The 72089-nt window shown below is 33.6% G+C and overlaps 2 protein-coding genes across 2 annotated transcripts; both read left to right on the top strand.

Annotated features, from left to right (window-relative positions):
- The first annotated feature begins 3 nt into the window (after positions 1–3).
- On the top strand, positions 4–4797 carry LOC134236152 (kelch-like protein 24). Its single transcript, XM_062718329.1, has 2 exons — positions 4–114; positions 2982–4797. The coding sequence occupies exon 2, from the start codon at positions 2997–2999 to the stop codon at positions 4767–4769; it is 1773 nt and encodes a 590-aa protein (XP_062574313.1). The 5' UTR covers positions 4–114; positions 2982–2996; the 3' UTR covers positions 4770–4797.
- A 12738-nt stretch (positions 4798–17535) lies between these two features.
- Positions 17536–35052, top strand: LOC134236151 (uncharacterized). The gene is made up of 17 exons (XM_062718328.1): positions 17536–17662; positions 22613–22774; positions 23207–23354; positions 23463–23555; positions 24549–24579; positions 24685–25615; positions 26103–26343; positions 27048–27232; positions 27683–27757; positions 28740–28790; positions 30350–30408; positions 30695–30710; positions 30917–30992; positions 31501–32333; positions 32607–33514; positions 33897–33952; positions 34234–35052. Exons 2-17 carry the CDS (start codon positions 22655–22657, stop codon positions 34287–34289), a joined length of 3879 nt encoding a protein of 1292 aa, XP_062574312.1. The 5' UTR covers positions 17536–17662; positions 22613–22654; the 3' UTR covers positions 34290–35052.
- Positions 35053–72089: the final 37037 nt, after the last annotated feature.

Genomic DNA, 72089 nt, shown 5'->3' with positions numbered 1-72089 from the left:
CTTATCGGGATCGGGATGACAACCAGGATTAACAAGGAAAATCTTGAGTTCTTAGAAATATTCTAAATTTCACTTTTCTTAGTTTTCCAGCAGTTTTTAAAACAATCATATGAAGTAAGTAAAACTAGTATAACTTTGTATTAAAAGTTTTAAAGAGTATAGTATATTTTTTATCCACGAATGACCACCATTATGCTATTATGTCTATTAAACAGTAACTGTCAGCTGTCAATTTTTTGCCTGTATGATAATCACGTACTGTGCATAAGTGACTGTGCTTACTGAATACTAGGAGTCGGTTAATATGCACTAGCTCAAAAGAAGATGTCATTGATAGAGGAATCTCTCTTATTGGGGACTTTCCATTTTCCTTGATAATATCACGCTATGCACTATGTACAGTCAACATGGTGAGTGATACTGAAAACTTTTATAATCAGATGATAATTACCATGATTAACATTTAATTTATCTATATGACTTTCATGGTAACTTCGGTACTGCTCGCTCTTTTGCAGGGCAAAATGATATAGTTTGATGAAATATGACCTAAAAGTAATTGTTAAATATATACGTCATTTAATTATCACTCAACAAAAACTTCGCCAAACGTTAATTTTTTGCCCTGCAAAAGAGTAGTACTGCAGTTACCGTGAAGGGGCTAATAACTATGACATTGGAAAGAGGTGTAACAATACCGTATATATATTGATCCTATTCAGGGAGGGGGGGTGTCCTAGTTTAGAAGGATTGATCCATATATCACATACTCAGACACATAGGCGCTCCCCGTGTAAATCTGTAAATGACAAAATATAAGTATATATATAGGTCTACCCCCTCTATACTATAAAATGATTTTATAGTATAGATGGGGTATATATTTCGTCAATGACAGATTTACATGGGGAGTACCTATGATTTATCAGATTCTTAGAAGAGAGCTTGATGGCCCTGTCTATCTACCTGTTAACAAAGAGTCCATAATCTTCTTTGTGTACCTCGTTTGCCATTTATTCTGTTCACCCATTTAGAATAATACTGTGTGTGTACATGAATTAGGGCAATCTAATTAAAATGAGGCGATCAAACTGGAGTGGATCCAAGATCTAATTTTAATTAGATTCTGATCCTATTAGGGATTAGGGAATTAGGGTATTCAAAATTTAGTGCAATCACTGGGTATTGAGACATTTGAGTTGTTGGTGTATTCATGCATCAGCACTTTACACTTCATCGTCGGAAACCCACGGGTGATCTCGTCTTTACGTATCACCCGTGGGCAAACTAGCTGAATTATCCCCATAAAATATGCTAATTTGTTGTTTTTAGTCAACCAATCAGAAAGTTGGAACTCTTCAATTTTGAAAAATTTGTTTATTACTTTGTTATTTATGGTAAATATTTTGACGCTCGTTAAAACATGCGAAGTTTGATTTAAAACAATGAAAGTCAATTCGTACAGGTCACTGACATTAATATCTGTCAGATATTTTATAGGAGTACCTCTTTCTAACTGCAAAATGCCCTAGTGAGTGGATTTATCAGCTATGTTAAGTTTTTCATGTTTTTGGCAATGCCGAACATGCATACATATCGTGAACTGTGATTCGTTGTTTCACATCGCGACTCTGTGATGCGGCCAATCAAATGACCCATGCATAATTAATTACATACGACGATTTTTCGGCGAGTTTGCCCACGGGTGATAAGTAAAGACGAGATCACCCGTGGGTTTCCGACGATGTTCACACTTCTGCACTTTATATTGTATTTATATATGATTTCTTTGTAGCAATATTCATGAATTAGCACATCAATATCTGCACCAAAGCCGATAAAATATGAAGCCACATTTTAAAGTATACTACAGTTATCAATGACATGTAAATATTTTTGTTGATGATCTTCTTAACAATATTTATATAACTTTTATTTTATTAACCAAATTACATATTTACTTTTATTTCCACTTTTAGAAATAGTATCAAAGGCTTAATTGATTTAATAGTTGTTAATTTAAATACTGTGAATTAGGGAACACTAAGTCTTTTTAAAGATTCATGTACATGTAATATGTTTTGAAAAAGTAACCATGATAACCAAATTGAGATGGCCATTTTTCAGATTGACTTGAGCAGTTTCACAGCAGAGGCATTTATTTTTAAAAAAAATTGTTTACTCTCAAATTTATAAATATTATAATGTTTTCTTGGTTAACTTATATAATATGCACAACATTATTTATAAATCAGTGTGTACTGTAAACCAACTTTTATTCATATGCAAGAAATATTTGCGAGTTTCGCTACTTTATCTTGGGAATATTAATCGCAGCGAACCAAATATTTTGCTTTGTGTTTATATAGAATGTCCTATCTGTTGCGAAAATTAATTGTCGCAGTTTGATTTCAAATTGACGATTTACAAATAAAAGATGACACAAATAATAGTTGATTTACAGCTTTTTTTCTCACATAATGATTGATAACAGATCACAACTGAAACAGTTTAAAATCATATATTGCTATGGTAAATAGATGTTCTGCAGGCCAATAAAGTTAAGATTTCATCTAGAATTGATAAAGGTATATTTTGTGTTTGTAACTTTTGTGATTTTTTACTGGTTTGTTTTTCTTCCTAGTACTCAGGTACTTTTAATTCTAAAATTTCTACAGTTACTGTACTGTATAAAATTGTTTCTGAATAATGACTGAGTATCAAATGACTTCCTGTGTTTTATAAAATGTACAAAATTAATGAAAACATTATACATGAGCATGTTGAGTTCAAGCCCTTCAGGTAAAAATTTAAATCTATTGAACTGATTAAGAACACTCCCACTTCTCAAGTAGCTGTACAGAAAAAAAAATAGGTCTGTATAAAGACTTTTCTCTGTATAAAACTTCCTCTACATGTAGTAGTGAATTAAGTTACTACAGGGTACTTTAAAAGTAAATATACTTTTCTTTTACTTTTAGATTTCCAGGCTGAGTATGGATGGAACTGAATCTTTCTGCTCATCAGTGTTAGAAGATGAGGAAGATTCCTCATCATATTCCAGTGAGAAGCATTCTGGCAGCCTCATCAAAAACTTTGAGTACTTCAGAAAAGAAGGGGGCTATAATGATGTCACACTACAAGTTGGGCAGAAATCTTTTCCTTGTCATAAGATCATTTTAGCTGCCGGTTCCCCCTATTTTAAATCTATGTTTGAGTCTGGTATGGAAGAGAGCAGGAAGACTTGTATAGAGATCAAGGAAGTTGATGAAAATGTTTTTGAGAAGCTACTTCATTTCATTTACACTGGGAAGGTAGATATTTCTTCTTTAATCCTACAAGAACTTTTTGGACAATCCTGTATGTTTCAAGTTACAGCTTTAGTTGATCTGTGTGTGAGACATTTCCGTCTGCACATGACAGAGAATAACTGCTTAGTGGCACTCACACTAGCTGATTCACATGCTCATAAGCATTTATATAACTATGCTAAGGAGTATGTGTGCATGAATTTCAAAGTTGTTTCTCAGGAGGAGGACTTCTGCAGGCTGTCAGCAGATTGCATCAAAGATATTCTCTCTGACAGTAAACTGGACTGTGATGGGGAAGAGCAGGTTTTCGAGTTTGCCATTAAGTGGCTAGATTTTGAAGGAGAGAAAGAAAAAAGGAAAAATTCTGTGTTCAAGATACTGAGCTGTGTTAAGTTTCCTCAGATGAAAAGAAGTTATCTCACAAGTGTTGTGGCAAAATCTCCATACCTAGCAGACGATGAGGGGAAGGAATTGATGGAAAATGCAATGATCTATCACCTGCTTCCTGCCAGAAGACCAATGCTGCCCTCTTACCAGATCACTCCAAGATCATCAACAACATCAGCAAATGTAGAGGTCGCTGTCCTTCTTGGAGGTCGTCTTGCAGATGGATTGAGTAATGATGTTGAGTGCTTCAAGTCAGATTCCAGGGAATTTTTTGCTCTGAAACAGCTGCCTTTCAAGAAAAGGAATGAATTTGCTGCATGTGTTCTGGGTAACGACATCTATGTTTCAGGAGGCTTGAGGAGTGGAGAGTTCTGGAAGTTTGATTATGACTTCGCAACCTGGATTCGAGGAACCAGTCTATTACAGCCCAGACGAAGACATGCTATGGCCCCAGTGGATGAAAGTATCTATGTTTTGGGAGGATTTGATGAAGACAGTGTTTTGCATTCTGTGGAAGTCTGGAAACCTGGAAGTAAGCAGTGGAAGTTTTATGGAAGTCTAGCTAGTCCTGTGGAGAACATGGGTTATGTGGCATATGCCAACTGTATTTTCCTTTTTGGAGGGAAAAACCAAGAAGAGGTGGTGACTAACACTGTCCAATGCTTTGATACTGAAACGGGCCAGGGGACGGTGTTAGAACAGTCCTTGCCTGCGTCTGACATGTGTGTCAGTGCAGCAGTGTTGAATAATTACATTTATGTTGTTGGGCTAGAGGGTTCCTTCAAATTCCATCCAGACAACAAAACTTGGGATGTTTTACCAGACATGTCATGCCCAAGAGACTTTGTTAGTCTTACAGTTCTGGATGAGAAACTATATGCTTTTGGTGGAAGGAGAAGAGGGGCACAGTCAGATTTGTATACTGACATCATTGAGTATTTTGATCCTGAGAAAAATGTCTGGGAAAGGTGTGGGACCATTCCTGTTCCAATGTATTCCTATGGATGTGTCCGTGTCATTCTTGGAGAAAATTATTTGAATGCAGGCACCAGCAACCTTGCCAACAGCTGAACATTATTCTAAATTCTGACTGTCTGTATTTAAAAAGAATAAGGCCTAAAAAAAAATTATATTTGTTTCCTGTAACCCGACCGACCCATTCAAAACTGCGTTTGATCAATCATCTGATTCCATTTATTAAAAAAAAATTAGCTTGTAGCTTAACTTGAGACATAAAATATTTCAACCTACTTTACATTTACCTTAAATATGAAGAGTAATCATTATTGTAACAACGATTTCCCCCAACAACTTTCTGAAGTTCGTTTTCTGCGGCTAGGCAGCCATTTTGGGTGCCATGTTGGGTGTCCATTGTAAATATAACACCTGCTGGCATATTCAGTCCAGGGATGTTTGACCATTCATAAGCAATGCAAAAAAAAAAGAATTCCCGACCTATGGACCCTTGATTTTTGGGGAATGGTACAGGAAACAAACCTACCTTTAATCCTAACTTAATTTAGTCACATCTAGCTGCAGTCTTGCCTTTCTTGATGACACAAATATTTTACATAGTTTAAACATCATATATTTGATAAAATATCTGTTGCTGTACCAGGATGGTTTATGTGATACATATTTCTTTTCTGGTTCTAAATTTAGTGTAATACATGTATGTGTATATATATGTATTATTGTATATGAATTATATGCATATTCTAAATCTAAATATGTAATCCCTGTAATGTATCTTTGTTTGATTTTTTTCATGAAGATGTTGAAACATACTTCTTGAAAAACTAAGATGGGGATAATTTCATAATTAATGTCTGTCTCTCGTATAGAAAATTTTAATATAATAATTTGATATCCATTTATATAATGTTGTATATACTTGTATTAGTATACCCATATTTGTTTTGTTTCTTGTATTTTTTTTTAGCTCTACTGGTCAGAGACCAGAAGAGCTTATGCGATAGTAATGCGTCCGGCGTCCGTCCGTCTGTCTGTCTGTCCGTCTGTAAACAATTTTTCAAAACGCTACTCCTCCTACAATTTTAGTTTGATTTCAGCATAACTTGGCACACAAGTAGACTACACTAAGATACATAGAATAGTGCATCGGTTTTTGATTTCGATGAACGGTGTTGCCATGGTTACTCAAAATAGAATTTTCTGTGGAATTCCTTAAAAACGCTACTCCTTCTACAGTTTTGGTCTGATTTCAATATAACTTGGCACACAAGTAGACTACACTAAGATACATAGAATAGTGCATCGATTTTTGATTTCGATGAACGATGTTGCCATGGTTACTAAAAATAGAATTTTCTGTGAAATTCCTTTAAAACGCTACTCCTTCTACAGTTTTGGTCTGATTTCAATATAACTTGGCACACAAGTAGACTACACTAAGATACATAGAATAGTGCATCGGTTTTTGATTTCGATGAACGGTGTTGCCATGGTTACTAAAAATAGAATTTTCTGTAAAATTCCTTTAAAACGCTACTCCTTCTACAGTTTTGGTCTGCATGATTTCAGTATAACTTGGTACACAAGTAGACTACACTTAGATACATAGAATAGTGCATCGGTTTTTGATTTCGATGAACGGTGTTGCCATGGTTACTAAAAATAGAATTTTCTGTGAAATTCCTTTAAAACGCTACTCCTTCTACAGTTTTTGTCTGATTTCAATATAACTTGGCACACAAGTAGACTACACTAAGATACATAGAATAGTGCATTGGTTTTTGATTTCGATGAACGGTGTTGCCATGGTTACTAAAAATAGAATTTTCTCTGCAATTCCTTAAAAACGCTACTCCTTGTACAGTTTTTGACTGATTTCAATATAACTTGGCAGACAAGTAGACTACACTAAGATACATAGAATAGTGCATCGGTTTTTGATTTCGATGAACGGTGTTGCCATGGTTACTAAAAATAGAATTTTCTGTGAAATTCCTTAAAAACGCTACTCCTTCTACAGTTTTGGTCTGATTTCAATATAACTTGGCACACAAGTAGACTACACTAAGATACATAGAATAGTGCATCGGTTTTTGATTTCGATGAACTGTATTGCTATGGTTACTCAAAATAGAATTTTCTGTGGAATTCCTTAAAAACGCTACTCCTTCTACAGCTTTTGTCTGATTTTAAAAGAAGTTGGCACATAAGTAGACTACACAAAGATACATAAAATAGTGCAATGGTTTTTGATAAGTACAAACCAGTAGAGCTACAGTCTCGACAGAGACTTCTGGCCAGAAGAGCTTATGCGATAGTAATGCATCCGGCGTCCGTCCGTCTGTCTGTCTGTCTGTCTGTAAACAATTTTTCAAAACGCTACTCCTCCTACAATTTTAGTCTAATTTCAATATAACTTGGCACACAAGTAGACTACACTAAGATACATAAAATAGTGTATCGGTTTTTGATTTCGATGAACGGTGTTGCCATGGTTACTAAAAATAGAATTTTCTGAGAAATTCCTTTAAAACGCTACTCCTTCTACAGTTTTGGTCTGATTTCAATATTACTTGGCACACAAGTAGATTACACTAAGATACATAAAATAGTGCATCGGTTTTTGATTTCGATGAACGATGTTGCCATGGTTACTAAAAATAGAATTTTCTGTGAAATTCCTTTAAAACGCTACTCCTTCTACAGTTTTAGTCTCATTTCAATATCACATGGCACACAAGTAGACTACATTAAGATACATAAAATAGTGCATTGGTTTTTGATTTCGATGAACGATGTTGCCATGGTTACTAAAAATAGAATTTTCTGTGAAATTCCTTTAAAACGCTACTCCTTCTACAGTTTTAGTCTCATTTCAATATCACTTGGCACACAAGTAGACTACACTAAGATACATAAAATGGTGCATCGGTTTTTGATTTCGATTAGCGGTGTTGCAATGGTTACTAAAAATAGAATTTTCTAAGAAATTCCTTTAAAATGGTACTCCTTCTACAGTTTTGGTCTGATTTCATTATCACTTGGCACACAAGTAAACTACACAAATTTACATATAGTAGTGCATCGGTTTTTGATTTCAATGAACGGTGTTGCCATGGTTACTAAAAGTAGAATTTTCTGTGGAATTCCTTTAAAATGCTACTCTTTCTACAGTTTTGGTCTGATTTCAATATAACTTATCACACAAGTAGACTACACTAAGATACATAATTCTGTGCATCGGTTTTGATCAGTATAAACCAGTAGAGCTACAGTCTCGACAGAGACTTCTGGTTTAAATTTTATCATACTGTGTTCAGTCAAATAAGTTTATTGATTTAGTCATAAATATTGAGTCATGAATATTATGCACTTGAAATCTTTGGGCTCTATACAGATATTGCCAGTATATGATATATTTATGCCCTTGCCATTTATTTGTTTGTTTTTTGCTCATTTTTTACATCTAATCTAGTGTGGCATAACTTTTTTTCTAAGCACTAGCTCAATAGGTGTAGTAAATTAGGAAACTTAAAGGCAATTTCTTACTAGTCTGAATCACTTTTATTAGCCCTAAAATTTTTTTAAAAAATAATATTTTTTAGTTTGCTCCATTTCATTCGATTTGATGTAACTTTTAAATCATACTATTTTAACTTAATCTCATTTCCCCCCTTTCCCAGAATAGAATAGTGCTAATCAAATGTTAACATTGTATAAATATTTACAGATGTCATGTACTTAAATTTTGAAAAATGAATTTTATGAAATGACTTTATACATGTACTTGTACTTTATGTTCACAAAGCTTTGAATTTTCATTTGCTCATTGTGAATATGCAAAAGATGGGAGATTGATTACCCCGTGTTTACCACTATATATGAGCTGTTCTTTTTTTCAAATTTTGATTTGCTTTACATGTAAAATTTGCTATTTTGCTAATTACACTGTAGCTACTTGTACATTAAATCTTTACAATCAGTAAGACTAAAACTAAGCATCACTGTTCACGTTTTGTACAATGTATGAAGAATTTTTTTTTACAATAGAATATGTTGTGTTACATAATACTAGTAAATCAATCTTTGTACTGGATAGCGAAAATAGAAATCTGCTCAGATTTGATCTTTTAAATAGATTTTTTAAAAATAAATGAAATATGTAAAGCAGTAGAAGCTAGTTCTTCTTCTGAAACTATTATAAATATGACAGTACTTAAATTTGTATCCTAAAAAATCACTAAAAACTGTATTTTGGTATTGCTTTAAGAACTTGAAATTGTTTGCTAGTACATGTAATGTGCGCTTTTACAGTACTTAAACTTTGCTATGAATAAATCTTTCCTAAAAGGAAGTAAAAAATCGCAACCATGTTCAAAATTATTTGACAACCTATTTATGGATATCTGGGAAGGATTTATATGTTCTGGAGATTTTATAAAAGCAAGGTTTACTGTGTAGATAGAGTAATTATATTGACATCACATGTATTTCCTGCTTGTAAAATTATATGAATGTTAAACTGTCATGTTAAGAAGTCAAATTTTATTGGTTAAAACAGTTGTTAAAAAAGTAATTATTACTTTTTTTTGTTTTTCATTACATGAATATTAAAATAAAAAAAATGTGATGTCTTTGAAACTGAAACATCTTGTAAAATAACATGGATCTGTAAACTATGATCGAATGTTTGGTTCAACTGAATTTATGAATTCAATTATTTAAAAAATGTATTTGTAGTTAATATTACACTAGTAAACACTAATCCCTCGGAGGACTAACCCCAAATCTCCTAGGGGGTCCAAGCCTATCCTTTATTCCTCGGATGGGCGCAAGACCAACCCTTATCAATCACAGGTGCTTGATGTCTGTGTTATCAATGAAAAACGTGTGTAAGTACTACCCACAATCTCAGAGACTGGCGCAATACTAGTTCCCACAATGTATCCCAGTGAGCTTGTTATAAAAGACATAACAGAGTCTGACACATCTGTTTCATATTTGGATATTTTACTTGATGAAGACGTTAATGGTAATCTAGCAACCAGCCTCTATGATAAACATGATGACTAACTTTTCTATCGTCAACTTCTTTTACTTATGTGTATGCAGCAATATACCCTTCATCACCTGTATACTAAGTTTATAAATCTCTGTTGATTCGATACGCAAGAGCATGCTTTACGTATGGACAATTTATAAAACAAGGTAAATTATTGACAAACAAGTTGGATGAAACACGGATTTCAGCAGTCTCGTTTAAAGAAATCATTTCGAAAGCACTGTGGTCGATACAATGGCCTTGTCAGCCAATACAATTTATCATCGAGTCAAATGCTGACTAACTTTTTATTCTAATTGTTAGTGCATTATTTATACTCTGAATTGACGACTGATAATCCGTTATTTCCTGATCATGACAAGGGGTACACGGCGGGTGTGACCGGTCGGCAGGGGATGCTCACTCCTCCATGGCACCTGACCCCACCTCTGATGATTTGGAAGTCCGTGTTTTTTCTGCTCCTATTTTGTATTGTTTTTATGGACTTTGATCTTGAATACTGTTCATTATCTCCATATGTTTCATTTCATCCCAACCGTTCTTTGCAGGACTTTGCAAGTTAAACATGAAATGAGCGCATGGATCTTGTACATCCTGAGGATCGCCGCGGTAAAGCAGGGTCTACCCATAATGTCCTCATTGTCAATACTGAGTAGAAGTTTTGAGAAAAAAGGGGGGAGGGCAGAGAAAAGGAAAATCAAAACGCAAAATACACATGGAAATAGCCGAAGTTTTGAGCGGCAAGAGTTGTTGCTACAACAAAGTCTGATACGTCTGTTTCATATTAGGTTAACGTCTTTGAGCTGATTAGATACAGGAGCATGCTCGAAACATGATTTTTTCTCTTTCTTGTTCTCACTTTTGTCAGTTACATTTAACTGATTTTATTTGAAAATTAAAGTATAGCGGTGTGCACTTGCTTATTGTATTTTTTTGGTCTACTAGTCAGAGGCTAGGAAAAAACATGCAATATATATATACAGTAGTAATTAAGGTGCCCGTCGTCCGTCTAGTCTGTAAACAATTTTTCAAAATGCTACTCCTCCTACAGTTTTGATCTGATTGCAATATATCTTGGCACACAAGTAGACTACTGTTCTATATAAATTCTGCGTATCTGTTTTTCATTTTGATGAACAGCGTTGCCTGTCAATTTTTTAACCAGTAATTTTCAAAACGAACTACTACCCTCCCCCCCTTACCCCTCTCTACATTTTGATACATCATATAAAAATAAGTAATTAATGAAAAGATGTATTGATGAACACTGAATTTGATTTTTTTTATATATGCTAATTTATTGACATTTTACATATAAAAATTATTTAAAATTGTTGATACAACATCTGGAATATTAATAAAAGTTAGATCTCCTAACATGCCAGTTGTATGTATTTGACTAAATGTTCAGAAAGATTTGGAAGGCTTGTTATTCCAGATGGTAATTGGTCATTTTTCAAAAGGGTTTCACGAATTTCACATCGACACAATTGTTTCAGTTTGCGGGGAGCTTTATAGTATTCACTCGGCAAATATCTTGCAGCACTTTCTCATATGAAATAAACATGCGGAGACTTTTCTTTAAGATGTGCCACGGTTTGACCATCAAAATTGAGGTGAAGTGTTTTGATAGTCCGCAGAATATATTCTAAGCACCTTTCTAGTAGTTCCATTGGATTTTCGGATATGCCTTGTCCGGTTGCTTCCTCGATGATTTGTTGTGATCCGAGATTTTGAAGTACGTGTTCGAGAGGTTTTCCATGTGGTGTTGCACCATATTGTAGCAGTAGCAGAACAACTTGCGGTTTCAAATTTTCACACGCCAGAGTAAGACACTGGGTTCCGATATGGTTATTTGATGAGGTATTGCCCGTCATTAGGAGAGTTGGGTGCCCTATAGGTATATCGAGATAATAAGCTTGGCTTCCCTGTATGAGTTCTTTATACACCACACGAGCTGGGCTTTTAAACAGTTTATCTTCCAAATTATTCTCTGTGAAATCCACCACAAAACCAGCAGCTGCCTGGATTACATGGTAAGCCTTTTCTAGTGTTTCGTTGGAAGCTTTTCCACAGGTATTTTGGGGGAAAGTAACCATCTTGTAAATATATAAGCAGGTACTGATGGAGGTCATACTTATATAAGAGTGTCATCACGTCATTGATTAAGCTATAATGTTTAAGTTCGGGAGACTGTAAGTAAGAGAAAAACCGGTGGAGAAATATCTTCTTAGAGTTTTGGGTCCAGTTCACACAACCGGCCGAAAAATTGCAGTTTTCTTTTGTATATTTCAGAAGAAATCGGAAGAAGTCCAAGTAAGGATCACAAATATCAGATCTAGTGTCTTTTGGTAGTCCAATAGCATGCTTGCATATAAAGTGTTGAAAAGTGCTAAGGGTTTGTAGATCTCTCTGACGTAAGTTGGACCAAAGTTCACATCCATACAAAGTAGAGGGAAGTACAATTCTGGTGAAGAGCCGTGGTATGGTGACTAGGTTAAGGTGTTCTTGTATTTGGAGGGCAAAGTAAGCTTGACGTACTTTCCTGCATGCATTTTCAATTTTCTCGGTATGGATGAGTTTGGATTGAAGAAGAATTCCTAAATGGTTGTAGGTTTTGGATAAATAGACAGGGTCTGGACCAAGAAACCATACGAAGAACTCGTCATAGTTGGTAGATGTTTGGAAAAACGAAGAACACTTGATTTGTCAGCGTTGAACTTGAATCTCCAATTTTTAGAATAGTCATATGCTGTGGAAAGAATGATTTGGATTGCTGCAGGATATAACCCTAGACAGGAAATGTCATCTGCAAGGGCAGGATTAGAACTTGTGATGTTGTAGATACCCATATTCGGACATTGATCTTGAATGTCAAGAAGTAGATCATTTATAAAAACTAAGTAAAGAAATGTCGAGAGTACCCTTCCTTGACGAACTCCTTGAGATACGGGAAACCAGTTCGAATTTGCAGTATTTACTACAAAGAACAGGTGGTTTTTTTGTATGACAGTCGTCTGTAAGAGTCCAAAGCCGACCAGATACTTCCAGGCGGTGTAGCTTGTACATAAGACCATGTCGCCACACTGTGTCGAATGCTTTCTGGGTATCCAAGAAAGCAACGTAAACCGGACTACCAAGTTCTATATTGTGATATATAGTTTTTTGGAGGTTGAAAGATGCAGTGAGGCAGCCGAGCTTCTGCTGGAATCCCTGTTGTTGTGTGTTAGAAAAATCAATAGCGGACATGAGATTTTATCCTGCCTAATAACAGTTTTTCAAAGATCTTAAGAAGGCACGGAAGTAAGGCTATTGGTCTGTAACTGTCCGGGGATTTCCGTGGTTTGTTGCTTCCCTTGTGTATAGGGATTATAATGTCTTTTTAGCTCACCTGAGCCGAAGGCTCAAGTGAGCTTTTCTGATCACATTTTGTCCGGCGTCCGTCTGTCCGTCTGTCTGTCCGTCTGTCTGTCTGTCCGTAAACTTTTCACATTTTCGACTTCTTCTCAAGATCCGCTGGGCCAATTTCAACCAAACTTGCCACAAAGTATCCTTGGGTGAAGGGGATTCAAGTTTGTTCAAATAAAGGGCCATGCCCTTTTCCAAGGGGAGATAATTATGAATTAGAGAAAAATTAATGGCATTTTTAAAAAATCTTTTTCTCAAGAACCACTGGGCCAGGAAAGATGGAACTCATGTGGAATCATCCTCAGGTAGTGTAGATTCAAGTTTGTTCAAATCATGACCCCCGGGGCTAGGGTGGGGCCAAAATGGCCGACCCAAGTTTTACATAGGAATATATAGGAAAAATCTTTAAAAATCTTCTTCTCAAGAACCACTGGGCCAGGAAAGATGAAACTCATGTGGAATCATCCTCAGGTAGTGTCGATTCAAGTTTGTTCAAATCATGACCCCCGGGGATAGGGTGGGGCCAAAATGGCCGACCCAAGTTTTACATAGGAATATGTAGGAAAAATCTTTAAAAATCTTTTTCTCAAGAACCACTGGGCCAGGAAAGATGAAACTCATGTGGAATCATCCTCAGGTAGTGTAGATTCAATTTTGTTCAAATCATGACCCCTGGGGCTAGGGTGGGGCCAAAATGGCCGACCCAATTTTTACATGGAATATTTAGGAAAAATCTTTAAAAATCTTCTTCTCAAGAACCACTGGGCCAGGAAAGATGAAACTCATGTGGAATCATCCTCAGGTAATGTAGATTCAAGTTTGTACAAATCATGACCCCCTGGGCTAGGGTGGGGCCAAAATGGCTGACCCAAATTTTACATAGGAATATATAGGAAAAATCTTTAAAAATCTTCTTCTCAAGAACCACTGGGCCAGGAAAGATGAAACTCATGTGGAATCATCCTCAGGTAGTGTCGATTCAAGTTTGTTCAAATCATGACCCCCGGGGATAGGGTGGGGCCAAAATGGCCGACCCAAGTTTTACATACGATATATATTGGAAAAATCTTTAAAAATCTTTTTCTCAAGAACCACTGGGCCAGGAAAGATGAAACTCATGTGGAATCATCCTCAGGTAGTGTCGATTCAAATTTGTTCAAATCATGACCCCCAGGGCTAGGATGGGGCCAAAATGGCCGACCCAAGTTTTACATAGGGAGTTATAGGGAAACCTTTTAAAATCATCTTTTCAAGTAATTCAAAGCTATGATTAGTGATATTAATATGGAATCATCTTCAGGTAGTGTAGATTCTAGTTTGTTCAAATCATGAACCCCTGGGGGGTTAAAATTCAAGCCCCCCCCCCCCCAGTAAACTTTCAGTTCTGATCTGATATGTGCTTTTTCCTAGCCAATGTGCTCGGGTGAGCACTGTGGCCCCTGGGCCTCTTGTTTCCAGGAGTCGGGGATTTGACCAGTTTTTATGATATAGTTAAAAAGATGCTGTATACACAGTTTAAGTTCTGAGCCTCCGTAGACAATATGTTTGTTCTGAATTTTGTCTAATCCAGGAGCTTTTCTGTGTTTTAACTCACTGATAATTATGGAAATTTCGTCGATGGTGACATCTCCGCCTGGAAGGGATTTATCCGTCAGAATTTTGGTAGTTGTTTTCAGATTGGTGTAAGAATTTTCAATAAAATGGAAGAAGTCAGAGTTAAAGGTCCCGTTATCCTGTGGATTGTATATACGTTCAAAGTGATGCGCGAAACAGTTAGCTATATCCTCTGGGTTTGAGTATGTAACATCATCAAGTTCTATTTCAGGATATATTCGAGAGCTACGAGGTCTCTGACGTTTGATGAGCTTCCAGAATAATCGCACATCACACTCTGAGGCTCATCAATGTCCTTAAATACATTGGCTAGGTAATCGTTGTGCGCAGATATATATATTTAGACACAGGGATAGACTGGGATGCAGCATTGTGTAACAGACATCCTGAGGATTGCCGCGGTAAAGCAGGGTCTACCCATAATGTCCTCCTTGTCAATACTGAGTAGTTTTTGAGCAAAAAGGGGGAGGGCAGAGAAAAGGAAAATCCAAAAATCGCAAAATACACATGGAAATAGCCGAAGTTTTGAGCGACAAAAGTTGTTGCTACAACAGAGTCTGATACGTCTGTTTCATATTAGGTTAACGTCTTCGAGCTGATTAGATACAGGAGCATGCTCGACACATGAATTTTTCAATTACGTGTTCCCACTTTTGTCAGTTAACTGATTTTTATTTGAAAATTAAAGTATAGCGGTGTGCACTTGCTTATTGCATTTTTTGGTCTACTAGTCAGAGACTTTAGAAAAAAAACATGCGATATATAGTAATTAAGGTGCCCGTCGTCCGTCTAGTCTGTAAAACATTTTTATTTTTTATTATTATTTTTTTTTTTTACAAAATACTCCTCCTCCTACAGTTTTGATCTGATTTCAATTTAACTTGGCACACAAGTAGACTACAATAAGATACTAGTATACATAAATTCTGATTTCTGTTTTTGATTTCAATGAACAAAATTTTAACCAATAATTATCAAAACAAAATATCCCTTCCCATTTCCCCCTCTCTCTCTTAGTGGACATAAAAACTATAATTTTGATACATCATGATAAAGTAATGAAAAGATGTATTGATGAACACTGAATTTGATTTTTTTTTATGTATGCTAATTTATTGACATTTTACATTTGAAAATTATTTAAAATTGTTGAAACAAAATATGGAATATTAATAAAAGTTAGATCTCCTAACATGCCAGTTGTACGTATTTGACTAAATGTTCAGAAAGATTTGGAAGGTTTGTTATTCCAGATGGTAATTGGTCATTTTTCAAAAGGGTCTCTCGAATTTCACATCGACACAATTGTTTCAGTTTGCGGGGAGCTTTATAGTATTCACTCGGCAAATATCTTGCAGCACTTTCTCGTATAAAATAAACATGCGGAGACTTTTCTTTAAGATGTGCCACGGTTTGACCATCAAAATTTAGGTGAAGTGTTTTGATTGTTCGCAGAATATATTCTAAGCACCGTTCTAGTAGTTCCATTGGATTTTCGGATATGCCTTGTCCGGTTGCTTCCTCAATAATTTGTTGCGATCCAAGATTTCGAAGTACGTGTTCGAGAGGTTTTCCATGTGGTGTTGCACCATATTGTAGCAGTAGCAGAACAACTTGCGGTTTCAAATTTTCACACGCCAGAGTGAGGCACTGGGTTCCAATATGGTTATCTGATGAGGTATTGCCCGTCATTAGGAGAGTTGGGTGCCCTATGGGTATATCGAGATAATAAGCTTGGCTTCCCTGTATGAGTTCTTTATACACCACACGAGCTGGGCCTTTAAATAGTTTATCTCCCAACTTATTCTCTGTGAAATCCACTACAAATCCAGCAGCTGCCTGGATTACATGGTAAGCCTTGTCTAGTGTTTCGTTGGAAACAGACAAGTCATCATAATACATGAAATCTCTCATAAATAGACCCATGTCTATTCCTCGACTGTATTGAAGAAGTTCCAGTAAGAATCTTCGAAGTGGCTTCTTGTCGTTGACTTTTAACTGGAAGCATAATCCGAGACCCAAGTGAAGGGATAACCAGCAATATTGTACCTCCTTTGGATTCATGTTGTGTGACCGCGTGTAGGCCATGATATCGTCGAGCGCCTGATCCAAAGTCATTTCTCCTTTGTTGATCATATCATAATACTTGAATCCTATCATTTCACACTTGCCCTCTAAAGTTCCATAGCCTGTTGCGGTCTTTTTGGTAAGAGTCGCAAACGAGTTTTCCACTTTTTTCTTAGAAATTGCTATACCCATTTTTTGATTAAATGCCGGTCGTGTTCGAAGTAAAATAAAGATGGATTCTACCAAACTTCAATGCCGACTGAAAGCGAGTGTTTCTATGGAATTTCGATGTTTTCCTTGACGTAACAATATTACCTTCCTCATTGTGACGTCATGGATATTGTTTACAGAAACAGTCGCGTGTTTTGTTGCGTTTCTTGTAGCGAAACATACATATCGGCTTTTGTGTGGAATTAAAAAAATATATAATCTTTTATCGTTAAAAAGGCAATCAAGCCATTATTCCATCACGCAATCAAATAACATGAAAAATATTAGCACAGTATAAGGTCTTTCGTAGAAATGTGGGGACGGTATTCTAGCACCACGGTTGTTTGTTTTTCGGATTTATTTGCATTTTTAAAAAATTTATATTAATTCCAATTTTAAAAAAAATAATTTGCCGCATTTAAAAGACATTTATCAAATTGACGATTATCCGGGGAAATATTTTCTGTACTATGTCGTTCTTCGTTTATTTCAACTTCCGGGTCATGATGGAATTCCCCTCAGCTATCCTGGTAACAAAATCATGAATTCATGTAGGTTAGCCCATTTGTTTTCAAGAACACAGTAGATTGAAAGCTTCCATCCAACTTTATTACACTTTAAATTTAAGGTAAGCATTTTAATGATACATGTACTGCTCTATATTTTACCTCCACCAATATTGTACCAAATCTAACGTGTCAGATTTATACATGCTATACACTCACAGGCACCTGGATTTGTATCAATCAGTCGCTGAATATAAGACAAATATAAAAAATTATATCCCCTTCATATGTCAATATTACACATGCATTTGTATATAGTGGGTAGATGGTAGAATTTTTCGATTACATGTAACACTATTTGGCTAAAACATTAAGCAACCAGTCTAGTCGAACCCTCAAACGGGGGTATACCCCCAAACGAGGGTTTTCCTTCCCTTAATGCAACGCTCTAAAGCTGAAGTGGAATTCAAGAACCATAACTTTTCTTATTTAAAAAATAAATATTTTTTTAAAAATCACAAACATACAAAAATGAATTGTCTACACCTTTGTTTTCAATTAAAAAATAAAAATAAAATTTTCTTCGTTTTTATTTACCTCATTTCTGAAGCACAAAAGTTTGTTTACAGGACAGAGGAAATTCGGACGGGCACACAAGAAAGTGTCGAAAAATAATAAATAACATGTTAATTACACAAAATTTGTAATACCGGGGAAGAGAATTATATGTAGTTCAAATTTAAACAAACTGTTGTTTGTGTGTTCATCCGTTTTATCAAATTATGAATAAAAAATCAAGTTGTATCAAGCATGGATGTCAAGGCACAGAATATACGCTAACTTTTGGAGAGAAAAAGTCTCGATTTTTGCAATAAACATATACTTTTTCGCAATACAATCTCTTTAAACATCTTTAATCTATCAAATTTGAGTACATACAGAGCTACGAAATAATCCATCACTTTGCACGAGCATATTTTGTGGACCACACATTTTTCCGTGAAAACGGCACTTTTTTGAGTGTCTGCGCATGCGCGTACCCCCGTTTGAAGGTACGGTTTTCCTACTTCCGTTTACCCCCGTTTGAGGGTTCGACTAGACTGGCAACTGTCAGATTGATAAAAATTCAAGTGCCTTTGATACAGTTTGCAGGATAAGAATAATTTAGGTTTTTTTTATTATACATGTGTATGTTAACACAGTATTTCCAGTCTTTGCTTCTAGTTTCATAAATTCAATAAGGACACGTACAACACTAAACAACAGGCTTATTGAGAAAAACCCTTGTATTCTTTGAGCCCTGAGAGGGGGGGGATAGCACTGGTCAGGGACAAATTATTTATTTTTCCAGACGGGAACAAAGGAAAGGAGTGACTTGCAACCTTTTTACCATTGATCTTTTTAATTCAAGAAAAATATGCAAACAAAAAAATATCATTTGAAGGTCAACATGGTCAAAGAAATTTAATTGCATTTTAATCTGATGACTGGCTTAAGGCCAGATAAAATTAATCCTAAGATTCTCATCCCTGCACGCCCCTCTCATAGTGTCCCGCCCCGGTAGTTTTAATTTTGATTTTTGGGTGTCTAAGAGTTATCTCCTGTCTGCGTCAAAAGTCTTTTGCCGCTATTTATAGTAAAAGAGCCATGTGAAGAATGGAGAAAAATCAGCAATAAAAGCAGTTTTAATATGTAAGGAAAAGATAATTTGTCAGTATAGAGAAGGCAGAGAAGAAAAAATAGCATAAACACATCAACTAAATATCATCACTGGCAGAGCAAGTTTTTAAAGAGATTTTAACTAAGTTAAAAATAGAAGAGGAAAATGATACCTGGTCAAGTTTTAACTATCTCTAGCTATATGTGATTTTGCATTAAAAAAAAAGAAAAAAAAAGAAAACTTTGTCAGCAGACTTTGGAGAATAATAGTGCTAAGGAAATGTGAAATCTTAAACCTGTTCAGGTAGTTTTTTCCCACTTAGCCAAAATTCTGAAATTCTTATTCCCATGCACATAGCCAAAATTGTTATTTTCACACCTGAACGGTCACCTGTGTATAGTCTGTTTTAGACTGATTAACAGTAATTTACCTGTAATTTTCACCTGAGATTTATATATTTACCTATATTCTTATAGGTATTAATAAACAAATTAATTAAATGAAATAAAATTAATAAGTAAATATTAAATAAATTATACATTTATTAAATAAATTGTATAATTAATTAAATCAATAAATGATATTAAATAAATAAATAAATAAATAAATAAATAAATAAATTAATTAATTAAAATAAAATAAAATAAAATAGATAAATAAATAAATGATAATGAATAAATGTTAAATAAATACAGAAAAGAAAGAATTAAGAAAAAAAGGAAATTAATTATACATTAGGCCAAAATAAAAAATAGTCTTGTTTCCTGCTACCCGACCTACCCTATTTTTTTGCACCCGACCCTAAAGTGTTTTTTTTTTTGGCTTTTGGGGAAAAAATTGAAAATTTTAGGAATTTCATGTTTCAAAAGTGAAAAAAAAATTATACTCAAGTTGTATTACATGAAATATATTTATAGAATATGGACTTACATAAAATTCCACTTGAGTTGTGCATCAAAAGAAATGGAATTTCATTTAAAAAGATAATATCTACCTGGCTATGACATGTTTAATTTGGTTTTGTAGTAGTTCATATCAAAAAAATACCGTTGGAAAAAAAAAATAAAATTAAAAAATAAAATAATTTTCCTACCTACCTACCCTATTAAAGCAATTATTGTTCATTAAATGCTCTTTTTTTTACTTATTCTAAAAAAGAAAAAAAGATACTATGTACATTACTTTATTAAGTATGGCGAACGTGCAAGTACGGGTGGATTTCCTGGAGAACGGCAGGGGAGGTTTCTTCCTTCTTCAAGGTGGTTTCAAGTACTCCATAAGAACAAGATTCAACGACAGAACCTACTGGAGTTGTGTTGACAGACAGTGTCCGGCTTCATTAACAACATCTGAAAACATCGTGGTGAAGTTTAGCAGACCACACAACCATGAGGACAACTACATAGGACAAGCAGCCGAATCCTTCATCAGTGGTGTGAAGAAGAGGTGCAGAGAAGAGGCAACACCAATCCCCACCATCTATGATGAAGAGTTAGGAGGTTTGCGCAACACTGAATGTGATGATTCAATGGTGGATATGATTAGGAACATTCCAATATTCCAGGCCTGTAAGTCTGTTTTGTACAGAAACCAGGCTAATACAACTCCAAAGCTGCCTACTTCGCAGGAGGAAGTTAACCTCAATGGACCATGGACCTGTACTTCAGCTGGAGAAAGGTTCCTTCTCTGTGACGACACTGATGCCCAAGGAAACCAAATCCTGAATACTTGAATATTATGATAATGACTGTTATGTTATTTTCATGTTTGAAATATTTGATATGACCATTATTTATCAAAATGATTAATAGTATATTTATGTAAGAATGGCAACTTTTGCATGCCTGTTAATGTAACTTTATTTAAAGTGTCGGTGTGATATTTTGTGTTTTTTTTTTTTGTGATATGAAAAAGAAGAAGAATTAAAAATAAATATCTTAAAAATAAAACATGCTTCTTTATGTATTAATTTAGCTGAAAAAAACAATGAACTATTTAAAAGAAAAACATGTAATTACAAATTAGAGTTAGAATTTTAAAAAAATATAGAAAAAAATAAAAAAAACACACACACACACACACACACACAAATTTTAATTACAATAAAAAAAAAAAAAAAAAAAATCTTGTAATTACATTTAAAAAAATGTGAAAAAAAAAATTTAAAAAAAGGAATTAATGAAAATTAGAAAAGACATTTTAATATTTAATACATCACTTTAAAATATTACTTAGAAACAAATATAATAGATGAAGAATTTAAATAATTCATAATTCATAGTACTGGTCATTCTAAAACAGACTATAGGACACCTGTAATTAATTTCTTTTGTTCTTTCCCTGCCCTTACCTGTACACCATTCCCACTTAGCCAAAACCAGTCACCTGTATCAATTTCAGAATTTTGGCTAAGTGGGAAGTCTAGGCTTTTCAATAGGATATTTTGTAGATTTTGCAAACATGACCTAAGCATGTCAAGACTCGAGAACAATCAAATTTTTAAGGAAGGTGGAAATCTGCGACACTTTACGCAAAACAGAAGGATTTGTTGGTAAAACTTTGAAAGGTATTCGGGGAAAGGCGATGAGAAGTCATGCATGCACAATTTATTAGTATTGGCACCTCATTTTGTTTGGCGTGTGCCGTATATGTGTACTTAATTATTTGTTAATTAAACTATAAAATATTTAATTTTTTAAAACATGAACCATCTGTAGATATTTAAAAGAATATGACAGAAAACAATAAAATCTGTTCATATTAGCATTAACATAATGACCAAAAAAAAAATGCATGTTTTGAAGAATCCATGTTTTGTTGATACTTTCAATTATAAAAAATAAAATCCACCTACCCGCCCCAATTTGGCCTAATATAATTTTTTTTTTTTTTTGTGTGCATATTATATTCATAATTTGCATCTTCGAACCTTTCATTCCTGATTTCTATTTCTGGTTTGGTTCATATTGATTTTTAAGGAAAATTTTTATGTTTATCTGCAGACTCAAGGAAAATATTTCATATTTAACAGGAAAATGATCATTGACACTGGGTTGTGTACAAAGACATGTACATTTGAAAGCAAACGATTACATTTATAATGCTTATTTTAAATTTTTTTTCTCTGCATTACATTTTCATGGACATGATTGTAGTTGTTTGATATTGAACAAAATATGTGCTAATTTGCTTAATGAAAGATTTGTGTAAATCGAAACTTGAATGTAATTTTTTTTCTATAAAACTAGGTTTTAGTTAATTTCCTCATTATGTAGGAGTAATTGTATTTATTGAATATTATCAGCCAAAATTGAATGTAATTTAATTTAATTGTTTAAGTAGTCTAAGTAATTCATCAGAAAAAGAATCCATTCACATTTCACTCATTATGCTCACAATAATTTACTCACAGTGATAAACTGCCGGATACCAGCTTGTGAAACAGAGGTCAAAGATGAAGAAAATTCGCTTGTCTGACACTGACCTTGAACTCTTTGAACTGGAGATCAACCCAGGGGATTATACATTCTTCACCAGACACAAAGAGGCCTTCAGATGCATGTGGAAAGAACAGGTTAGATTTCCTCATAATACTGACAAGCATAATTATAAGCACAAAAGAGACAATATGGTGTAAAATTGCTAGAGATGTACTGTGTTCTGTAAAGTCATATTTTCGAGGTGTCAAATTTTTGTTTTTTTGAGGAAAATATATTGGTTCATGAGTATTTGATTTTGTGGTTGTAGAATTGTGTAGTTATATATGAAAAATTGCATTTTGTGGAAGATATAAATTTGTGAGTCTCTTTACACCTTTAAAAACCATGAAAATCAAATCCCCACGGACATCGGTGATTTCACAGAATTTAGATAATACAGTGAAATTGTAACAGTTTTCATTTAGGTAGAAATGTCAGTGCAATGAAATGGCAGCGAAGTACTATGAGACTGTATTTATAAATAACATTTGTCTTTTATTTATCTTTAATTAATTTGTATCTAATAGGGATTGTCTTTCTGGAAAAAGTTCATCATAACATTTCGAAGCTTTACCAATCGACATGGAGCTATCAAAGAAATATCCAGTAATTCTAAAAAATTTGAAGACTTCATCGACCAGGCATTTATTTTTGTTCAAGAAAACTTTGTAGAAGGTAAGAATGTAAAATTGTAAATTACAAATTACTTTTTAATTTTTATAACGATTTGAAAGTAATTATATAAACAGTGATTTAACTTGAGTTGTATGTTCATTGTTGTAGGGAGAGAGGGGAAAGCTAAGACCTTTATTGATGATGTAGCCAAACTAGCCCAGAATAGAGACCGGTTTAAAGATCTGGATTCCAAATCTTTTGGTAAAGTAGAGTTGTGACATGTGTGTTTTAAAATATTTACCAATTTACAGAGTTTTCATGGAAGCATTTACGGGATTATTTGGGACTTGCTCTTTTATGTTGTGTGTGCATGGTTTTAATTGAAGTCCTGAATTATTTATGTGGAATGCTATTTATAGTCAATTTTTTCTGGATGGTCAAGGTATGTAAGTTGCATTAATTTATTTTTGGGTCTGAGGAAAAACGAAATCAATTAACACATGCATTCATATATCCCCAGTAGAAAAAGTGGACTTCTGCACTTATTATTATTATTAAATAAAACCCTTTCTTTGCACAGAATTAGAAAAGATAGTATTGTAGTCTTGCTTCTTGATGATACAAAGAGATAATTTAATTCACACTGTTGCATTATTAAGTTGCTCCTCAGTCCTCATTATAAACATTCCTGCTACTACTGTCTTTCTGATTGTACATGTATATCAATCTTCATTTTTACACACAAAAATGTTCAGTTAAATTGGTTTTCCAATTTTCTGTATAAATTTCACAAAATTAATATAGCTATGAGTATATGTTAACTTATAAATGGAAGTAATCATGTATTCATGTATAGCAAATTAACAGGCTATAAATCTTTAAAGTTGGAAGATCCTCTCAAGGCTTTTTTGGCCCTGTTAATGTCTAGAAAATCAAAACTGCTCAGTTTTTGGTGACAATACATTAAATATCAATTTCATAATGGCATAATTAATTGTTGAAAATGATGTATTTTGATAATGACATAATGAAATGCATCATTTCAATACATGTATCATGAAAATCCCTTAAAAATTGTCCAAAATGCAATCTAATCAAGATCAGACTTCATACATCAGCGCCGTATTGTCAGTATTCACTCTGCGTAAGAGTGAATACGGGGCAAATCTAAGAAGTCTGATTTGATTTAATTAGATTGGTCCAAAATGTTCAGTATTTTGTATTTTTTTAATCTTTTTTTTTTCTCGATTTTAGCCAAGGATCCATTTTACATGAGAGATACAAGGTAACATTTTTTAAAAAAAACAACTTCAAACATTTCTTATATTTTAGAAAAGTAATTTACTTTTGAGGCATAGCCAGTGAAACTGTTTTCATTTATTTATTTTAGAGATCTATTTAGACGATTCTTTGGTCCACCAGATCAGAAGGCGTCATATCTTAAGGTGTATGTGGTTAGTCCAATATATTTACGATTCGGAGGATCGGTATGTCGATGTCTCAGACGTTGGCTAGATGCTCCTACCATGGAAGAGGGGGACGAATCATATTGGGTACCTCCTGAAAACCAGAGTAATGGTAACGAAAAGCCTCGGAGCACTGTGATAATGTGCAAACCTTGTCTTGATGACTGTAGTACAAAATATTTCCGAGAAAAAATATCTGGAAAAAGAAATGGGCCAAGCTTTATAGACTATTGGACACTAGGAGACCCACGTTTCAATGACAAAAATAATCCTTTGTATGACTTATCGGCGAACGAGTTTTCGGATTGGAGAGACACTCTATCCATTGAGAAGTTCCGTGACTTTGTGCATTATGCCAAATTCCAATATGGTGATGAATCCAACAAATGCCAGGAGTGTTTGAACTTGAGCAATAAGCGGGAAGATCCCATGGACAGTATATCTGTAGCAGACTGCAGGTCAGACGGTCACAAAAAGAAAAAACGCAAGAAGAAGAGCAAGGTCAAACCTACGGCTGACGATGTGGATAATGATATCGATGACCTCGTAGCACACATTGAAGGAGAAAAACAACTGGATCAAATGCCTGTTTCTACATTCGCTGGGGCCAAAGTTCCAGACACTGTCATACCCATTAAGAAAAATGAGGATAAGAATCAAAACAAACCTGTAAGTAATAAAAAGAAGAAAATCTATGAGGAAAGAACTAAGATAATGGAGGGATTTAAGTCTGACATACTGCAAGCTAATGATGACCTTCCAAGGAACAGTCGATTAGAGGGTTTTAACGTGGTCCGTATTGAAGACGATAAGACAGGATCTAGTGAGCTGACAGTATCCATCAAAGCCATTAAGGTATGGTAAAAAATTTTTAAAAAACTTTATTTTCAGATTGTAAAATTAATTTAACAGAAATTTTGAAAAGTAAACTTCAGTGACATAAATTCAAATCAAAAAACTAAACTGGATTTTTGTATGTACTGTATACAGGGAAATTTCGCTCCCATTTTATTTTTGCCCCTTTAGCCCTAACCTTGATTGGGCAAATTTAAAACGGGGCAAATTAAAAAAATACGAAATAATTTCATTTTCTTAAACAAAACTGTGATTGGGCGAATTGAAGACAGGACAAAATGGTTTGCAAGTCTGAAAGGGGGAAAATAAAGCGGGGCCAAAAAAAACCTGTATACAGTATTACTCATAGAAAAATTACTTCAAGCTTTACATTGTATTACTCTTTTGCTTGTGTCCAAAAACCTTAGTGAAAATTTTTCTTCTCATCATTGAATTTACAAAACATATATTGTACTGTGTGTAATATTGATGATGTTGTCCCCGTTAGGGAGAAGAGGGCAGATCCCCCCGGCCTAAGATGACGCGATACCAGAGTTCCTATCCGCTGACGGCTCAGATGATCCGCAGTCACCTGGAGAACCTCCCTGAGAGGCTGGAGTGGTACGAGGGGGACTGCTGGTGTGCCTGTGTTCTGAACTATGCCACAGAGGAGAAGGAGAACCCTACAGACTTCACCATCAAAGTTTCAGGACCTGACGAAGATACCACCAAGAGAACCATGTTTAAATGTAATGTATATCTTGACCCCTATCACTGAAAAGCTTCAGAATCTTTGTATGATTTGCTCATTTTAAACTTTAAAGTATTTTGATCCTCAGGTTTTGAAAATCAGGCATTGTATAATTGAAGATGCTCATAAAAAGATCTCTGAATTCTCAAAGTGAATTTATGAATGGTAGTTCTTCAAGGTTGAAGGTCAAATGCTCAGGTTCACCTCTTTCTTTTTTGGGCATGAAAAACTTGTAAAAATTAAAACTGATTAATTTTTTTGGACAAGGTGTTATAAATCTTAATGCTTCATGGTGTCAAGATATCTATTCAATATGATATACATGTACCTATAATCTTCTTAAAATTTTCCCATGAATCGTTACTGTATACTGGGAAATCTTTACCCATGTTTTATCTTAACCCCTTTTTAGGGCGAATGTAAAAGGGGGCATTTTCAAAGAATGCAGCAAAATTTCTTAAATAGAACTATGACTGGGTGAATTTAAAATGGGGCAAAATTGTTAGCAAGACTGTGCAAAAGGGCGAAAATAACATGGGGTAAAAATAACCCTGTTTACAGTTCTTCCCTTTTCTTAAATTAAAAAAAAAAATCTAAAAATTGCCCTTGTTTCATGTTTAAAATTTTTTGAAGATAATCACAACCCTCTGATCAAAAAAAGTTTATGTTGATGGAATGGGGACTTTACATTGTTCTCTTCAGTACTGTTTTATGTGGGGCGGAGGAAGAGCCGGTCCTGCCCGGGCTGGGTGATGGAGGACGATGACGTGGTGGCCTGTATCCTCCCCGACGACTGCCCTGACCAGGAGGGACTGTCCATCTCTATCATCAAAGGCTTTCACTTCCTGGATAGGCTCAGCAATGATGAACAAAAGACCATGGTTAAGGCAAGTATTGAGGCATTTGTTAGTTTTGGAATAAAATTTGAAGATAATGAACAGTGTAATATTGCTCAAATGTCTAATCAGGAGCAGAGCAAACACAGCTCTCTTGAAACAGAGGTGGGTTCAAGTTGCATAGAGGAATAAGCATCCCTAAATGGTCACTTCCTTTGTTTTCTCCTTATCATGAATCATTGTCCTAGCAAATAACAGTTTAGCATGAGAATCTTGGCATATAAGTCTTAAAACATTCTTTCTTGTTATTTAAGCCATGTTTGTGTTTAAAAGTTTTTAAAGTGCATGAGTTTTAAATACTGGTAATTAACTTTAGAGAGCATTTATACACCCAGTTAGTATTATGTTTAATATTATCATCATATTTGGTGAAGAATAGTAATCAGATGAATTTGTATTGGTTAATTTTAAGTAATGTTATGAAATAAATATTGTTTACAGACTGAAGAGGCAGAAAAACCAGCTGAAAAAGTTCTAATGACAGTAAGAGGAAAAGATGTGGAAAAACTTCTGCAGGTAGGTTTATGATTCAGATATACAATTGGAGAGATCCACTAGATGTTAGCTCATATGAGCTAAAGGCTTAAGTGAGTTTTTCTGGATGAAGTTGTCTATTTGTCTGTCCTCTTAATTAATTTTTCACATTTTTGGCTTCTTTGCAGAATTACTAGACCAATGACAATCAAATTTACTGTGGTAATTTAAATAGCTCAAAGTATTCTTGGCTAAAGGGGATTCAATTTTTTTAAAGGAGAAATAATCAATAAAATGGCCACATTGCTTTGATGGGGGGATAATCAAGAAAATGTAAAATAGGAAAAATTTCTTCTTAAAGCCAGCTGTCGAAACATGGCTGAAAAATTGCCAAATTGGGGTTAAACAATTAATCAATCAAAATGCTGAAAATTCAGGCAAATGTTTATGTACCATATAAAACTTAAAAGTTTATTCTATAATTTTCAGAAATAAATTATTGACAGGTATAAAGATTTTACTATTCTTGAATCTACAAAGGACTTGGTCCTACTGCATATAAAAAAAAAGATTTCATCAAAGGATATGTGAGCATATTAATGTTTAAATAAAAGTATAAAATTAGTATGTTGGGGTAAATATTATCCTATTATTAAGCTCCGCCAATCATGTCCACTTCCAGAAAATTTCATTTGTCTCAATTTTGGCAGTTTCCCAAGTATTTGAAATGGGTAGAGGGAAACACAACAAACAAATAATTGTAATGTTTGATGACATGGTGCAGTGCAAGGGCAATTCAGTCCTGCATAGATTTAGTTAAAAGCTTACATCTTCACAAAGCCTGTTTTCTTTCAAAGTGTCAAACAATATATGACTTTCTTTGATTCCACATCAGATAATAATTGTCTTAACTAAATAGTTGAAGAGGTACATTGATATCATAATGATTGATTAATATTGTTGACTTACAAAATAGTTGACTTATTATGCTAACAAGATTTTCTTTTTCTATCTTTTGAAACAGAATGAACTGGGAAAAGGTGTTCTGAAGGTCATATTGGACACATATGGCAATGTAAGTGATTGGTTGTAATATATATGAAGTTTCCTTCTATCCTTAATGTGATTTTTAGCTCTACTGGTCAGAGACCAGAAGAGCTTATGCGATAGTAATGCGTCCGTCGTCCGCCCGTCTGTCTGTCCGTCTGTCTGTCTGTCTGTAAACAATTTTTCAAAATGCTACTCCTCCTACAATTTTGGTCTGATTTTAATATAACTTGGCACACAAGTAGACTACACTAAGATACATAATTCTGTGCATCAGGTTTTACTTTCGATGAACGGTGTTGCCATGGTTACTAAAAATAGAAATTTCTGTGAAATTCTTTTAAAATGCTACTCCTTCTACAGTTTTGATCCGATTTCAGTATAACTTGGCACACACAAGTAGACTACACTAAGATACATAATTCTTTGCATCGGTTTTTGATTTCGATGAGTGGTCTTGCCATGGTTACTATAAATAGAAATTTCTGTGAAATTCGTTCAAAATGCTACTCCTCCTACAGTTTTGGTCCGATTTCAATATAACTTGGCACACAAGTAGACTACACTAAGATACATAATTCTGTGCATCGGTTTTTGATTTCGATGAATGGTGTTGCCATGGCTACTAAAAATAGAGATTTCTTTGAAAGTCTTTCAAAATGCTACTCCTCCTACAATTTTGGTCTGATTTTAATATAACTTGGCACACAAGTAGACTACACTAAGATACATGATTCTTTGCATAGGTTTTTGATTTTGATGAACGGTGTTGCCATGGTTACTAAAGATAGAAATTTCTTTGAAATTCTTTCAAAATGCTACTCCTCCTATACTTTTGGTCCGATTTCAATATAACTTGGCACACAAGTAGACTATACTAAGATACATAATTCTGTGCATAGGTTTTTATTTTGATGAGTGGCAAGGATCACTTTTTTTTACTTATTGCTGGTTTAAAGTCTCAAGTCCCAACTGCTACTTTTCTCTTCCTTTGTTTTAAGTATAAACCAGTAGAGCTACAGTCTCGACAGAGACTTCTGGTTTTAAAAATCTTTCTGATTGGCAATTTTTCTGATCCTCATTATAACAATGAATTAATATACAATTTAAACATGTTCTATCATCTTCTAAAAAGTTTATTCATCAGGCCATCTTTTTAAAAAAAAAATGTTTGTTTGTCCTCTAACCACTGTTTTTCGAAAAATGATCTGACTCAAAACTTTTCTAAACCTCCTGGAAACTATTTTTTTTTTATTCCTGGATATTCTCGTCTTGTTAACAAATGTGATTTCAAAGATGGCCCTGAAGGTAGATTCAAGATAATCCAACACTTTGCTTTAATCTAAACATGGTTGTGCATGTGATGTGTATCTGTTGATAACAAATGAGATGTACGCTTTGTTAATGTCCCTGCCCAGACTCCAGTTGTAAAGTAAAACTCAATCACAGATCAACAGCCCATTTTAGAAATCTTGTGATGACTGCTACAAGGTAATGGTTTATAATGGTTTCAAATAAATTTTTAAAAATATTTTATTTGAAGTTTTTAGCAAAGCACTCAACCTGAATTAAAACTTATTATTACAGAATGCTATAAATGGAAATACTGGTGGAACCATTAATTTAAATGCACCATTTTCAGATAAGTATGTATAGCTTAAAAAAACTATTATACATGTATGTCCTAAATTCAATTAACCTAAGCAAGAATTGAATGTTACATGTACACTAGTATATTTAAACATGATGAATATTTTAAATGATATTTCTTTGCAGAGAACATGGCTGAAAAATTGCCGACTGGGCGTTAAATAATATATTATGTACAATCAATTACAGTGTAAATGATACAAGACTTTATGCATTATATGAATTTTTCAGTTGAACCTAAGATAACACCTGTAACTTTACTTATGTTTTTTTTCTTTTCAGGATTGGGAAAGAACAGGTGAGGTTAATTATGTTTGAATACAAGACTCTGGGGATGGGGGGGGACTTCAGATTTATATGCATGATGCATGTTTAAATGTACTTTTATATTGTACATAATCCACCTGGTCAATGCTTGAACTAGAAGAAATCATGCAAAATAAAAACATATTATAAAGTAATATCACAATAACATTGGCAAATCTTGGACCTTTATCATTGCAGGAACAACCAATATGGACCCAAATACAAAAGGACCCAGAAAAATTTGAACTCTTCTTCATGGTTTCAAAGAGTACTGGTAAGCTTTGCAATTAACTTGCTTATAGCAAACACACTTATAATAAATTGATGCTGTTACAGCAACTTGTTTTTCATTCCCCATGGGTTTTAAAACATATTGTAAAGCTAACAGATATAACAAATTACATTTATGATGAAGCACAAATCTCCCATTTTTGACACTTTGTTAAAAGCATGTTTTACTGTATTCTAAAACTTAATTATTTGCTGGATGGTTTGTATGAAGTTGGTACCACTTAAAAAAAAACAGATACAGTGGAGCCTCATTTATCCGGACACTTTGGTTCCTAGTCAATTTGTCTGGATAAGTGAAGACCTGAATTACCAGTTAAATAAGACAAAATAACTTTTAAAAATTCTGTTCCAATGAAAAATCGTACGGAAACTGAAGCGTCCGGATATCTGGCGTCCGGATATCTTAAGGTCAACTGTATATGTGTTAGAATTTCCTTTAGTAGAGAAGAAAAAGCAGATGGTGAAAATGTTCTAATTTCATTTTAATATAGAACCTCAGCTTCAGAAGAGAGGATTTACAACCGTGGATTACTCCCTATTTGAGAAAGACCCTATGAATAAATATATGCCATGGGAGAGAGTGTTCTGTCTCAGATGTAAAAGAAACAGAAGAATTTGTACATGTGGACCTTTCAAAAAATTTGTTGAGTTGGAGCAAACAAGAATGGAACCAGTCAATGTAACTAAAAGGGAGGATCTGGATTTGAGGCTGGGAACCAACATGAGAAAGCCCATCCTCCAAGATATTCTGAACAGAGAGTTTGAAAATCATGCTTCTCTTAAAGAAAAAGACAAGCAAAGATTTGAGCAGTTGAAGGCTAATTTACAAAGTGTCCCAGAGGTGGATGAGGAGAAGGCCAAAGAGGAAATGAGGGATTTTATTGCATCGGTCCTCATAAAGAGGAAGATGGAGGAGGAAAAAGAGAGGCCCAAGAAGGTGCTTTTATTTGGAAGTGGATTGAGCAAAGATGGGGTTAGCAGGATAAGCCAAGTTAAGACTGTGGAGGAGAGTGGGAAGAAAGATAAAGCACAGGGAATTTATAATCCAAATAATAGGAAGGGTAGAGTATATAGAACTGTTGTAAATGAGAAAAGTAGAAGCAGAGAACCCAGGAGTACAGCGATTCTAATTAGACCACCAGAGAAAAAATTGAGTGTCAATGGAACAAAAGAAATACAGAAAGGCAGTATGGACAAAATGGCAGGTAGACAAAAGGAAGAAGAAGAGAAAAAAATTGAAAATGCTAAAGATAAAGAAAAGACCCCAGAAGATGCACCAGTTGGGCTAGAGAGTATTGATAATGAGGACGATGATAATGAATGGGTAACTACTTCAAATTTTAAGAAGTTCTGAAACTTTTCATTGGTTTAGCTAGACTCATTTAAGTACATTTTTGTGGAATCAATTTGATAGTTTGGTATTATAATCATAGTTTTTTTTATATCATTAATAATATGGGAAGAAAAGCATTTTATACTTTTCATTGGTTATCAAAATCATTTGACTTCTTATTTTTCCCTTTAATACATGGATAAGCAATTTTCTCTTGTGTGAAGGGAGGAAATTGAGGTAAATTATGTATTGTTTCCTTCACAGACGAGCACAGATGATGAATCAGATGATGAGAAAAAAGAAGACATTCAGCCATTACAGACAAAGTCAAAAGAACCAAACATTCCAGATGACTCAGCTGATTGTGCAAAACCACAAGTTGAGAAGGAAAATAATGAAGATACAATTTCTGCAGGAGAAGGGGAGATAAAAGCAATAGAGCAGTCCCCTATACAAGGACCTGAAGTTGAAGTTAATAAGGATGACATTGAAAGAAGTAAAGATGAGTCTTCTGTGCTAGAAGTGGACAAAGATCAAGTAATGAAAAGTGAGGGTGATGAAAGTAAGCCAGTTGATGCGAAGGGGCAGGGAACCAAGATAAATGAAGAAGTTCAGATGGTTACTGGAGTAGAAGGGGGACCAGTCACTACAGATGAAAACCAATCAGCTAATTCTGAAGAGGGAGAAGCTCCTATAAAGGAGGAGGGAAAACCAACAAGTCTAGAACAGAAGGAGATAATTGAAAATAATCCAGAAAATTCCTCTCTGGCAAAGGAAAGTGATTCACCTGTAACAGATCAAGAGAGGTCAACCAATACAGAAGAAACACAGGCAGAAGTAGCAGATCAGGAAAAGTCAGTCACAGAAGAGAATCTATCTGCAGAAGAGAAAGCCACACAAACCACTGCTGAACAAACTGGCTCCTTGGAAATAAATGGGAACGAATCCATTACTACACTGACGGAACAAAATTCTACCCAAACTGACCAGGATGGAAAGCCACAAGATGAAGGTAGTAATCAACATCAAGTATTGACTGATAAAAAAGATGAAGTGCCCTCTACAACAGAACCAGTTATTGAGAAGAGAGAGGTTCTTGGTGGAATACTTAAGTGCTGCTCATTCTGTAACACAGAAGAACCAGCCCCCAAAACATACAAGAAATGCCTCAAGTAAGTACTTTTTCCATAGTGTCTGTATAGAAAGTAAAAAGAAAGAGTGTGGTATACACCCCATTTGTCCCCCCTTTCAATACTGTAAACCAACTTATTCGCGACGACTTTATTTTGCGATTTACCAGGGGAAAACTAGTTCGCGACAACTTATTTTTGCAAACAAGCTTGGTTTGGATCAGTTGTTAATTGACACAGAGACTTTAAGGACCATTTCGCGCTGAGAAATATTCGCGATGAAGAGGCTCTCGCGAACCGCGCAAAAATTTCTCGCACGCGAAAAAAAGTTGGTTTACAGTATTCAAAATGGAGTTACAATAAATTTATTTTAGAGCACTATACAGAATTGTAAAAATATTTAAAGAAATATTTTATTCTTCAGATGCAAACAAGAAGGAATCATTAGTGCTAGATATTACTGTGGGAAAAATTGCCAAAGTAAGTGAATGCATGTTAACGAACTGTCACTTTTGAAGTGAAGTTTTATATTGAAAAGAGGTTTCATATTTGAATATTTTGCAGCAAGTAAGAGGTTTCATATTTGAATATTTTGCAGCAAGTAAATACTGTATATTGCATTTTGATAAAAAGATACAGGTCTTATGTACTGTAGATATAATTTAAATTACCAATAAATGCCATTATAAACAAAGAGTCGTTTCTATTAAAGTAACTATTAGTATTAAGGTGATGAACAATTTTCCTGTCAATATTTTCAGCATCAGACTGGAAAATACGTCATAAAGGAGAGCACAAAGAAAACCTACTGGACTGAAAAGACATTCAAAGATTTTGCTATGCTGTGCTTACTACGAGGTCTTTTGTTCAGAATTTTGATGAGCTTGGTGATTGTATTCTTATTATTTTATATTAATTACCTACTTTTATTTTTTTTCTTTTCTGTATACATTGATTTTTTTTTTTCAAAAATGTTTTGATCATGTAATGTTTATGTTATGTAAAATTTATAGATATTGATTGTTACATAAAGGCTATTCAGTTTTATTAACTGTAGATCAAGGATAATTTTTTATGTGTAGTTTTAGTTTTGCATTTAAGTCTTTAGGAAAATGACATATTTTGTGACTTTATTTGAACATATTTTAAGTGGAATTATTATATCGAAGCACTTAATATTATGTATGTGTCTATCTTTTATATTTATTTAGCAATTCGATGTTTTCAAATTTTATTTTAAAATCAAATTATTTTATTGGTTAAGTACAATCAAGAAATAATTGTTTAACTTATAATTAAGATTTGATTTGTCTTACAAAAATGACTTGTCTTGACTCTCTATATATGAGTACCCTATACTACAGTGCTTAAAATGTATTTAATTTTCCCATTTTATTCGCTGAATATGTTTGAAAATTTTGTGTTATATGTGTCCATGTATGCACACATAGCTTAGAGTATTTTAAAATTTTTTGATTAAAATGATTGATCAATAAAAATAGCAATGAATGAAGCTACTATCATGGTTTATGTAGACGAAGACATACTCTTTAATTAAATGCATTATAGGAGGAAACTTCTATCAGTAGTTATTCTTCAACAGAGTGCATAATACTTAGAATAAAAATATTCAAGGCATACTATACATGACTGGAATTTCTATTTAATAAAATGCTTGTTGTAATTAACTCATTTATGCCATAGGCACTCCCCATTTTTATGTGCCCAGATCTATTCCTATATTGTTTTTGCCCTTCTGTGTGTCTTTTGTCAACTTTAACCTTCACCATAACTTTTGAACTATTAGAGATAGAGATTTCATGTTTAGTATGCATACTTCAGTAATTTAGTTATTTCAAATGACACCAAGTTCAATGACCTTGTGACCTTGACTGTGACCTATATGCAAAAATATCTTTTTTCGAACTTTCACCATTACTTTTGAACCATAAGAGATAGAGACTTCATATCTGGTATGCATACTCCACTAATTAAGTTGTTTCAAATGACACTAGGGTCAATGATCTTGTGACCTTAACTGTGACCTATATGCTAAGAATAGTTTTTTCAAACTTTGTTGCTGCCGAGCGCATAGTGTTTCACTACATATCTTGTAATTGTTAAAAATACACCTTCTATACTATAAACATAACATTATGATATTATTGTAAGTGTATATATTTTTTTAGGTCACCTGAGTAAACTCAGGTGACCTATTGCTATCTGTTTTCGTCCGTCGTCGTGCGTCGTTCGTCGTGCATCGTGTGTTAACATTTGAACATTTTCAGCTCCTTCTCTGCAATCACTGAACCAATTTCAACCAAATTTGGCACAATGCATCTATGGATGAAGGGGAACAAAAATTGTGAATTTCATGATCCCTGCCCCCCTGGGGCCTGAGGGGTGGGGCCAAAACCACTAAAATTAATGCAATCTTTAAAAATCTTCTTCTTTACTCCTGGACATCAAGCAGTCAAACTGTTTACATGATTGTAATCAGCAATGAGTCCGCTACCAAAATTATGAAATTCATGGCCCTGGGGTCAGGGGTTCTAGTGCTAGGGCGGGGCTAAATAAGTAGGTAGTGAAAATGCATTATTTCTTTGAAAATCTTCTTCTCTGCTCCTGGGTATTAAATAAACCAACTAAGTACATAGTTATGATGAGCAAGAGTACCTCTACCAAAATTGTGAATTTTATGGCCCCAGGGTCGGGGGTTCTGGTGTTAGGGCGGGGCTCTATTGATTATATAGTGAGAATACATGAATTCTTTGAAAATCTTCTTCTCTGCTCCTGGGTATTAAATAAACTAACTAAGTACATAATTATGATGAGCAAGAGGGCCTTTACCAATATTGTGTATTTTATGGCCCCAGGGTCAGGGGTTCTGGTGTTAGGGCAGGGCTCTATTGATTATATAGTGAGAATACATGAATTCTTTGAAAATTTTCTTCTCTGCTCCTGGGTATTAAATAAACTAACTAAGTACATAATTATGATGAGCAAGAGGGCCTTTACCAAAATTGTGAATTTTATGGCCCCAGGGTCAGGGGTTCTTGTTTTAGGGAGGGGCTCTATTGATTATATAGTGAAATGCGTCAATTCTTTGAACATCTTATCCTTTGCTCCTGGTTAATATACTAATGATCTAATTACATATTGAAGGCCAGGATTTATTTTATTTTCAGTTTTACAAACCCTCCGCTCAAGGTTTTGAATTTTCAGAAAAAAATAAATTTTTTTTCTTTCCGATGTCAAATTTGAGTCGGGATCGAGATTTCAAATTTACGAACTCGCACTTCCAGTTTTACGATGAAACGGCGGGTAAATAAAGCTAGATCTGAGAAGATAGCTTGGTTTAGTGTAAAATTCATCGGTAAGAGTGCCATTCAAAACGTTTCACCCGTTCAAAGGACAAATAAAATGCTGACGACTTTGTTGCACAATGACATGCTGGTGAGATAATTATGTATTCGTTTCAAAAATAACTGTAAATTATTTTCCTCCCCCAGGTTTTAAACTGCCCGTGGTAGCTATTGCATATTGCCAGGGACATTGTTTAGGTCTCTGTTGTAGCTTACAGTCTAAGCATCATTCTTCAGAAAAGGGTTGCTTATGCATCAGATGTAATTCATAAAACTATGGGAGAAGTGAAGTCCATTTGAGGAAGAAATAAACAATAACCTGAAGAAATAAAAAAAAAAATTCAACTATTAAAAGGCAAGAATATACAAATATATACAGGCATGTAGTATCATTTGTATCAGCCAGAAAAATTATTTTACACTTAATTGAAAAAATGTTAACCCTACTCCCCAATACTCCCTGTCTGTTTTATGATGGGAATTATAATTTTAGGCATCAAGTAAATTTTAGAACAATGTCTACACATTCACCTAACACATATTAAAAAAAATGAAGATATATTTAAAGACTTTTAAAGAATTGATTTTTTAAAATATATTTTGACCAACATCACAAAATTGATATAACTGGCCCAAACTGGCAGATGATGAAATAAGCAATTAAATGTTCTACTTTCCTATTTGTAAGCATTATGTGTCCAGTGGTTAGGAGCCTATTAGAATAGCATAAAAAAGAATGTACAAATGTTAATAATTGATTTATCAAAAAATAATTTTTATTTCCTTCTCCTTCGGGACTTTTTTATTCTCATGTTCATAACTAAACCTAAACATAAAAAAATGCTGGCCTTATAATGAAGAAAGGGGTCTCTTTCAAAATAGATAATTTCAGGGCCAATGGGTCGGGGGTACCAGGGGGGTGCTTTGACTAAAAATAAATTAATGCTTTAAAATCTGCCATTTGATAAGCAATGGTGCCTCCTTCAAAATTTGTGAATTTCATGGCTTTTGGATTAAAACACGAACCAAATACAATCGGTGGAAAGTTGTTACATGATACTCAGGTGACCTATAAGGCCCGTGGGCCTCTTGTTTACAATTAAGATGGGGAGTGTGTATGATTTATGCATGGTTTCGACTCGGTGTTACATTAGAATTTAATATTAATAATAAACAAGAGGCCCATGAGTCTTCTAGTCACCCAAGTATCATGCAACAACTTTCAATTGAATTTAGTTTGTGTTTTAAACTAGAGGCAACAAAATCCACAATTTTGAAAGAGGCACCAGTGCTCATCATTACAACAGGCTAAGCATATATTATGTATGCTTAGTCTGTTGTAATGATGAGCTACTTTGATTACTTAATACCCAGAGACAGAGCTGGGGACAAAAAACGCATTTCCACTATAAAACCAGAAGTGCCCCGCCCCACAAGAACTCCTGACCTTGGGGCCAGGCATTTAAAATGTTTCGAAAAGGTACCCTTGCTCATCGTAAATCTTTGATTAATACCAAAAAGCAGATTTCAGTACATGTATAAAATCATTAGAATGAAATAACGATTTTGGAAGAGGCACTCTTGCTCATCATAAAGATTAATACCCAGGAGTAGAGTAGAAGATTTGATTTAATACATTTTCACTATATTATTAAAACCCCCACCCCCCTCATGCCAGAACCCTTGACTCAGGGGCAATGAAATTCCTAATTTTGGAAAAGGCATTCTTGCTCATCATAACCGGTATGTACTTGATTCATCGGCTAAATACGCAGGAAAATTGGAGAACATTTTCAATTATTCAATGTATTTTCATTATATAATACATAGAAATCTGCCCATGTGTTAGAACCCCTGACCCAGAGGGGCTATTCCTTCATGTAAGAAGTCACGAAAATCATAGCTAGCATCAACATACCAGTAATAGAAAATAATAAAATCTCAGATCTTGCTTATAGCAAAATTTGGAGCATATTTCAATTTACCAAAGAGAATCTTTGAAGTGAAATTAGATGCATTGAGCAGCATTTGTCCATCAAAGTAATTCTTGTAGAGCTAGCGGCATTTGTCCAAAATAGACTTTGAGGTAGAGTCGGCGGCATTTAGTGGCATTTGTCCAACACAGTGCTTCTGGTAAAGTCAGCGGCATTGAGTGGCATTTGTCCAAGAAAGACCTTCTGGTAGAGTTAGCGGCATTTGTCCAAGAGAAACCTTCTGGTAGAGTCAGCGGCATTTAGCGGCATTTCTCCAACACAGTGCTTCTGGTAGAGTCAGCAGCATTTAGCGGCATTTTCCCAAGACAGACCCTCTGGTAAAGTTAGTGGCATTGAGCGGCATTTCTCAAAGACAGTGCGTCTGGTAAAGTCAGCAGCATTTGTCCAACACAGACATTCTGGTAGAGTCAGCGGCATTTGTCCAAGACAGACCTTCTGGTAGAGTCAGCGGCATTTGTCCAAAACAGACCCTCTGGTAAAGTCAGCGGCATTTAGCAGCATTTGTCCAACAAAGACCCTCTTGTAGAGTCAGCGGCATTTAGCAGCATTTGTCCAACAAAGACCCTCTGGTAGAGTCAGCGGCATTTGTCTAACACAGACCTTCTGGTAGAGTCAGCGGCATTTAGCGGCATTTGTCCAACAAAGACCCTCTGGTAGAGACAGCGGCATTTGTCTAACACAGACCTTCTGGTAGAGTCAGCGGCATTGAGCAGCATTTGTTCAACAAAGACCTTCTGGTAGAGTCAGCGGCATTCAGCGGCATTTGTCCAAGAGAAACCTTCTGGTAGAGTCAGCGGCATTTAGCGGCATTTGTCCAACACAGACCTTCTGGTAGAGTCAGCGGCATTTAGCGGCATTTCTCCAAGACAGACCTTCTGGTAGAGGTAGCAGCATTTGTCTAAAACAGACCTTCTGGTAGAGTCAGCGGCTGCATGAATACAAAATGTTAAATTATTCCAGTTTTATATCTTTTATGGAATAAGCTGCATGATAACAAAATGTTAACCTATCCCAGTTTTATATCTTTTACGAATAAGCTGCATTTTAAATCTTTTACGAAATAAGCTGCATGATATAACATGTTGACCTATCCCAGTTTTATAACCTTTACGGAATGAGCTGCATTTTAAATCTTTTACGGAATAAGCTGCATGATAATAAAATGTTAACCTATCCCAGTTTTATATCTTTTACGGAATAAGCTGCATGATTTTAAAATGTTCACCTATCCCAGTTTTATATCTTTTACAGAACAAGCTGCATTTTAAATCTTTCACGGAATAAGCTTCATGATTATAAGATGTTAACCTATCCCAGTTTTATATCTTTTACAGAATAAGCCCATTTTAATTAAATCTTTTACGAAATAAGCTGCATGATTATAAAATGTAAACCTATCCCAGTTTCATATCATTCACGGAATAAGCTGCATTTGATATCTTTTTTGGAATAAGCTGCATGATAACAAAATGTTAAATTATCCCAATTTTATATCTTTTACGGAATAAGCTGCGTGATTAAAAAATGTTAACCTATTCTAGTTTTATATCTTTTACGGAATAAGCTGCATGAGTATAAAATGTTAACCTATCCTAGTTTTATATATTTTATGGAATTAGCTGCATCTTATATCTTTTTACGGAATAAACTGCATTTCATATCTTTTACGGAATAAGCTGCATGATTACATCTTTTACTGAATAAGCTGCATGATTTTAAAATGTTCAGATATCCCAGTTTTATATCTTTTACTGAATAAGCTGCATGATTATAAAATGTTAACCTATCCCAGTTTTATATCTTTTACGGAATAAGCTGCATTTTAAATCTTTTACTGAATAAGCTGCATGATTATAAAATGTTAACCTATCCCAGTTTTATATCTTTTACGGAATAAGCTGCATTTTAAATCCTTTACGGAATAAGCTGCATGATTATAAAATGTTAACCTATCCCAGTTTTATATCTTTTACGGAATAAGCTGGATGATTAAATCAATAAATAACGTATTAATTTGAAATCAGTGCATGTTAATTTGAGATAATTCTGGAAATAAAACTAAATTTCTGTCATGTGCTTGTTGCTATAATGCTGGTTTAATGAAACTAACTTGTCTTGGTATTTCATGTAACATGGACATTTGTTTTATAATCCAAATTTAATAATGCTTATAAAATGTGGTTTAAAAGCTAATAAGAAAAGTTATGGCCTAATTGAAAATTTTTGTAGGGAATCCTTTACTGAACTTTTACAAATCTGTCTTGAAAACAAGAGGCCCATAGGCCACATCGCTTACCTGAGAAGCCTTGCCCATGCTGTTCTTTCCTAGATTTCCCCCTTGTAATACATATTGTGACCCCACCTACCCCCTGGGGTCATGATTTGAATAATTTAAAACCTACACTAACCCAGGATGCCTCCACATAAGTTTCAGCTATTTTGGCCCAGTGGTTCTTGAGAAGAAGATTTTTAATGATTTTACTTATACATTTCTATGTAAAACTTTGATTTCCCATTGTGGCACCGCTCTACCCCCTGGGATCATGATTTGAACAATTTAGAATCTACACTACCCCAGAATGCTTCTGCATAAGTTTCAGCTTTTCTGGCCCAGTGGTTCTTGAGAAGAAGATTTTTAAAGATTTTTCCTTTATATTTCTATGTAAAATTTGATTTCCCATTGTGGCCCTGCCCTACCCCCGGGGGTCATGATTTGAACAACTTAGAATCTACACTACCCCAGGAAGCTTCCACATAAGTTTCAGCTTTTCTGGCCCAGTGGTTATTGAGAAGAAGGTTTTTATAAAGATTTTTCCTATATATTTCTATGTAAAACTTTGATTCCCCATTGTGGCCCCGCCCTACCCCCGGGGTCATTATTTGAATAATTTAAAGTCCACACTACCCCAGGATGATTCCACATAAGTTTCAGCTTTTCTGGCTCAGTGGTTCTTGAGAAACAGATTTTTAAAGATTTTTCTTACATATTTCTATGTAAAAAATTGATTCCCCATTGTGGCCCCGCCCTACCCCCGGGGGTCATGATTTGGACAATTTAGAATTAACTCTACCCAAGGATGCTTCCACATAAGTTTCAGTTTTTCCAGCCCAGTGGTTCTTGAGAAGAAGATTTTTCCTATATATTTCTATGTAAAAATTTGATTCCCCATTGTAGCCCCGCCCTACCCCCGGGGGTCATGATTTGAACAATTTAGAATCTACACTACCCCAGGATGCTTCCACATAAGTTTCAGCTTTTCTGGCCCAGTGATTATTGAGAAGAAGATTTTTAAAGATTTTTCCTATATATTTCCATGTAAAACTTTGATTCCCCATTGTGGCCCCACCCTACCCCCGGGGGTCATGATTTGAACAATTTAGAATCTACACTACCTCAAGATGCTTCCTCATAAGTTTCAGCTTTTCTGGCTCAGTGATTCTTGAGAAGAAGATTTTTTAATGACCCCACGCTATTTTTGCCTTTTCTTGATTATCTCCCCTTGTGAGGGGACTTGGCCCTTTATTTTAACAATTTAAATTCCCCTTTACCCAAGGATGCTTTCTACCAAGTTTGGTCAAAATTGGCTCAGTGGTCCTTGAGAAGAAGTCGAAAATGTGAAAAGTTTACAGACGGACGGACGACGGACAAAATGTGATCAGAAAAGCTCACTTGAGCCTTGGGCTCAGATGAGCTAAAAATAATTTCAACTTTGCATGGTGTGCTTCTGAAAGTCTTAATTTTTTTAACTTTATCGATAAAAATAGTTTAACACAGTCACATACTATGCTCATAGGGTTTATTTGTTGAATAAATTAAGACACAGCTACTTATAATGAGATAATTTTGAAACAATCTCAAAGTAAAGCTTCTTCTGTTACTGTAATTTATGGAGTAATTACATTATTTTCTTTATTTTAGTATTTTGTTTGACATATTTTCAAAATATAACTTAATATTTTATACATGGGATACTTCCAATTTAATAGTCATAATCACATAATTGAGCAATATCAAATGCATGAAGCCAGATTATTAACACCTTTTCCCTTATCATCTTCTGTTTTGTTATATTGGTGGTAATTTTGTCTGTATCTGACTGCAAGATATCAATAATTGCAAATTGCTAATCAGCATGATACTTATGGCTAGTGTTGACCAAGATAAAGCTGTTAATTGAATTATTTTCAAAGATATTACCAAAGTACAAAACATTATTTGTACAATTTAAACTGATACCGGTATTTAATTAGTATTTTCTGAATAATACTGGAAATACCATCAAACCAAATGAAAAAAATATAAATATAACTAATTGAGCAAGTCCCTGCCATTAAGGAAAAACAAATATTATACTAATTAAGTATCTTTCATACTTAAAATTGTAAACCATCTCTCCGTTAATTATATCATAAAATTCATGGAAAAACAATAGTTTAAACTGTAATTACGATTGTTTTATCTATTATCTATACAAAACAGTATTTATGGACTTGTTTATTCCTGAGTCCTATATCTTTTTCAAGATGAAGGAATTTACTGAAAATAAAGGAGAAAGGAATTAAAGCACTCGATCTTGTTAGACAAATGCCCTTAATGTTATCAGAAGCACTGTCTTTGAGAAATGCTGCTCAATGCCGCTGACTCTACAAGAAAGTCTGTGTTGGACAAATGCCGCTATATGCCGCTGACTTTACTAAGAGGGTCTGTCTTGGAGAAATGCCGCTCAATGCCGCTGACTCTACCCAGAGGGTTTCTCTTGGAGAAATGCCGCTCAATGCCGCTAACTTTACCAGAAGGTCTGTGTTGGACAAATGCCGCTAAATGCCGCTGACTCTCTCAGATTGTCTGTGTTAGAGAAATGCCGCTCTATGCCGCTGACTCTACCAGAAGCACTGTCTTGGACAATTGCCCCTAATGCTGCTGACTTTAGAAGTAACTCTTTTTTTCGGTCATGTTGCTCCCACCCACCAACTTATTTCATCTCATTTCGTGACTTCTTACATGAAGTATGAACCCCCAGAGGCCATGGATTTCACATTTTTTGAAGAAAACTCTACGCTTATTACAGTTATGCCAACAATTTGGCGGCTTGATGTCCAGAGTAAAGAAGATTTTTAAGTAATGTAAAGTTAAGACAAAATTAAAATTGTTAAAATAAGGAAATAAGTCAGATGTAGCGATTTGGATCAAAATATAACTCACAAAAACCATCTTATTGGCGAGTACGAGGGTTGATCCAAAAGTAATGTCACAACTTTGATAAAATTGCTATAAATCGACGGAAAACAACAAAATACTGTAAACCAACTTTTATTCGCGACGACTTTATTTCGCGAATTAGCAAGGATAAATTAGTTCGCGACGATTAATTTTCGCGATCAAAGCTATTTTGGACCTGTTGTTAATAGGCATATAGACCTTAAGAACCGGTTCGCGGCGAGAAATATTCGCGATGACATAGCTCTCGCGAACATCGCGAAAATTTCTCGCACGCGAATAAAATTTGGTTTACAGTAATCCATGATGAAAGCTTTATTTATTTCAAATCAGAAGGAATATGATGTATACTTTCCAAACTATCGGATTTTAAACAATGTGCGTTTATGGTAGTCGCCGCACCTAAATATAACGTCATATGACGGATACGCGCCGTCATACTTTTAATTTTTTTTTAAGCGTTTCCTTCGTTTCATTAAAATATTTGTGATTCGCAAGCACTTTCACCAATTTAACTTTCTTTAAGAATTCTTGGTACAATTATACACTCACTCTTTCCATAATAAAGCCGTCTGTCATTTTTTTTTAACAAAAACATAAGACAGCCTTAAAAATTCACATGTCACTCTATCCGTCTGTGTTTTTTTGACAACGTCAGACACCATTAAACGTTTCCGTCCTATCTCCTATAATTCGGTCTTTTTGTCCTCTGCTGATCATTCAATGACCCATCATCCGCCCAAAAATGCTGAAACCATCTATAAAGAAGTCTCTTATTTACGTTCTTTATTCTGTAAGTCTAATTAATTAACGAAACTGTCGCTAGTGATGATTCCCACATTTTGAAGCAAAAATGCATTACAACTCGTCGAGCCGTTTTTTTTTTTTGCTCATTTCGACAATCACTTTATTCAATTCAGAGAGTAAAACATTAGTGTTTATGATCACAAATACCAATGTCTTCATTTAATTTTCAATTAAAGACTAGAAAATGACTTGAATTGTGTCTATAAAAAAAGAGAGAGAAATTTGGTGCTTTTTTAGAATCGTTTAAATGTTTGTATTTTTCATTCTAAGAAAAAATACACTTTAAAATGTGACTTTCAGTTGTGACGCGGCGACACCCCCAATGCTATATGTTTTAAACATCTATAAAATAAATTTAAATAAACATTATAAAATGAAAAATTCAATGTTTATTAGATTTGTATTTGTGCATCTTTTGGTATATTGTATTTGATAATATGACGCCAAATGTAAAAGATATGGACACTGTGACATTACTTTTGGATCAACCCTCGTATATACGGTACATCTGTTTTAGCCATAAAAACAGAATCATGTGCAAATACATGTATAAAGCTTGAGATACACACATAATTCTGCAATAACGTCAGTTATGCTTTGCAGACCAATGATATTTCTGTCAATACATTAGGAAAATAAAAAAGGAGACACATTTTCACCTTGGCGAACACCAACATTACAGTTAAAATAATCTGTGATTGTGCCATTTAGATTAATCAAAGATTTAATTCCTATGTACATATTTTTGATGTAGTTGAAACATCTTCACTGATCCCACTCTTAAGGTCAGACGACACGTTCCTAAAATATATGTTTTGTATCTCTTGGAATTATATAAAAAATATTTTTAAAATGTTGCATAATTGTCATTCTCTTAAGATTTTTACATTGTTTTCAATATTTTTTTAAATATAAGTACACCAAAAAATCTTGATCTAGGCCATTCATCAGATTACCCATAAGGGTAATATAAAACATATAACCCTGTGGTATCTTGTACAAATGCATGGTAAAGTACCCTAATTTTTTGTGAGGAAACTTGGTGAAGTACCTATATACATCAATGACAAATTCTTGGGAAAAATTATATATTTTGAGTGTAAATATAATGCTTTAAACGTTAATAGAATCATTTGCGGAAGAAGTAAATCTAATAAAGGAGAGTTGAACAGGTTTTAGAAAAGGGTTTTCAACTTTAATTCATATATTTACGATACCTTTTTTATGTCAGTCCTTTTTCAAAGATTGAAGAAACTTTTCTGTGCATTTATTAATTTTATATATTGAATTAAGAATAGAGCAATGCTCTATTTCCTAATACAAGTCTTAACTTTTCTACCATTTTCAACCAATGAAATGTAATGACACTAGGGCCTAGGGGTCATCCTATTTTTATCATTACTAAAAAAGCACATGGTAAATAATAATGGTCGACTTTACAAGTAAAGACATCGAAAAACACGTGGTTTTATGGGAAGGGGAAAAGGACTTGTGGAATATATCAAGCAGTGCATAGTATGATGATAGACACTGCTATCAGAGCCTCATCCTCCATTTCTATCACTTTGACAGAGAGAGAAACATGGCGGGGGAAAACACGTTGGAATATGTAGTTTATTTACAATCTTTTAAGATATGTATTAGCGTGAGTACAGGAAAGAATTATAATACAAAAAAATTATATTACTTGCATTATACTACAAATCTCATTGTGACGTCAGACATCGTGTATACCGGCCTTTAAGTTAATATCTGACAGAGAATTCTTTAAGCAAAATTGATGTCTTTCTAAAAAGGGAAAAAAATCTAAAAAGTCTTATGCCAGAAAAAAGCCATCATTGTTTTCAATTGCAAAAAACATTAGTGGATTGCTTTTATGGTTCTGTTCGATTCATATCTTCCTCTTAGGTGTTTGTTCTCAAAAGAAAACTATAGGCACTGAGCTGATACAATATGCCCCCTCCCTAAAGGAATATAATAAAAGAGTTCATTTTTTGGTTGTATGTAAATGAGGAAAATGCGAAAACACAATACGTATCCCTGAGTTTAAATAATTACAAAGTGCGATAGAAGACACTAAAGGTACGTCGGAAGGAAACAGGAAATACAACTGTAGTTTCTGCAACTGCATGTAAAGTGAAGAAAAGTCCTTCAGATGAAAATCTAAAATCGTTCCTCTCTTACTGTTTAATAGAAATTAGCACTGCGTCAATCTGTATTGCTTATGATGCAGAAAGGCAATATCCAATCTTATCATACAAGACACCTTATTCAAAGAGGTATTTGAAGAGCAAGTGATGGGATTCTATAATTCGTTTCCAGTTACACAAAACACTTTAGATCAGTTAGAATATAATTCAAGATTTAGTGTGAAGATATCCTTAAGGACGTTCGATCCTGAGATTTTGAGCGTAATTTGGTCAGGTCCTTTATTTATAAAATTCTGCATCTCTTTAAGTTCTAACATAAAAGCTGAATTCTACAGTGCAAATTTAACTATATTCAATAAAAAAAACAGAGATTAGATTCCATTCAAGTAGAATTAAGATAGGGACTATATTTTGTGGCGGAAGGTTTTTTTAGACGAAAATGATCAGTTTTTCCATTTTGTACTATAACAGTACTGTTAATTTTGGATTCCTATTTTTCCATCCTGGTTGCACAAAAAGATGTTTTTTGCAGTGAAATGTGTTATGCTGGTTCTGAAATATCTATTAAACTATTTCTTATGAATTCTATCAACAAAGTGTGACAAATATAGTAATTATATTCTGAAAATCCGGGAAAAAATTGAGCCAATTTTATAAGAAAATTCACATTTTTTTCGTAATATCTAAAAACTTACATCATATATCCCCCACTTTTGATGTTCTTTTCTGAATATTTAAGATAACTTTGACCTATTTGCTTAAATTCAGCAAAAAGTTTAAGACTTTAAAATAATTTTCTTGCTTATTAAATTTTCAATGCTGGGAAAATCACATTTTGTGAGTGCAGAAAGGTCAAATAATTGATTATGCGAAGCAATTTAAAACATTTTTTTAGTCATACTTTTTAAGTGTTTTTTTTTAAACAAACTTAGAGTTCATTTTGTTTCATGCTTTAATTGGTCAAAAATATTGGAGAGAAAACGTGGAAGATATAGTTTTTAATTAAGACACAAATTTCAGTGCAAAAAGGTCATATCAAATGTACAGTGGCGCCATAAGAAGCGTATTGACTCCCATTTTTCGATTTGAATTTTAATTAAGCTATGTATGTAGAAACGAAAAATATACTTGGCAAAAAAAGTTTCAGACTTTAAATATCAGGATCGAACGTCGTTAAAAGGCTTGTTTTATTTTATCACAATTCATTGTCTCATAAATATTTTCCTAACACTCGTAAATATTCGCTATTTTATAGTGCATGAAATAATTGTGCTAAATATATATTGTTGACATTAATGGTGCATGGACACAGATTTAAACTTAATATTTTCTGTGTAATATTACGACTTATATATTTTAATATTATTTCAAACGAAAATAAATTGAAGATCTTATTTCATCTAAAAGTTATTAAAACTTCAAATTTTTATAGACAGGTTTGATTGACACATCCTTGTACTTTCACAAATTTTAATTTTATTCTTAATACTTAGGAAAAGTGGCAATCTAAATGAAAAATATTAAAACTATAATCCAGAAAATTCAGAGTAGAAATGTTCGAAAGCAAAAATACACATAGTGTATTGTCAGTACGTGTAGTTGTGGTGAGCAGACTTTAACATCTAATTGAACGCACCCGTCATTCAGCATCATTGTTGAGTACTTATATTATGACAATTATCAAATATTGCATCCTGGGCAAGCCTAGCTCTACTAAGTAGGGTTAATGTGCTCTTTACACAGGTGCTATTGAACATATAGCTCATATAGGCAAACCTACTTTGCCCTCAACCTTCATGAATCAGGTGCTATTGAGCATGTCTCACGTTAGTGGACATAGCTCATATAGGTAAGATTTCCTTACCATCAGCCTTCATGTATCAGGTGCTATAGTGAACATGTTTCATATAAGCAATTTTTACTTGCTCTCAGCGTGTTGCTCATCCAATAAATTACTATGTGTTTTTAAGGAGAAGAACTAGTAAGTTGTAAAAACTTGTTTCTTATCCTTTTGCTTGTCAATACAAAACGAGGAAAGTACGGACATTAAATTTAAAAAGAGATGGTTTTGAGCCCAATAAACATGCAACGCTATAAATATTTCGGCGACATTTTACACAGACCAGCTTAGGCTACAATTAAATTAATTATAACATGTCTCTTGAATTTCTTGGTTTTCTTTCAAAATTTAAATTGCATTTTTCAGTTTGTCAGTTTAGGTATTTAAAGCCGCAATATACTGTTTGAAAGGAAAGGTTTTTTTTTCTTGTTACAGCACTCCACAAGATCACACGCACCGGAAGATTGCTTCGTGTACATTGCCCCCTCCCTCCTACTGAAAATTAAACTAAGCAAAATATACATGAATTCCTTGTTTGTCAAACCAATACCTCGATATTTTATATTTTCCGCATTTGTTAAGTTTTAGAGATTGTCCCTATACATTACAGTATGTACTCGGTATACATGACTGTATATTTTTCGCGGCGCCAAGTCAAAAGTACATGTATTTCGCTGTAAACCTCTAACATGTTGGGGATAATCTCGGTTTATACGGTCTCAAACGAAGGACTGGTCTCCACATTCCACAGTGGGATTCGAACCTGCGTTGTAAGGATTGACTCCTTACTTCGAGACTCTAGAGCAGACGCTCTAACCACTGCGCCACGCGGGCGACTATATTGAAAGAAGCAATTAATTTCCGTTTGAAGGGAAAACAAAGAAATGATATTTCGGGAGAGAGAGGGGGGATAAAAATTACTTATTACGCATGAAAAAGGTTCCAGACATACGTTTAGTTAATACAGATGCTTGGGGACTGGGAAAATTCATACCCTCTAATACTAAAACTATTATTAAATAACTAGATTCTGTCGAGTGTCTCTAATGACGTCACAAAAAGGGGAAGTAACTCAATTGAAACGTTATTTAAACAGGTAACTAAAGAAAACAACGAAATTCCTTCTTTTTAACTGTTGTTTACTACATATATCATATACAAGTCTATATATATTTCCTTTAAATTTGACCTTTAAGTATAGTAAATATTAATGCTCTTGATTATCTAAAAGAATGGCAAATTTTAGGGAACAGAAATGTTGATATACCAGAGTTATGCGTAGATCTTTCAGTTAAGAAGAATAGGCTTTGTATGTTGAGTCAATCAAGGAAAATACACAAATTGATTATTCTTCCTCGAAGTCAAAAACCCATTGGGTACGAAACAACAGGATGGGGTGGGGGTCTTCCAAGCACCTGTGATAGTTACATCTTCGGATTCCCACGGATGATTATCCGATGATGACGTAATTTCTATTGTTATGTTCATTGTTTATTATATATAGTATACTTAACATAAAAAAAATCGCCGCATCCCCGGTTCAAACGGCCATGGAATGAAAAAACAACAACACAGAATTCTATACTTTTTACCCTGTAAAAGTCCTGGTCCTATATGTATGATGAATAAAAAACAACACGCAAAATCAATTTTCCTTAAACATTTTTTGCGGAAATATTGAGTACATACAGTAAAAGGCATTAAATACCAGTTACATGTATGTATATTTGCTAGGTTCTGCGTTGATCCCTGGTCAGTTGCGTTATTTTAATTACCACTTTCACCATTACCGGCATCGGACGAAACAGAATCGGTCGAGGAAGAATAATCAATTTGTGTATTTTCCTTGATTGACTCAAACATACAAAACCTATTCTTCTTAACTGAAAGATCTACGCATAACTCTGGTGTATCAACATTTCTGTTCCCTAAAATTTGCCATTCTTTTAGATAATCAAGAGCATTAATATTTACTATACTTAAAGATCAAATTTAAAGGAAATAGATATACTTGTATATGATATATGTTGTAAACAACGTTACAGTTAAAAAGAAGGAATTTCAATATTCGTTAAATTTTAAATCTCGTTGTTTTCTTTAGTTACCTGTTTAAATATCGCTAAAAATAACCTTAATCAATTGAGTTACTTCCCCTTTCTGTGACGTCATTAGAGATAAATAACCTTAATCAATTGAGTTACTTCCCCTTTTTGTGACGTCATTAGAGACACTCGACAGAATCTAGTTGATGATATATATATAATGAACAATAAACATAACAATAGAAATTACGTCATTATCGGATAATCATTCGTGGGGATCCGAAGATATAACTATCACAGGTGGGTCATTTTAAAAAAAAGTCAATTTTTTAAATGACATATTTTTGAAAAATGAAAGTGGTTTTACTATGATTTTTTCAACTTTATATGAATAATATAGTAATAAACTCCTAAAATCCACTGCATTGCATAAAAGAAAATATTTCTTTTAAAAAATATTGACATTTTATCTTAGTCATTTAAATTTTAATGTCCTTCCTGTTACTTTCATAAAAAGAGCTGTAAAACTCTATTTCAAAATTTTTATCTAATAATCTTTCGTATATCGTCAAAAAATGAAAAAAATATCATTAAATGCCAAGATGTTTGACATTCATCTAATATATGAGCGTTTAAAAGCATGTCAAACTACCATATACCAAACAGAAGCAAAATCTATGGGTTTTTCTTCATGAAAAGCCTTATTGCTGAATATTTATATGCTATAGTTGAAAAAAACATTCTTGTACATTATTTTTGTGATTAGAATAAACAGTTACAGACAGTTACTCAAACAGGTGCTCTGCCAAAGCAATTTAAACTAGGAAAATATACTGGTAACAGTAAGGACTCTAGTAACAGGAAGGACAAAACAGTGTAACAGGATGGACAATGAAATCTACATTTGAAATAAAAATTGACTTTTTTTAACTTTATTGGTTAGGAAAAGAGAAATAAATGTAGAATAAAAACATGATTTTGTCAAATCTGGCAAATTCGAAACAATAAAAGACATTTATGTCCATCCTGTTACGAAATTTAATTGTAAAGTGCTATCAAAATATTTATCACTTCAATTTTTGTTTATTAAAGGTACTCTATGCTGTTGCAAAACTAAGCATTTTTCATAATTTTAAGAAAAACAAATGATAAAACTTAAATCGGTATATAAATACCAGGATAATTTGTCCCTCCTGTTACAATTTCTGTCCATTCTGTTACAAGAGTGCATGTTTAAGTTATAATGGCACTATTTGAAGCACTAACATATTTCAATATGATTTACGAAGTTTTTTAACATGTGTTATTAAACTTATATTACTTAGAAAAATAAAAGTAATTGTTTTTATTGTTAAAACTCAAGATATGAAGTCCAGTTTTCCTTACTGTTACCATATTAATGGTAACAGAAATGACAGTAACAGGATGGACGTTTCTCATATAAATCACCCGTTATTTAGTATAATATACTCTTTTTGCATCATCGAGACATTGAAACAATTTCTTTGTAGCTTAGTTAATCTAATTGTTTTAGCAGAATAAACAATTTAAAGAGTACTTGCATATTAAGAAGGTAACAGATAGGACGTATTTTAATTATACTCTACCAATAAGACAAACGTATCGACCTTTGAACCCTTTCTTTACTCACTTTCAAATCATGGCGCTCATAAACTTGAGACAACAGAAAATGATGACATATTGTGGATCATGGAAACAGTTCCTAGGAAAGTGAGATAACTTTTATTTTAACATTTTCTTTTTGGTAACAGGAATGACATAAACTGGAGGGACATGTCACTTCCTGAATGTTAAATGCACAATGCTAGTATTTAGTGGGCGGCATAAGTAAAACAATCATATTGAATTAATCTGTAAATAAATTCAATTAATATTAGGAGGAAAATTTGTACATATCTTCACATGGTAATATTTTCCCTATCGTTTACATAAGCACGTTATAAAATTTTTGTTCATGTGACATGGTTTTACTGTTAAATTTTACTCGGAATGCATAGAATATTTTTTATAAAACACCTGGGAGATGATCATAAAATAACTTATAAGCTGTATGACCATGTATATTAACCAACGGGAAAAAAACTCTCACTCTAAAATTTTTTTCCCCTATTTTTCTGATCAAAAGACAAAAAAGTGGACTTTTTCTGAAAATGACCCAGGTGCTTGGAAGACCTCCACCTCATCCCGCTGTTTCGTACCCAATGGGTTTTTGACTTTTTAAAAATAGAATATTTTTCTATGATATATATTAAAATTCATACCTTCTGATACATGTACTAAGACAGAACGTTCTGTTTTAGTATCAGAGGGTATGAATTTTCGCAGTCCCCAAGCATCTGTATTAACTAAACGTATGTCTGGAACCTTTTTTATGCGTAATAAGTAATTTTTATCCCCCTCTCTCTCCCGAAATATCATTTCTTTGTTTTCCCTTCAAACGGAAATTAATTGCTTCTTTCATTAAAGTCGCCCGCGTGGCGCAGTGGTTAGAGCGTCTGCTCTAGAGTCGCGAAGTAAGGAGTCAATCCCTACGACGCAGGTTCGAATCCCACTATGGGACGTGGAAACCGGTCCTTCGGATGAGACCGTATAAACCGAGATTACCCGAACATAGTAGAGGCTTACAGCGAAATACATGTACTTTTGACTTGGCGCCGCAAACAATATACAGTCATGTATACCGAGTACATACTGTAATGTATAGGGACAATCTCTAAAACTTGACAAAAGCGGAAAATATAAAAATATCGAGGTATTGGTTTGACAGACAAGGAATTCATGTATATTTTGCTTAGTTTAATTTTCAGTAGTAGGGAAGGGGCAATGTACACGAAGCAATCTTCCGGTGCGTGTGATCTTGTGGAGTGCTGTAACAAGAAAAAAAAACCTTTCCTTTCAAACAGTAATTGCGGCTTTAAATATCTAAACTGACAAACTGAAAAATGCAATTTAGAATTTTGAAAGAAAACTAAGAAATTCAAGAGACATGTTATAATTAATTTAATTGTAGCCTAAGCTGGTCTGTGTAAAATTTCGCTAAAATATTGATAGCGTTGCATGTTTATTGGGCTCAAAACCATCTCTTTTTAAATTTAATATCCGCACTTTCCTCGTTTTGTATTGACAAGCAAAAGGATAAGAAACAAGTTTTTACAACTTACTAGTTCTTCTCCTTAAAAACACATAGTAATTGTCATGCAAAATAATAGCAAAACGTGTACAAATAAAAGTCAGTAATAAATCTAACTAAATCTACAAGATTCATTTATAAATTTATGAACAGCGGCAAAAATGCCAATGTTTAATTCAATTGAAAGATTTTTCTCGATTTCAGGTGCGTAGGAATTTAAATATATACTCATGTCTTGTTCACATGTACTTGTGAACACTTATTCAACATGTTTGCAATAGGAATAAATCGTCAAAACCCCAAATAATCGTCCTACAAAAAATACCCCACTATACATTATAAGAGAGAAAGGTAAGCAAGTCCGGTTTGTTTACGTTGTACCCCCACTGGTCTTCCTGGCCAATCCTGGGTTTAAAAACATGTTCATGTATTTATTTATTTTTCACCTAAAATGTCGGCCCATTCTGTCTCTACATATATTTCTGTCTCAGTCCATGCTATCGGATTGCAAACATGTTGAATAAGTGTAATAAATATAAATTATGAAAAAACTGTCAAATAAACCCAGGGGTTTAATATCGGGGGGGGGGGGGGGGTCCTGTCCACAAGTACCTGTGGTCTTCTTCCGATTCATTGGTGCAGTTAAAAACGCACATGGCAACATCTCGCGAACAATAATGTTCCAAACACGGCAATATACCGCATGGCAGATTATTTTAGCGAGGTGCTAATTTTGGTTTATTTTGGCGTTTTGATGTTTGTCCGCTAAAATTTTAATCGTTAAAATAGTCAGTACTCTTCTTTGTCATGTGTCCATCTGCAAAGAGCTGAAACCCCTAAAATAAATTACACCAAAATTATTGGCATACCTTTGAGCAGACAAAACACCAAGAAAACCCGCTATACGGTAGCATGCACAAATCTGATTAAAATACAGATCTCTACACAGTGCAAATCTAATGAATCGTTAAATTCTTAATGATACATTAGTAATAAAGTCATTAAAGTGTGTTGTACAAAACCTTTATTAGAGTCTTATTACTTAATGAATCGTTAAATATTTAAGAGAATTCATTAAAGACTTATTAACATTAGGGGAATATCCCAAAGTGCAATGCGTTACCACTTCCGGGGCGTATCCGTGGGCGTTTCCTTTGTTTACAAATCACCTACAATAAATAAGTACTAATTAATTATAATTCAAAAAATCTAAAAATCCATCAAATAGAACTCGTTTTAATTATGACGCAAAAAATAAGATATACGTCATTTTACGAAGTCTGTGAGTGTCTTGAAGGATATAGCCTACTCGTAACATAAAAAAGCCATTTCATCAAAAACTGTACTAAAATTACTGAAGTCAAGTCACGCAAACACGGGTTCTATATTTTAATCAGACTGAGCATGCATTTCCTATTTCATGTTGTCTCTTATGACGTCACGCAACAAGGGAGATAAGTGATTTACTACAAATGATCCACTTGTCACACAGGTGATTTTAAACGACGATTAGTGATGGAAATTGGTGACAAAAATTAAATAGACATCAGAATGTCATTTATATTGCTCCAGAGTCTGACAATAATGAATAATTATGAATTTTCACAAAGATACTCTACTTGACCTTTAAAAGTGACATAAATTTTTACTTATGATTATCGAAACATTTGTCATTGCTGTTTCACAAAATTATCATTACTTAGACTTATCTTAAGATATTCTTAGAAAGCAATTATTACATATTATGCACAAATAACAATGTTAATGCTTATTAATTTTCCAACTTCGTTTGAATACAGTAAAAGGCATATTATCATAACTATTAATAATGAAATCAATATTTGCAACCACTGCTAAACATCTCAAATAAATTAAATAAAGTAAAAAAAAGTTAAAGAGACCAATAAACATTCATTTCATAACATTTAAGTTGAGTTCTGATATTTCATTATTATGTTAAACATCGATAATTAAATGAATGATCAGCAATGACACGCAGATGTTACAAACTTACATGTATATTATCAATGGTTGCATCCATACCTTTTATGCAAGATTTAATTTGTTATATTAGAATGTAGATTCGCCACGCTACCGCAAAAACGAGTGTTCGATTGTATTCGTCTTGCTATTACAGAGGCGTGTTCAGCAGAGCGAATGTTCGCGAGCGCTCGCCAAATTTCCTTTTACCTCCATTTGAAATGTTCGCGAGCGCTGGCGAACGTTCGCTCTGCTTAAAATCAGGTCCGGAGGATTTCCAAATAATGAAGTCAAGAACGATAACCGTGAATTGCTATAAGTACACAGAATATACAATGTGCTAATCATCCTGACCAATCAGATAATGGCATTTAGACAAACCAATCAGAAAATAAATAAAACACGTGGTTTTAAACTTTTCTGCTCAAAAGATTTTTTTATAGAACAAACTTTTTGTAAACGTTGTGCACATTTAAACACTTTGAACGGTTTTTAATAAACAACCAGGAAATGAAAATCTGCCATATTTACATCAAATTTCTTGACACAAGTTAAACTTTTGGGATAGCTACCTCGTATTTACAGATTTTTAATCCCACTTAGAATTTATTCTAACCTTTCAAGTCGTATTTGTTCACGATAGAATTGTCATTTATGCTGTTTTTTTCCCAATTTAAATATTCATAATGGTTAAAAGAATTGTTTTTCTTCATTATTTCCCCATTCTTTTATTATTTTTCTCAAATTTGTATCTATATTTGTTACTGCTCCTGTTTTTATTTTTCAATTATCTTCTTTGTTAATGCAACCACTTTCAATTGTTTTTTTTTTCTTCTTCCTATACATTTTGTACATCTATTAGATTTCTTTAGTATAATTAGAACGCGTCATTCATTTGTGTAATTTAACATGATTTCATATTCAATATGTATATGTCCATCTCAAATATTGTTGTAATGCAGCTTAAAACCGTGTTATGTATCTATGTAATAAGAATCCGTCATCTTTATCATAAATAATAGTATCCCTTTTTTTTCTCATTTATAATATTTTGTTTCCATTTTGTTGCAGTAGGGATAGGTTGGGTCCTAGCTGTGGCTCGCTAGTTTAAAAAAGGTAAATAAATAAATATATGTTTATACACGTTTTTCAATGCTTGGCGCCCTTTGGCTCTCTAGTCGGACCATCTTTTAAAATAATGTTTGCTTGCCCTGTTCCGACTCAATGTAAACTTATTGGAGGTGGTAAAATATTTTTCTCCAGAAGAGTTCAACAATATTGTTGAAAGGATAAGAGGAATAAAAGGAAAATAATATCAAACCCTGAAATGTAAAAAAAAGGTTTTGAGTCGGGCCCCTTTTTAGTCAGTCGGTCGGGAAAGGGCAGCCAAATATTTTTTTTAAAGATGGCCCCGTCTATCCTATTTTTTTAAAGACCAGATCTGCAACTAATCGGGTTCGTGAGGTTCAACTTTTCTTTAAGGAGCAATATTTTGTTCGTTTTAGGTATCTTTATAAATATATATCAACTTTATAGGCGAACGAGGCAAAATACCAATTGTGCGAAAAATTTGCAAGTGAAAACTAAATATTAACTATAATATAATTTTTATGGGCTACTGATGTGGGTTAGGAGGTGGACAGAGTTTGACAAAATTTCTGTGGAAGGCTGGAAGCTCCTAGATAAATTATTTTTTAATGAAAATTCTTTAAAAAAAAGATATTCATTTTAGCTAAATAATACTTCAGAATCATTTGTATGTCTTAATGCCTAGTGTTGATAGCAAAATTTAATAAACCCATAAAACGCACCCAATATAACACGAGGTGATAGGATATATGCAATGTTCAAAGTATATTTGCTTTCATGTCTTATATATTTAGGTGTAAAATGAAAAGTCTTTATATGACTACTTTATTTATTATATATGAAAATAAGAAAAAAAAATTAAAAAAAATGAATATATTATATTACATGTATATATAAAAATAACTAATATATCCTAAAAATTAAGAAAAATAGAGAAAATTCGGACTAGCCAATATCCAGTTTAATAATAAATAATTCATGTAAATTTATGTAGTAATATCCTGTTACAAACCCTGTATGGTAATATATTCTTATGCAAAAGAAAAACATCTTTTGAAATAGAAACTTGTACGCATAGCATGATTGGCAACAGTATATTTTTTTTATTCTTGATGTCCAGGAAAAACATAATGACCTTGACCTGACCTTGCCTCTAATATAAAAGGTTCAAATTTAATTTCAGTGAAACCACCACTTAGTGATATTGTCCTCTTGATTCTGTGAAAATTTCATTAAATTTTAAATACAAGAAATACGAGAAGAATCCTAGCTACATTCACAGTGATGTGTCACCATTTTCGTTATGTAAAATCTCAATTTACATGATGTACTTAGCGTGTTGCCGCCACTTGAAAAAAAATATTCAAGTCGTACATACGAGATATTTAGTCGTATGTACGAGATGCTAAGTCGTACGTATGCTATAACAGAGAGTTAGTATCTCCAACGTAAGACTTAGTATCTCGTAAGTACGACTTACAATGTATTATTATATCCTTTGTACGACTTAGTTTCTCGTACGTACTCGTGACTTATAATATGCAGCAAAAAATAACGAGACCGAGTCTAATTCGAGTACGCAAAGCCATGATTAATCATATTTATATGGAAGCAAACTCAGTCTGTGTACATGTAGATTCAAGTTGTTCACTTCATGATCCCCGGGGGTAGGGTTGGCCACAAAGGACGATTAAGGTAAGTCACTCGTCAAATTTGTTATATCAAGGATTTTTTGGGAAGTATATTTTGGATAAGTACTCATATAGTATGACTCAAAATCGCAGAGAAAATAGGGGGTCAGTGTGCATCTTACTGATCTATGGTACAATTAAGTTGACCTTTTTGCACTTAAATTTTAACTCTTTGATTTATTACTTTATCTCTAATTTTATTTTATCAGAAGTTACCACGTTAAACAAATTTAATGTTATTTTACATAAAATAGTTTGAATAATATTTATCATTGAACAAATCTTGCAAATTAATGCGCGTTTATTATTGTGTGACCTTTTTGCACTAAAAATTAACATATTTGGGGTATTAAAAAACTAAATAGGCAATAAAATATTTTCTTATATCAAGCTTTTTAGGAGGTACGTGCTAAACAGTCACAAGTATCGAGTAGTTTAAAATAATGAAAGAAAAAGTTGGGGTCAGTGATGTTAATTTTGAAATATTGGTCAAAATATGTGATTTTCAGGCAAAAAAAGGTGTAAATTTTATCTTGACTTCTTTAATATATCTTCATTTCTTGGCAAAGTTTGTTGAAGGAAGGTGTAAAACTTGTTCTAAAAATATAAATTAAGACCTATGTTAAATATTCCTGCAAAATCGTGACGGGAAATATTCTCCGAGTAAAAGTATGTGAGGCTAAAGTTTCAAGACATTAAATTTAATAAATGTGCAGATTTGTAGAAATTTCTGCTGAATATCCTTCCACCACAAGAAATAGTCCCTCATTAATCTTGCTTCTTTGTAGATTTTTAAGCAGTTTTTTCGATGAATGTTAAAAAATATATATTGTTGAATATAAATATCTCATAAAAATTGAATTTTAATAAATATTTTTTAAGTTAGAGGTTCTGCGTGAACTTTTCTAAAAAGCTGACGAGTGACTTACCTTAAAGTTTTGCATAGAAATGTATGGAACGCCGGGACTGTATTATATGAGATATAAATATTATATGCAGTGTTTCCTTCATTATATGCGGTACTATTTTTATTAAATGAAGTAGTTTTTACTTTATATCGTGTACAACCTCCATTATATGCAGTACTTCTCTCATTGTATGATGTAGATATATCATTATATTATGTACAACTATCATTATGTGAAGTGCTTTTAACATTATATGCGGTAGTTCTAACATTAGTTAGTTAGCATTCCGTGCGGTAGATTTTGCATTTCGTTATGATGTAGACACAGTATTATATGCGGTGCTTTCTTCTTTATGACGATGATCTTTCGGAAGCTACCCTTCGGAACCCCCTCTGTTATATTTAATAGTTTTACTTTTTTCGTTCTTAGATATGAACATTCTTCATGATTTTAGGTTATATTTTTTAAAGATTTATTTAGTTTGACAAAAACCACATGTGGCGGAAGTAAACAAATATAATATTAATATAGAAACATGGATTTTCTTATATTAATTAAATGCAGCATGTATGAAGTTATAAATATTTCTTGTATATTTAACATCTGCTGAATTAAGAATTACATAAGTTATACATGTATTTTTGAAAAGTGTACAAAATTCACTATTTAGTTCAGGCGAAGATCCAGAATTTGTTTCTAAAGGGGGGGTTCACCTCAGTCCAAAAAAATAAAATCCAACCCAGGAATTTCTTGACAAGCAAAAAAATAACAACAACAATTAAAACCAAAAAATAAAAACAACGTACAATCGCCCAAACTTTAAATACCTATTACTTAGGGGGGGGGGGGAGGGGGGGAGTCAATGATTTCTAGTGTTTCAAACCTCTGACTTTTCATACCAATTTAACACAAATTCGCGGTTACCAGGAGGGCGGGGGTCTGCGTTTTCCGAGGTGGGTCCAAGGTTATACCTTTTTCTTGCTTTAGTATTTGCAAAGTCCAGGGGGTGTGTTCTGACCCCACCCCATCCCCACCCCCTCTAGAGCCGCGCATGATTAGTTGTTTATAAAGAGGGCACACACAAATAAAAAATTATGTTCATCTTCAACAACAGTTGATACAATATTTTTCATCTCTTGGGTAACATAATCCGCCAACCTCTATCTTTATTTTGTGGACACTTATTTCGTTGACTTATCAACTAGATTTATCCCTACATTAATTAAAGGAATTTCGAAGTCATGTCAATACTTTAGTAGTTTACAATGAGAGAGAGAGAGAGAGAGAGAGAGAGAGAGAGAGAGAGAGAGAGAGAGAGAGAGAGATAGAGAGAGAGAGAGAGAGAGAGAGAGAGAGAGAGAGAGAGATGCACTTATTATTGAAATATTTTTTATCATTCCATTGTATTAATTGTTAAACTATGGCATATAAAAAATGGCTGATATTCATTGTCTTTAACTGTACTATATAAATGATATGTATCAGGAAAAGAAATACGATTTTCAGAGCAGACATTACACGCGCGTAGTAACACGTACCCTCCCCCTTTTCCTTAACATAACTTTTACTATTGAAAATGCTCAATGTTTTTTGATTTGTCCACTTTCTTCAGGTAACTTGAGTTATTTTTTTTTCTCCGGCTGACCCCCCTCCCCCTTTCAAAAACAATGCTACGTCACTGTATTGAGTCGTCGTGGGTTGTACTTCAAGAATTTACTTTTAAAAAGATATGTGGTAGAAACCCCTATGCCTATTAAAATGAGAGATAAAAGGGTAATTTACATTGTGAAAAATTAGCACACCCCACCCCTAAATACAAGTAAATAAATAAATAAAAACATGTAACGTTTTCTATAAAGCGCTGTTAAAGACCTGCGTACTCGAAGACATCAATTATTTTTTTCATTATCCATTTTGACATTGATTGTCCTACATATGAAATGAATATTTTTGAATGTCATATTGTTCACAAGAAAGATAGAAAAATGTCTCAAATTTTTTCCACTCTTAAAATATTTGTATCATACCCCTCCCTCCTTCTCTCACTCTTTTTACTTCATACCATAAAATAAATGGAATTTTATTTTACTCTATTACTCTATACTTCATATCTTTCAAAAACAATTTAATCAGTTCATGTAGCATTTATTATTTACTGCTTTAATCAGAGAGATAAATAATACGCGCATGTTTTTATTGTACTAAATTCAACAGTTGATAGAAAGAAGAACCTTGAACAGAGAGTTCCGAAGGGTAGCTTCCGAAAGATCATCATCATAAAGAAGAAAGCACCGCATATAATAATGTGTCTACATCATAACGAAATGCAAAATCTACCGCACGGAATGCTAACTGGACCGGACATAATATTTAACGATCAGCATCATCATAATAACAGAAATACTACACATAATGATGAATGTACTGTATATAATGTGAGAAGTACATAATATATTGTTGTGTTTATTGCATATAATGTTAGAACTACCACATATAATGTTAGAACTACCGCATATAATGTTAAAAGCACTTCATATAATGATAGATGTACATAATATAATGACATATCTACATCCTATAATAAGAGAAGTACTGCATATAATGGAGGTTGTACACGATATAATGTAAAAGCTACTTCATATAATAAAAATAGTACCGCATATAATGAAGGAAACACTGCATATAATGTTTAATCCTCATATAAGACAGTCCCGGCGTTCCATAGAAATGGCTCTAACGACGTCACTGTTTTCTGATTTTGCACGACGCTGAAGAATGATACGTGAATCACTTATATGTTCTTAAATCTTCTTCTCAAGAACAACAAAGCCATGATTGTTCATATTTAAATGGGGGCATATGATCAGTTTGTGTAGATTCAAATTTGTTTGAATTATGACCCCCGGGGGTAGGGTGGGGCCACAATGGGTCATCAAAGTTTAACATAGTATCATGATGAAATTTTATTGTTCTAAAATATTTATCTAGTTTCTGAAATTAAGCTTATGTTTCATGTTTTTAAAACAATTCTTTCTAAATTTTAGAGCTTTTCAAATTATTTTCTCTGTTTAATTTACGTCTCTTGATCTTTATTGAATTATATCACCGGAGATTTCAGGTAATCCAAGCTAATTGGGTTTTAACACCTGTCATCGTTTGATATTGCTAAAATTATCTTTAGGCAAAATAACATCAAAAGGGCGATAATCCGGCTCTCAATTATTTTAAGGTTTTACTCAAGTGTCAAGACTTTTTATCTATTTATCTCCAAATGTCATTTTTACACATGTCACATTCTAATTGTTATATATACTGTTGATTTTGATTTGAATAATCAGTCGGAATCGGACAGCCGTCCCGAGTACACCGACCTGTATCAAAATCTGTCAGTTCCATATTAAAAGTTAAAACGCTGGTCGGAGTTTGTCTTGATTCTGTTTAATAAGACTCGTAGCTGGAAAAGAACGCAAATCGTGGCTGACAGAATCTTTGGGCCGGATCGTCAGGATAGCTGACGGAATCTTTGGGCATATCGGATCGTCAGGGAACTCCAAGAGAAGTTCTTCAAGCGAGCAATAAGCCGTTCAAGTTTTCTAGTGGGGTCTTATTTTAGCACGGCCCGAGTGTCGATCGGGTTGGTGTAATCATTAAAGATGTGCTAAATGGTGCAGATATCCGGGTACAACACCACCTCTCATGAAGCTAAGCGAGTATTCCCCAAATCTCAACGTTTCCGAGAAGAACCAGCTTTAACATTGGACTGGCATGCAGTTCCGACCACAATGGCAGGTTTCAGCGCCGCTTTGCAGCCGATGTAACAGATGGCATTACTCCGTCTGCAACGCCTTGGAGAAACGCTGTCATAGATGTGGAAAAGAGGGACACTTCAGCAGAGTGTGCGGAGAACGTTCATCCCGCGCTGTAAAATCAGATGCAAAGAGGAAAAGAGACACCGAACGACTCCATGACTACATCAGTAGGAAAAGATTGTTCCGGGTGCTACCGTTTGCGAGTATTAGTGATTTAAAATTTAAAGAATGTGTCAATTTGAAATCAGTGTTTACAACAGAAGTCCAGTCTGTGATAAAAGATCTCCAGTATACAAACGCGTTAATGAAAATGGACATCGAACTTCTGAAATGGAAACTGGAGGTAAAGTCAAAGGCCATCGACGAAAAAGACCAACAGATAAAATTGTATACTACATACATAAACTATGCCGTGTCGGACCTGAAGAAACTTTCCGGACGGGTTTCCCATTTAAACTGGCTTGTGGAGAATTATGAAATGGAAAATATCGTTCTGCGTTCCATCAAACAGAACTGTGTGTGTAACCGAGATTCTAAAAACAGTAAAATTGCCCGAGAGGAGTATAGACAGTTTAAAAATTCTGAAATATACAAAGAAATTCTGAACACTAAATTTTGAATGTTTTTGACTTAGCTATATGTTTAATTTTGTACTGTTATACACGTGTGATTTTTTTAAGTTTGAGGACAAACTTTTTGTGGCAATGGGAGAATTGTCATATACAAATTTTAATTGAAAAATTCAAATTTTTGTAGAGGACAGGTTATCACGATGAAATTTTATTGTTCTTAAAGATTTTTCTAGTTTCTGAAATTAAGCTTATGTTTCATGTTTTTAAAACAATTCTTTCTAAATTTTTGAGCTTTTCAAATTATTTTCTTTGTTTAATTTACGTCTCTTGATCTATATTGAATTATGTCACCGGAGATTTCAGGTAATCCAAGCTAAATGGTTTTTAACACCTGTCACCGTTTGATATTGGCTAAATTATCTTTAGGCAAAACAACATCAAAAGGGCGATAATCTGGCCCTAAATTATTTTAAGGTTTTACTCAAGTGTCAAACTTTTTATCTATTTATCTCCAAATGTCATTTTTACACATGTCACATTGTAATTGTTATATAAACTGTTGATTTTGATTTGTATAATCAGTCGGAATTGGACAGCCGTCCCGAGTACACCGACCTGTATCAAAATTTGTCAGTTCCATATTAAAAGTTAAAACGCTGGCCGGAGTTTGTCTTGATTCTGTTTAATAAGACTCATAACTGGCAAAGGAACGCAAATCGTGGCTGACAGAATCTTTGGACAGGATAGTCAGGAAAGCTGGCAGAATCTTTGGTCATGCAGGATCGTCAGAAATCTTTAAGCGAGAAATAAGCCGTTCACGTTTTCCAGTGGGGTCTTATTCTAGCACGGCCCGAGTGTCGATCGGGTTGATGTAATCATTAAAGATGTGCTAAAAATTGTCATATACAAATTTTAATTGAAAAATTCAAATTTTTGTAGAGGACAATAGGAATATATAGCTAGGAAAATTCTTTAAAAGTCTTCTTTCTAAGAACAGCAAAGCTAAATATGATTTGTCAAATCTTAATGAGAGCATCCTCAGGTAATGTTGATTCAAATTCATTCAATACATGACCCTGGGGTTTAGGATGGGCCACAGTTAAGAGTGTGCATCAACATTTTTTACCAAGGGGAAATTTAACGCACTTTGAAAAAAAATATGCAAAAAACAGAAATTCTAGACTAAGATTTTAGCAATTGAGAAAATTAATTTGTAATAATTATATCTTTCGAAAATTTTTTTTAATTTACGTGTATTGATTTAACTTCATTGAGAACAAGGAGAAGACGAGCTGAAGGTCTCTCTCATCCAGCTCTTTCTTTACATAGCCGACGGTAGCGAATTGAACGTTAACACCCCCCCCCCCTTAAGGTAAACCCAAATTTTCAATGTCTATATTATGCATATCTTTGTAAAACATCTGTGTGTCTACTAAGCCCCCCTCCCGATACCGATGCCTATGCCACACCCAAATACATGTATTTGCATACTGCGATGTTGAAAACTTTCAATAAATAAATGCATGCAAGCTGGAAAAAATTAAGTACAATAAAACATTTAAGAGAGAAAGAATTTTCAAAGTATGGAAAAATCAAAATCGCTCATTTTCACATCCTGAAGTGACCTTCACACCGAAAAGTTATCCAACAGGTTCAATTATTTATCATACCTAAGATTTGCAAGAATATCGACCATACACATTTTTTTCAAAGTGTGTTACGATGGACTTAACGCACTTTGAAAAGAAATTTTATTTTTTCAAAGTGCGTAGATTTGGTCCAAATTTAACACACTTTGAAAAAAAAAATTTTAAAGTGCGTAATTTTTCAAAATGCATTGTAACACTGGTTCAAATAAGGCTCCAGAAGTAGTGCTGGGCCAGAACGGGGGTCAAATTTTTGCAAATGATTACCCTGGTAAATAGGTAAAAATCTACTACTCAAAAACAACAAAATCATTCGTTATATTGAAATGGAAGAATCATCAGGTAATTTCAATTTTAACCCCCTCCCCCATTCCATGTAAGCTCTTCAGCACTGAACTGATTTTTGCTTTATTCCTCGCCAATGTGCTCAGGTGAACAATATGGCCCATGGGCCTTTTTTTTTGAAAGTCTGCAAGCGTAAAAATATACATTTTCAATTAGATCTAGCAAAAGTTTGGAGCAAAGGCCTACCACATTTAATTACCGTAAATGTGAAATTTTGACACAACATTCATGTCTTTCCAGGAAATGTTTAGAAGTCTATTTAGTCAAGGGTCATTTGAACTATTGCAACTATCTGTTATAATATAAGTTATGTTCATTTAGCTTAGCGCATCGTTAACATTCATTTATTAGTCTCTGTAAATAAATGATACTTGAACATTTATTGCCGGGGTTCTAACACCAAAAGTACCACTTTTTTAAATCGTAAAAAAGGAAATAATTATCGAGATAATTTTTCCGAGAAAAGTATGAATCTTATAAATTTCAATATTATAAACGCTGCTTTAAATGCTAATTCAATGAATTTAATTTTCAATCTTGAAGCTATAGGTATTTCTCACGCCTTCAGAATCTCATCTTTAGAAATGAAGTCAAAAAATTATGTGTTTTTTTTTATCATACACTAAGCAATTTTTTCTCAAAAGACAACCTACTATCCTTTTTTAAATTTTACTTGCTCAGGTAAAAAAAAATCAGGCTAGGGGTCGAAATTAAACCATCTTTTAAACAAGTCCAGAAGATAATTATGGAGCTGAATTAAAAAATCTAACTAAAAGAAACGTCTGTTTGTAACAGTGACAACTATGTATTTGTGTGTGAGAAAAAATAATATCAGGTACAGAATATAATTATGGAGCTGAATTTAAAAGACTAAAAGAAACGTCTGTTTGTAACAGTGTACATACATGTATTTGTAAAAAAAAAAAAAAAACTTTCAAATTTTTCTTCAATATTTGTCAAAAAGGGGCATCTATGCGTTTTCCTTCTTTCAAAATTGGCACGACCCTCCCAGTTTTCCTACCTTTACAGGTATACGCTTACACCTTTGTTGAATCATTTATGCTTCAGAGTTTGTCGTCATGCCACATTGCACATTCATTCAGACCCTGATCCCTATATTTGAACTATTGGTCATTTAACACTGGACACGAGGGAATCATGGGAAGATTCAGGTATATTCTGTATCGATCCTATGGTCAGATATATTGTACAGGTGAATACTGGGATCAATTATAGAATCTGGATGCAACACATACAGACATGTATTATTGAATGGATTTTATATAACTGTCTCTTATATATAGGTATGTACATGCTGTCAAGTAGATTACAAGATCTAATATTCGATCACTGTAAAAACAAGGCTAAAACAGTTTTTATTTTATAAATTAAAGAAATTGACTGGATGAAAATCTTTCGCTCCGCACTGTCAACATGTTAGAATGGAGATTTTGACATCATTTCTTTGTTGTATAGAAAAAGACGATACAGGGCAATTGTAGATTTTTTCCTATATTAATGGTCACGTACTGTAATATTTCTATATTTTTATTTCAGTTATATGAAATTCAGATAGAAGCAACCCATACATCAAACCCTTCTTTCATTAACAATGGAGGAAAGTGGAAAGAAAGCACACACAAACGCTACAAGGCAAGCCATTTTTCTCTTTGTTTTTTCATTTTAAATTAATATATTTAAACTTGTGTCTGAAATTATACTGTGACATGGTATCAAAATTCTGATGATGAATGAATTTACAACATTTATTTGGCCCACCCCCAACCCGGCTGTATTATTTTTTGTAAATGTAACACCCCCCCCCCCCCCTTCGAAAAAATCGCAATTGTACGATTTTTTGGTTTGTTATTTATAGTTTAAAATGGAAAACATTGGATGAACACAGGAACCTGACGTAACTTATTTTTCTTTTAATAAAAAAATATACACATACCTAATAATATTAGGTATGTGTATATTTTTTTAAAGAAAAAATAAGTAACTTCGGGTGCCTGTGGGGACGAAAATGTTTGAGCTAGGTGAAAAGGTTGAATTATATGGGACAAGACGGATCAAAAAGGCTTAAAATGATTCTTGTTAGGCCCCATCCAAAGAAAACAAAAACATGCCAACCTAAACCATATGTTTATAAAATGTCAAAATGTGTCTGACACATCAGGTTATATAAAGGCACAAATCATGTCGACCTTAATTTGGGGTTTCTAAGATTTTTCTGGAGATCAAATACTTCTGTTTTGTCGTTATGTTGATATTCAGTCAATAAACCTTCTTGCTTAGCGTAACTATAAGTCATTGGTTTTAAAATGACCACTGCCCTAGGTCAATATTCATTTTTCTTGACCACTGACCGTGTCTTTCTTTATACAGATGTATAAAAGATCAACATTTGAAAATCACTCAGGCGAAACTTTTCATTGTATAAATAAATATTTTCAATACGTCCTTGGATGGCTCCAAATTGTTATTACGAACTTAAAATGTAATTAAAATGTTATACATGTCAAGCTTTTACCAGTGTGATATTATTTAATTATTATATAATACTATGCATTCCATTGCACAGAAATAACTTTTTACAACAATTTAATTAATTCTTTCTTTTTAGTTTAACTCAACAAGGTTTAAATTATATACAAATTTATCGTAATAGCACATTTTAAAAGCAAAATAAAATTCTCAAAACTGCAGATTTTAAAAAAATCTTTGTTTTTAATCATTCAGATGTGGATTAAACTGATTGAATAATGAGTGTGTAAAATGTAGGTGGGAATCGGAAATCAGCATCTTGGCTGAATAAATCTTCATATTTCCCTAAGATCATGCAATAAATGTATATTGTAAAGGACGCCAATAATATACATATAATTTTGCTTCAATCTAAATGAATAGTTTGATAATAGGGACTGAAAATCCCACCATTCTCCCATCGGATTCTGAGATTTAAGACTCCATATCTTGAGAAGTTGTGTTGTTTGTGAGCTCAACATAAGATCCTGCGATACTGCTAAAAAATCCCACCAAGTGATATAAAAATATTTTTGATATCACAATGAGAAATGGTAGTAAAAAGTCTGGACTATGTCGTGTCCAGTGTTAAATGTCGTACTGTTTAGTTCTTTCATCGCAAATATGCACGACAGAAGTTTATAAATATTCTTATTTTCTATTATTAAAGAAGTTAATTACAATTTTTGCAACAAAAAATTCCGACATCAAAGTTGCAGCTCATATCACACTGTCATCGCAAATAAAAACAAAAAAGTTTTCCGTGAGCATTTTGCATATTGTTTTCTTTTTTTCCCAGTACAAAAAGTAAAAACTTTACATTGTATTTTCTACTTGAACACTGTGACTGTGCCAAAAAATGATACTTAGACTGAAATACTAGTATTTGTGTAGTGTATTTAAGCGCCATTTCTGTGCTAGAATTCGATTCCTAGTAAACTACTCCCTGTCTTTGAACATTTCGCCAAATTAAATAATTACTGAACTCGTAAGGCTACGATGTAGCTGCGATATTTGTATAGCGTATTTAAACGCCAGCATTAGAAACGAAGGGTTCTTATTTAAGAAAGAATAAATGTAAACAGTTTTTACATTCATTTAAGATCTCAATTTTTAAAAAATCTGTAGTTTGAACAATGCAATTTTCTTATTTTTAATTTAATAATTTGTGTCACTTCTTACCCCCTCCCCCCCCCAAAAAAAATGAATAAATAAAAATGTTGGGACCCACCGTTACAATGTATTTGAAACCCAGGTTCAATCTATAAAGGAATGCCTTAAACATCTCTAAAATAATAATCTGCAAAAGAAAAAAAACATCGCTCTAACTCGAAAATCCCAACTCTTTTTCAAAGCTAACTTCGTTCAGTACCATTTTTTTTGCATAATACAATACTACATTTCTCTTTTATTACTTTATTGTTGTACAAGGGGGGGGGGGGGGACCAGCCTTTCAATTAACATTTTCAATAGTATGAGTAATATTGGGACAAAAAAGTGGGGGAGGGGAGCCCGTTGCAACGTGTATGGACATCTGTTCCTATTTCAATTTAACTGTAAAATTGCTGATTTAGAAGCAGAACACTTGCCGACAAAGTCTCTATTTTGGATATTTTGTTATTCTTATTTGGATAAAATATCATGTTTATATAGTTGAACAAGTCATGAACTTATGATTATACGAATATATTGCGTATTTAACAAGCATATGTACCCATGTTTCCACTTGTTATATTTGCTTGTATTATAACTTGTAACTAAGCAATAATAAATGGAGAGTCATTTTCACTTAATATATGTATATCCCGTTAGATTTTTAGCGATGAACTCCTGAACGCGAGGTTTAAAATGAAATTTTATTATGTTTTTTTGCTTAAAGTTAAAATGAATGCTGTGCTGCATAAATGTACATGTATAGAGCGAGACGATCAATAGAATATAATCTTGGATATAATAAGATTAAGGTTAATGAACTTGTACACTGAGTAGATAACTACATGGTGTTGAATATAATGCAGGAATACATCGACAATAAGGCCAGAGCTAGTCAATAGCATCAAGTCTTCATCTCACTGAGGAAATTTCATCGAAAAAGTTTCAGTGTTCTATTATTACTGTCAAGTATAAGGAAAATGTGGCTTAAACCTTAAATGGCGGGGGTGGTTGTGTGGTGGGGTGGTGGTGGTGTGTGTTGTCTAGGTGCCACCTAGTCACCTTAAGGCCCAACTTGTTAGTTAAAAATTTTTAAAAAATCTATGGTGAGGGCATGAGGATGTTCGTTACAATAGATCCTAAGTTTAGGGAGTTAGGGTTTTAAAATTAACTATTTTCAGCACTAATTAATAAGGGGTAGTTAAAACTATTTTCCGATTTAATTAAAAATATTGATTTTTACAGTAACACCCCCCCCCTGGTAATACCCCCCGGAGCACAAGACTTAGTTTTACAAAAAAATATTGAGTTATCTTTTTATTTCCTCCAAAATAATTTTTGTTTATAAATCATATAATTACCGGTAAATTTATGAATTATTATAAACATGAACCAAAAGTAATTCAATTATAGAAACTTTTGAAAACTTAGTTGGAGATAGGGTACAGAGTCAATCAAATTAAAACTAAATCTTTGATCCGCTCCCACTAGGTTACTACTGTAGCGATCTAGTTGGAGCGAATCAAAAATCTAATTTTAAGGATGTACATTCCTAATAGGACCAAATTTTCTATCCTTAAATGTCCATCAAGTACATAATACTCTGACATTAAATTAAAGCATTCTATAGTAGGGAAGGGTTGCCCGTGAGAAAGTTTAAAAAAATTCACAAACTAAGCATTAATTAATTAATTACCAAAGATTGCATTGAAGTCTATGGGAAAAAGCATTTTTTGAAAATAAAAATCTAAATAATAAGAATATCATTAAATACTGCAGTGAAAAGATGTACTGAAACATTAGAAATAGAATTGCAATTTAATAAATATACATGAATTACATCATGTTACACAGTAGTTTTGTTATCATTAATTTATTACTCACAATCATATTACAAACTGAATTTAAAATTTACAAGAGTTATCTTTCTTCCAGTTCTTGCAATGCATATATTGCTTTTATGGAACATAATTTTACCTATAGGTAGTTTAAAGAACTTTTATTGGGAAAGATCTCTTTAAATCATTTCGATCGATCCATTGATCGATTGATCGAGAGAGAGAGAGAGAGCACTGTATTTTTCAAATTCAACTATGATTCCCCCCTCCCACACCCCTCATTTCATCCTAACATACAGTACGTGATTCCATAATCGTGACATGCGTGCATTCGAATCTGAATTCCCTTCGAAATAGAAAGCAATTCGAAACAGAATGTTTCTTAAACAATTCATTGTTAGTTTCTGAGCACTTAGATAACGTTTTCTGAAATATCTTTAATTTATATAAGAAATAAAATAAGTTCCGATTATGTTGCACCGCATTTATATAAG

The sequence above is a fragment of the Saccostrea cucullata genome, unplaced genomic scaffold, assembly GCF_032062105.1.
Source record: "Saccostrea cucullata isolate Sc308-1 unplaced genomic scaffold, CSIRO_AGI_Scuc_v1 ctg765, whole genome shotgun sequence".
Taxonomy (NCBI): Eukaryota; Metazoa; Mollusca; class Bivalvia; order Ostreida; family Ostreidae; genus Saccostrea; species Saccostrea cuccullata.
Note: the sequence above shows the minus strand (reverse complement) of the source record. Positions and strands in the feature narration are given on the sequence as shown.

Bases quoted from the DNA above. Each gene is read 5' to 3' on its own strand.
- LOC134236151 (XM_062718328.1), top strand. From the start codon at position 22,655: ATGAAGAAAATTCGCTTGTCTGACACTGACCTTGAACTCTTTGAACTG. The intron at 24,580-24,684 runs GTAACATTTTTT...TATTTATTTTAG, and splicing joins TTTTACATGAGAGATACAAG to AGATCTATTTAGACGATTCT. The intron at 32,334-32,606 runs GTAACTACTTCA...TTTCCTTCACAG, and splicing joins AGGACGATGATAATGAATGG to ACGAGCACAGATGATGAATC.
- LOC134236152 (XM_062718329.1), top strand. From the start codon at position 2,997: ATGGATGGAACTGAATCTTTCTGCTCATCAGTGTTAGAAGATGAGGAA.